We start from the raw sequence: 72089 nt of genomic DNA, 5'->3' as shown, positions 1-72089 counted from the left end.
ACGTACCACACTTCAACTCAGAATATATCAGACCGCAGAGAGCCAGAAGACCGAAGATTGTTCAATAGTAACGTCACTTGCCCTCTCTGACGTGCACATGGATCATATACAAAAACCAAAACGACGTGACCATCTTACACATTGACAGTCCCTCAGAGAAGAAGGAGGGTCCTTAGCCTGTCTTGTTGGATACAGAACAGATCACTTTAAACTTCTCGGAATCTCGGACGTGTTCGACACTGGCATGTGGTTTCTGTCTCCACTATATGCGTGTGTTGTGTCGGTTGGGCGCGACTCCCCCCGTAGGAGGTTCGAGTCCTCCCTCAGACATGGATGTGTGTGTTATCCTCAGCGTTAAGTTAAGGCCCCCACACTAGAGATGGGGGATCCGCTCCTGAACTAATTCATAGAGTTGAATCTTTTAAAGGAGTGAACAATCAGTGATTCAGAAAAAAATAACGGTAGCTCCAAACGTTTCCCACAGCAGAGAGAGAGAGAGAGAGAGAGAGAGAGAGTCGGAGCGGACCAGTGGGGCCTCTGCTGGTCAGAGCACACTGCACGCCACACAACACAGCCAGCGCCGGCCTCTACCCTGCTTCTGCCTTGGCTGCCTGCATTGTGCAGTGCCCCATTGGATTTTGTGTTTCACATATGCCGTGCCCTCTCTGTGCTTCCTCTGCCGCGTGCAGTGTCTGGCGCACCTTAACTTAGCATAGCACTCCGTCGGCAATCGTTTCAGACGCACGTCCTGCCCTCTGGGCAGTTGATTCGAGCAACAGGACAGAGAGCCTCCTAGCGGAGAACATAAGAACTACTTGCAACAACCTGCTCGCACGATTTGCCTCCGAGCGGGTAAGTGGTGGCCGTTCACCGCTCCCCCCACCCTTGGAACTCGCCCGCTCAACGCTCACCCCACCGTTCTCGACTCTAGCCAGAGCGTTGAGCAAAGCAACTCAGGTGTCACTCTGGTCTCTGTGGTCTTAGCTCACGCAGCAATACAGCTCGCGGCTCGACCAGCTTGACTCAGGGCCTCTGCATCAGGCTTGCACAAGCAGCTCGACGCCTGACCGAATTTCGATTATGCGTGCTTGTGCAAGCCTTCATGCATGTCCATTCTTGCTCGTGTGTGCCTAGAGTAGGGAGGCTTGAACAAGCACACATCTGTCATTCGGACACAGACCGTGGAGAGCGCAGGTTTATTTAGATTTTGTGTCGTTTCCTTCTTCGTTCTGATGTCGAACTGGGAAGTGCTGGAGGAATTTATTAGGTGCTACGAAAGACAGCCAATGTTAATGGAATATTGGCTCAAATGGCTCTAAGCACTTTGGGACTTAACATCTGAGGTCATCAGTTCCTTATAACTTAGAACTACTTTAACCTAACTAACCTAAGGACATCACACACATCCACGCCCGAGGCAGGATTCGAACCTGCGACCGTAGCAGTCTCGCGGTTCCGGACTGAAGCGCCTAGAACCGCTCGGCCACAACGGCCAGCTATGGAATATTAAAAGTAAAGAAAATCACGATAAAATGCAAAGAGACGCGGCATATGAGGTGCTTCTCACAAAGTACAAAGAAATAAAGCCATCAGCAACTACAGATACTGTTATTAAGAGCCGGCCGGAGTGGCCAAGCGGTTCTAGGCGCTACAGTTTGGAACCGCGCGACCGCTACGGTCGCAGGTTCGAATCCTGCCTCGGGCATGGGTGTGTGTGCTGTCCTTAGGTTAGTTAGGTTTAAGTAGTTCTAAGTTCTAGAGGACTGATGACCTCAGAAGTTAAGTCCCATAGTGCTCAGAGCCATTTGTTATTAAGAAAATTAATACATTATGAACGAATTACGGACGAGAAAAAAGGAAACGAGACAGCACTTACAAATCTGGCGCTGCAGCAGATGAAGTTTACAGACCTGTCCTGTGGTAAACAAACTGATGCTCGTACGTGCGTGCTTGAGTCGTGTGGAAGCGCGAGGAAATTGTGCACACTTGAGAAAGCACGCTTGCGCAATTGTGATTGTCAAGGATGCCAGTAGAATGAGTGGGGGCCTTTAAGTTAGATTAAGTAGTGTCTAGGCCTAGGGACCGATGGCCTCAGCAGTTTGGTCCCTTGGGAACTTACCACAAATTTCAATGTGTGTCGGTTGACCTTTCCTGGAAGGGTGTATAAGGGTCGTCAACAGCGTCAGATGTTGATTTATCACTGTGAAGGACGTGGGTCTGTCGCGTTCACGTGTACGACAACGTTATCGACACCTGACAGAGTTTGGAAAGGACGTCATTGCAGGTCTCCATTTGACTGGCTGATCGAATCGTGTAATATTGAGATTGGTGAGGCATTCGAATGTAACAGAGCGGTTTCGGATATGTCCGAAAGAAAGTACACCACATGTATCATTAAGGCGATGACGACCAGCGATCCCTTAAGGGCAGATACACACAAAGCGAGATTCCGCGGGTAATGAAACTAATGAACAGGGGCAGTGGCACTGCATCAGTAGTATGCGGTAGAGGCTGAGAAGCTGAGTACGATGGGAGGCGTGCTAGAGTAACCCGTGCGATTGTGACGACAACTGCCGGCCGCGGTGGTCTCGCGGTTCTAGGCGCGCAGTCCGGAGCCGCGCGACTACTACGGTCGCAGGTTCGAATCCTGCCTCGGGCATGGATGTGTGTGATGTCCTTAGGTTAGTTAGGTTTAACTAGTTCTAAGTTCTAGGGGACTGATGACCTAAGATGTTAAGTCCCATAGTGCTCAGAGCCATTTGAACCATTTTTCTGTGACGACAACTGTGTCCGGTTGGTGTAGTGGTCAGCACATCTGCCTAGTAAGCATGAGACATGTAGTCGAATACTCGTCCAGCACAAACTTTCAAGTTGCCCCACTGCCCACTGACAGCTAACGTCTTTTAATTCCTTTGTATTTTAATGTTTGTATTTCTTCCCCTGAACTTTAATACTGTTTACTCAATGAATAAAATGGTTCAAATGGCTCTGAGCGCTATGGGACTTAAATGTTGTGGTCATCAGACCAATAGAACTTAGAACTGCTTAAACCTAACGAACCTAAGGACATCGCACACATCCATGCCCGAGGCACGATTCGAACCTGCGACCGTAGCGGTCCCGCGGTTCCAGACTGTAGCGCCTAGAACCGCTCGGCCACTCCGGCCGGCTTACTCAATGAACAGATTGACTGACATGGGTAATAGGCTACAACTGTGTCTCCCGTCTCAATCACTGCCTTCCTTTCAATCGTTCAGTTCTTCTGCTTTGATAATCTTCGGTTATCACAATAAAGAACAAGACAGAGGGAAAGAAGCAAGTAACCCGTTTGTTATTTCAAACGTAATCCCCATAGCTTTCAATACATTCAACGCAAGACGGTCAATGCCTTCAGGGGAAAATGGCTTTGCGGTTGCCTATGTAACCGTGATGACACCCAGGTGTGCACCTCTTCGCACGAAGAAAATCGACGGCCGCGAATGTCTTCCTTCAGGACTCTAAAAGTATGGAAATCACATGAGAAGTGATTGGGACTGTATGGACGATGCATAAATCCTTCCTAGTGCGACTTCTGCAGGTATTGAAATAACCTTAGCAATATCTGGGACTGCCTCGTGTTGCCAAGTTTGTTTCGACTACGATGCAGACGTTTCGCTGGGAAGCCCTTACACATCAACTATACAGTTCTGATCTCTCCCCATGCGATTTCTGTACTTTTGGTGACGTCGGACGAAGAGTTGCACGTCTGGGGCACAGTCTGGTTCCGTAGAAAACTGCAAACATTTTTCCATAAAGGCATTGACCATATTGTCTCACAGTGGAATAAATATGTAAACAGTTATGACGATTACTTTTGAAATAATGAACAGTTAACTTATATCTTCTTTTCCACTGTCTCGTTTTCATTTGACTGCCTCTTATACTTGCAGGTTCAGCATATCAGAACAATTTGCACTGATATTTTGTCGTGTCACTCAATCTCCGTTATTCCCAACGATCGGTCCTATAATTCCATTTCCTTGAATGAAGCCATTTCGTATATTCAAACTACTTTTTAACTGGAATGAGATTTTCGCTCTGCAAAGGAGTGTGCGCTGATATGAAACTTCCTGGCAGATTTAAACTGTGTGCCGGACCGAGACTCGAACTCGGGACCTTTGCCTTTCGCGTGCAAGTGCTCTACCAACTTTTTTTTTTTTTTTTCGTTGTTGATCGTTGTGTTGGGTCGTTGCGGACGTCACATGACATCCCTTCAAGTTCGTTTATTGGTCCTTGCACTCAGTTTTTTTTATTACAGAGGCCAACTGGCTCTCTGACCGAACACACTGATCTACCGTACCGGCTGTGTGTCGGACCGAGACTCGAACTCGGGACCTTTGTCTTTCGCGGGTAAGTGCTCTACCACTGAGCTACCCAAGCACGACTCACGCCCCGTCCTCACAGCTTTATTTCTGCCAGTACCTCGTCTCCTACCTTCCAAACCTTTCAGAAGCTCTCCTGCAAGCCTTTCAGAACTAGCACTCCTGAAAAAAAGGATATTGCGGAGACATGGCTTAGCCACAGCCAGGGGGATGTTTCCAGAGTGAGATTTTCACTCTGCAGCGGAGTGTGCGCTGATATGAAACTTCCTGGCAGATTAAAACTCTGTGCTGGACCGAGACTCGAACTCGGGACCTTTGCCTTTCGCAGGTAAGTGCTCTACCAACTGTGCTACCCAAGCACGACTCACGGCCCGCTCTCACAGCTTTGCTTCTGCCAGTACCTCGTCTCCTACCTTCGTGAGTCGTGCTTGGGTAGCTCAGTTGGTAGAGCACTTGCCCGCGAAAGGCAAAGGTCCCGAGTTCGAGTCTTGGTCCGGCACACAGTTTTAATATGCCAGGAAGTTTCAGTCTTATTTTTTAACTGGTTAAAAATTTTTGTAATCTTATTCCACCCAGGCCTACAGTGAGTGATTAGTGGCTCATGAAACACATAGCTAAGAATTCTCGAAAGTTCATTAATTCCGAGATAACGGCATCAACTTTGCTTTTTAAACGGAACTATGGTTTTTTTTATCGGCACCAAAATATCAGATACCGATGTGGCAAATTCAGTGATATAACGCTTTTCTACGTCTAACAATAAATTGCTGATTAGAAACACTGAATATTTTGATTCCCCTTTTTTTCTAAATTAATTAAACAACTGTCCGTTCCACAGATGAAACGACGCAACTTGTTGTTATTTTTGCTGCTGTGATCTCTAATTCAAAGCCTGGCTTGATGCAGCCCTCCATGCTGCCCTATATCCTGCGCAAGCCTCTTCATGTCCGAATAACTACTGCAACCTGCATCCTTCTGGATATGCTTACTGTATTCATCTCTTGGTCTCCCTCTGCGACTTTTATCCCCCACGCTTCCCTCCAGTACCAAGTTGGTGATCCCTTGATGCCTCAGAATGTGTTCTACAAGCCCATCCCTTCTTTCAGTCAGGTTGTACCACAAATTTCTCTTCTCTTTTGCCCTTGTCTAAATTGTTTATCGTCCATGTTTCACTTCTATACATGGCTACACTCCATATGAATACTTCCAGAAAGGACTTCCTGACACTTAAATCTGTACTCGATGTTAACAAATGTATCTTTTTCAGAAACGCTTCTCTTGCCATGCCCAGTCTACTATTTACATCTTCCCAACTTCGACCATCATCAATTATTTTGCTTCCCAAATAGACGAACTCATTTACTACTTTAAGTGTCTCATTCCCTAATATAACTCCCTCAGCATCACTCGATGCAACTTATTTAAAAACAATCTGGGAAACAAACGATTCTAGCTTCTTTAGCGAGGGATCTTCTCTCCCTTTTCTTCTTCTTTCTTAGCCTCCGACATAGAGCGCGCTTTTAGAGGAGATGCAGTATTTTTTTTGTGTTTGTACCTTTCATGGCAATACATACGTTAAACTTGAAAATGTTGTTATTTAAAAAAGGTTATCGTATCTACCTCGTCCCAAAACGCATCTTTCTGTTTCAGAATTTGTTAGACGAGGCAACGGGGAAGGCCTAGCAAGGTGATGCAATTTATCGGCCGTCATTGTAGCAATATGCAAATTTGCATGATTGATCAGCTTGCCTTCATTATCTTTTCATGATTTATACGTTCGATTCCAAAATTTTGTACGCATTTTTAAGCACGACAGCACTGGCGACACACACAGCCTTATTACCGATTCACAGGTTAACGTCACCCTATTAATGACTGACCACGAAAACCAGCTACGCCTATCATTTCATTTTCTTTGTCTGAACGTCTCGTCTTGATAGTGACAAAATATTAGAATTTGCTGGCCTAAACTTATTACTTCAAATGACTGTCTAATTATTTCTTCCATTTTTTCACATATGCTGTGTCCTTTAAACAGCGGTTAAAATTTTCTATAAAATAATATATGAAACAAATAAAACCGTGGAATCTCTCATTTTAATGCCAGCTGAATGACTTTCTTCAGTACGAAATATGTTTAAATGTTTGTAACGTTTAGAGACCAAGCACGATATTGCATCTTACCCGGGCGGCGCTAGTTCCCTTGGAGAGTGGCTTATACTTCCCGGTGGTACGTCTTTCAAATGCACGCCTTAGATACGACGCATAACCAGGGATCACTACGGGGGATTCCTTTCGCAACTCGCTAACGAAAAATTTTCGGATCCCAGTTCAAATGAATTTTTGTAATGTCTGATGTCAGGAACACATCTCTACATTTATGTACTTGTAAATTCGTGAATAATAATTTCCCAATGACATGAAATAGTACAAATATAAAGCGTAACTTCAGCTCTTGCGCGCCGCAGTGTCAAATAATGACAAGAATCTTCGGCAACTCCTCCCTGCGGTGTGGCACTATCGCATGGCGGTGGCGGCCCACTTCCCAAGTACTCACGCGACAGAGACTCATCATGGACTGGCCAAAGCACTTCCTGGCAACTGTAAAGATAAAGTAGCGCACATCTGGCGGCGACGGAAACGGTCGAAAGCGGCGGGGGACATACCTGAGGCAACGGAGTGGGGGAACCGTCTACTGCAGCCGGGCGTAAGCTCAAATATCCCAGCAGCTGCCGTCTTCCGCCTACACGACACCTGCTATAAGAAATCTCTCGCCCGACTGACGAGATATTCTTGTTGTTTCCATTAAGGACAACAGCACCACTTGCACAAGTGAAATCTGTTATTTGCTGTTAATGTTGCACATTAATCATCCGGCATAATGATAACACGAGAGACATTCGATAATTAATGAGAGAAATTGACGTAGAAATGAAACAGTTTATAGGAGTTTTGTATCACAGGGATCAGCTGAAAACAACAGACTGGTTTGTTTATAACCTCAATATTTACTTAATTAATTTATTATTTTTTGGCCTCTGGTATCTAAAGGCCATTCAGCAAACTAAATGTTAAGTAGCAGACATGCAGTACATTGACAGGATAACAGTGACAAATATACATAACATTAATGACTGACACCACAAGTTAATACATAAAACGAAAAAGCAGGTGCACTAGAAATGCAACTATTCAGAGCCTAAATTAAAATAACTATAGAAATAAAGTACATATTAACATAACATTTAACATAATCATAGTTCCCACTGCTGGGTTATTATTAGAGAGGTATCTTGGCAGCTTGTAAAGTAAAAATCTGAAAAGCTTTTTGTTATATGCAGCATTATTCAAAGAAAGTAGAATGCTGGTACTTGAAAACTCTGCTTATTATAAAAAAAAGATTGTCTGCACCTCTCCTATTTTGCACATGCAAACAGGATGTGATATCACCTTCTGTAGTGTTAATACCGTCACAAAGCGGGGATAGAGTAATTCCAACGCGGCGGAGATGCATCGGAAAGCTTGCATGTTTAAAACTCACATGACAGATGGCAGATATCAGCCATCTGGGTAAGCGAACATCGCGAAACCAGGGTCTACTAGGGATAACGGGCTGAACACAGACGTAATATCTTCCCCTGAATAGTTGAAACACGTTCCAATCCTCTTTCCGTTGTTGAAAGGTATTCTGTGTGGACAGACTCTACACTTCAGAAGGCGAAAGTCTGAGGTCGATGAACGTTCCGGAAATTGTGGCTTCTTTAGCAAGATTGTCGACTTCTTCGTTATGAATAGAGGAGCGCCGGAACAAAACCCGATTTACCCACTTTTGCTGTATTCGCGTGTTTGAGCTGTAAGGGGGGAGATGTGGGAGTAATAATACATGCTGCAACAAAATAGTTTTCAGCACAACACGACATCAAGTGTTTTATGGGGTGTTTCTTCTTTTTATAGCTTGTGGAGCCATTTAGAGATCATATTTGTTACTTTCTGTTGTTGTTGTGGTCTTCAGTCCTGAGACTGGTTTGATGCAGCTCTCCATGCCACCCTATCCTGTACAAGCTTCTTCATCTCCCAGTACCTACTGCAACCTACATCCTTCTGAATCTGATTGGTGTATTCATCTCTTGGTCTCCCTCTACGATTTTTACCCTCCACGCTGCCCTCCAATGCTAAATTGGTGATCCCTTGATGCCTCAGAACATGTCCTAGCAACCGGTCCCTAATAAATGGCTCTGAGCACTATGGGACTTAACATCTGAGGTCATCAGTCCCCTAGAACTTAGAACTACTTAAACCTAACTAACCTAAGGACATCACACACATCCATGCCCGAGGCAGGATTCGAACCTGCGACAATAGCATTCGCGCGGTTCCGGACTGAGCGCCTAGAACTGCTAGACCACCACGGCCGGCAACCGGTCCCTTCTTCTAGTCAAGTTGTGCCACAAACTTCTCTTCTCCCCAGTCTTATTCAGTACCTCCTCATTAGTTATGTGATCTACCCAGCTACTCTTCAGCATTCTTCTGTAGCACCACATTTCGAAAGATTCTATTCTCTTCTTGTCTAAACTATTTTTCGTCCATGATTCACTTCCATACATGGCTACACTCCATACAAATACTTTCAGAAACGACTTCCTGACATTTAAATCTATACTCGATGTTAACAAATTTCTCTTCTTCAGAAACGCTTTCCTTGCCATTGCCAGTCTACATTTTATATCCTCTCTACTTCGACCACCATCAGTTATTTTGCTCCCCAAATACCAAAACTCCTTTACTACTTTAAGTGTCTCATTTCCTAATCTAATTCCTTCAGCATCACCCGACTTAATTCGACTACATTCCAGTATCCTTGTTTTGCTTTTGTTGGTGTTCATCTTATATCCTCCCTTGAAGACACTACCCATTCCGTTAAACTGCTCTTCCAAGTCCTTTGCTGTCTCTGGCAGAATTACAATGTCATCGGCGAACCTCAAAGTTTTTATTTTTTCTCCACGCGTTTTAATTCCTACTCCGAATTTTTATTTTGTTTCCTTCGCTGCTTGCTCAATATACAGATTGAATAACATTGGGGAGAGGCTACAACTCTGTCTCACTCCCTTCCCAACCACTGCTTCCCTTTCATGTCCCTCGACTCTTATAACTGCCATCTGGTTTCTGTACAAATTGTAAATTGCCTTTCGCTCCCTGTATTTACCCCTGCCACCTTCAGAATTTGAAAGAGAGTATTCCAGTCAACATTGTCAAAAGCTTTCTCTAAGTCTACAAATGCTAGAAACGTAGGTTTGCCTTTCCTTAATCTAGCTTCTGAGATAAGTCGTAGGGTCAGTATTGCCTCACGTGTTCCAATATTTTTACGGAATCCAAACTGATCTTCCCCGAGGTCGGCTTCTACCGGTTTTTTCATTCCTCTGTAAAGAATTCGCGTTAGTATTTTGCAGCTGTGACTTATTAAACTGATAGTTCGGTAATTTTCACATCTGTCAACACCTGCTTTCTTTGGGATTGGAATTATTACATTCTTCTTGAAGTCTGAGGGTATTTCACCTGTCTCATACATCTTGCTCACCAGATGGTAGAGTTTTGTCAGGACTGGCTCTCCGAAGGCTGTCAGTAGTTCTAAGGGAATGTTGTCTACTCCCGGGGCCTTGTTTCGACTCAGGTCTTTCAGTGCTCTGTCAAATTCTTCACGCAGAATCACATCTCCCATTTCATCTTCATCTACATCCTCTTCCATTTCCATAATGTTGTCCTCAAGTACATCGCCCTTGTATAAACCCTCTATATACTCCTTCCACCTTTCTGCTTTCCCTTCTTTGCTCAGAACTGGGTTTCCATCTGAGCTCTTGATATTCATACTTTCTGTATTAACAGCAAATACGGATTTATCTGTTTTTGTGCCGGCGTTCCTCAATTACGCCGCAGAAGGATTTAAGCAACAGGAACTCTATCGTTTGCCATTGAATTTCACACTGGATGCATTGCCAAATGATTGGCAAGATTAGGTTGCTGAGTCGGAGTTTCACTTCTTATGCCTTAGACCAGGGGTTCCCAACAAAATTTTCTCGAGGATCCCCTCATCGAGCATGATTGGTACTTGTCATATCACAGTATCAAGTACCTAAAAGGCCAAATTAAGAGTTTTTTTATACGGTTTCTATTTTTGGTGCTTAGAAAAAACATTGACATATTCATTATTGAAACAATATTGAGCTTAAATCTGCTCATGCAAGAAGCGGCCAAAACAAATAATCTGTTATTGTACGAAATGTATTCAATATATTTTTTATTTTAATAGCATCTTGCGGACCCCTCTGGCACCACCTGTAGGGAACCACTGCCTTAGACAGTGTAAACCGGACATAGATCAGATAAAATGAGAACCTTGGGAACATGAAGGGAGCTGACATATTTTAATTTTAATGCTTCTAGTATGGCTACAGCTTACGTAGCAAAAATCGACGTTTCCTTCGGCAATTGACGTACAGAAAAGGCACATCCCACATTTTCTTCTTCTCTTAATTTGTAGTCATCAATACAAAATGTCTGGCCATTTTTTATGTACAAGGCACATTATATCACGATAGATTAGTAGATTTTCTGTTAGTGTCATGGCGTCTAAATGTATCCGCACTTCATGGGGAGGCCTGAATAACTGTGTATATAAACAGTGAGGGGGGAAGGGGGGGGGGGGAGACGCTGTTCCGATAAATGAAGTCGAGAGCCCCCAGTCTGGAATGCAAAGGACGATTTAAAAAAAACATCCTATTGAGCAGAAATTTTTCTGCCAGCAACTGCCTAACTGCCTTCTGATGCATAAGGGAATTTCATGGGATTCAATTAAAAGGACGTTCATAGGGGTAGAGCCCTTAGTACCTAGGCACTGTTGAATACATCTAAAGTGATATTTGTCCGACAATTGCATTTAACGATGGTGTGTCTCCTTGAAGTTTCCACGTTAGTTGAACAATTTTCAGTGATTTATTTTTTGTTTTCTGAAGATTTTACAGTATGGTGGAAGTTGTACGAACCGCGGAAATTTTTATAAGTGGGTATAGCAGTTGAGGAACGGTCACACCTCAGTGGCTGGGAAGGTGTATCCAGACTGGTCAGTTGAAGTGAGAACTCCTTCGGTTATTCGTCTTAACGTGTGATGAAACTTGAGTTCACCATTTTGGACCAGAGTCCGAAAGACAAAGCGTGGCGAGGAAGCGCACCAGCTCACCTATCCAAATAAATTCAGAACGCAGTATCAATGGGATATATGATGGTGACCGTCTTTTGGAATGTCCAAGGTGTCGTCTTTAGTGATTATCTGAAAGATTATTGTACAATCAACAGTGCCTACTGCTCACGCATGCTGATGAACAAAGTAAGGCCAGCAATGAAAGAAAAATATCGGGGATCTCAATGAAAAGGCGTGGTCTTGATACACAACAACGCTCTCCACCACACCGCCCAGCTGACCCAAGAAAAAAGGGGTTGGGAGATACTGTAAGTATGCTGTTTAGGTTTTTTTATTGGTAACGCCACCTCTGTATGAAAATCACTGGCTGTGCTGTGTGCAGTCTGTGGCTGCTTTGCATTGTTGTAATACTCGCCATTGTAGTGTTGGGCAGCTGGATGTGAACAGCACGTAGCGTTGAGCAGTTGGAGGTGAACCGCCAGCAGTGGTGGATGTGGGGAGAGAGATGGCGGAGTTTTGTAATTTGTCATGAACTGCTATATATAATATGACTTTTGATGATACTAAGGTAAATACATTGTTTGTTCTCTATTAATATCTTTCATTTGCTAACTATCCCTATCAGTAGTTAGTGCCTTCCGTAGTTTGAATCTTTTATTTAGCTGGCAGTAGTGGCGCTCGCTGTACTGCAGTAGTTCGAGTAATGAAGATTTTTGTGAGGTAAGTGATTTCTGAAAGGTATAGTTTAATGTTACTCAGGGCCATTCTTTTGCAGGGATTTTTGAAAGTCAGATTGCGTTGCGCTAAAAATATTGTATGTCAGTTTAAGCACAGTCGTGTATAATTGTTCAAAGGGGACGTTTCATAATACTACCTCATCCTCCATACTGTCCAGATTTACAATACATTTCCAGCTATAAGAATGTATTGTGATGTAAACTGGGAGGCACCCATTCGTTTGCTAAGTTGCTAGTTGTACACATAGGAATGTAGGGTGAAAAAGCTGCAGACATGCGCTACATCCTCTTACCTCCAATTATTTTATTACTGTAGAGTGTGATTTCTAAGACGTCCTTCATTTGGATTCTGAATGCTATAGTATTCTCTCCCAATACCTACGAGCTTCAAGTCGTATGTATTTGGAATTACAAAATTTTTGGATGCAATGTAAACTGGAATGATTCTGTAAATGAATAGCGATACACGTAGATCACATACTTACATCATAACAGATTAAATCACAAGAAGGTTTATCTACACAACTTAAATTAACAACTAATAGTATTGCTCGGTATTCGTCTAATTTTTAAGAAATTTATCTTTTTATCGGTTATTCTCTCTGACAGTACCAGTGGTGAGAAACTTACTGCTTTTGAGATACACTGACCAGTCTGAACATTATGACCACCTGATAGCCGGTATGTCCACCTTTTGTACGGATAACAGTGGCGACGCGTCGTGGCATGGAAGCAGTGAGGCTTTGATTGGTTGGCACCACATCTGCACACAAAGTCTCCTAATTCCCGTAAATTCCGGGTAGTGGGGCTATGAGCTCTGACCCAACGTTCAATCACACACCCCATGTATTCAATTGGTTTCAGATCTGGCGAGTTCGGAGGCCACAACATCAACTGGAACTCGCTTCTGTGTTCCTCGAATCACCCCATCACACTCCGACCCTAGTGACATCACGCATTAGCTTGTTGAAAAATGCCACTGCCATCAGGAAACATGGTGGTCATGCAGGGGTGTACGCGGTCTGCAACCAGTGTATGATATTCCTTGGGCGACTTCTTGTTTTGCACGAGCTCCACTGGATCCATGGATGCGCTTGTAGATGTTCTTCAGAGCATAATGGAGCCACTGCCAGCTTGTCTCCATACCGCAGTACAGGTGTCAAAGAGTTGTTCCCCTGGAAGACGACAGATTCGCGCCCTTCCATCGGCATGATGAAGATAGTATCAGGATTCATCATACCATGCAAAGCTCTTCCACTGCACCAAAATCAAGCGCCGATAGTCACGTGCGCATTTCAGTCGTAGTTGCCGATGCCGTGGTGTTAACATAGACACATGCATGGGTTGTCAGCTGCGGAGGCCCATCGTTCAGAGTGTTCGGTGCACTGTGTGTTCAGACAGGCCTGTTAAAGTCTGATGTTAGTTCTGTCACAGTTCGCCACCTGTCCTGTTTTACCAGTCCGCCCAGCCTACGACGTCCGACATCTGTAATGAAATGTGGCCGCCCAACCCCACGACGTCTGGACGTGGCTTCACTTTGTTTCGCCACATATTGGAGACACCACAGCACTCCTCGAACACCCGACAAGTCGTGCAGTTTCCGAAATCCTCGTGCCGAGCCTCTGGGCCATCACAATTTGCCCCCAGTCAAACTCAGATAGATCGCGCACCTTTGCCATTCTACATACAGACAAAAGGCTCACTGACACTTCGTGCATCATGCATGTGGGTGAGTAGCTGTCATTAGCTCGCCAAGTGACGCTGCCATCGCCTGGACGGGTTTATATCGGTAGAAAGTAGGCGGTCGTAATGTTCTGGCTGATCTGTGTATATACACTGAAGAGCCAAAGAAATGGTACACCTACCTAATACCGCGTAGGGCCCCCGTAAGCAAGCAGAACTGCTGCAACACGACATGGCATGGACTCGACTAATGTCTGAAGTAGTGCTGGAGGGAACTGACACCATGAATCCAGCAGGGCTGTCCATAAATCCTTAAGGTTACGAGAGGGTGAAGATCTCTTCTGAACATCACATTGCAAGGCATACCAGATAAGCTCAATGATGTTCATGTCTGGGGGGGTTGGAGGTCAGCGGAAGTATCTAAACTCAGAAGAGTATTCATGGAGCCACTCTTCAGCGATTCGGGACGTGTTGGATGTCGCATTGTCCTAGTGAAATTGCCCAAGTCCGTCGGATTGCTCAATGGACGTGAATGGATGCAGGTGATCAGACAGAATGCTTACGTACGTGGTACCAGTCAGAGTCGTATCTGGACGTATCAGGGGTCCCATATCACTCCAACTGCACACGCTCCACACCATTACAGAGCCTCCATCAGCTTGAACAGTCCTCAGCTGACGTGCAGGGTCCATGGATTCATGAGGTTGTCTCCTTACCCACAGACGTCCATCCACTACTCGATACAATTTGAAACGAGACACGTCCGACCAGGCAACATGTTTCCAGTCATCAACAGTCCAATGTCAGTGTTGACGGGCCCAGGCGAGGCGTAAAGCTTTGCGTCGTGCAGCCATCAAGGGTACACGCGTGGGCCCTCGTCTCCAAAAGCCCATATCAATGATGTTTCGTTGATTGGTTCGCACGCTGTCATTTGTTGATGGCCCAGCATTGATATCTGCAGCAATTTGGGGAAGAGTTGCACTTCTGTCTCGTTGAACGATTGTCTTCAGTCTTCATTGGTCCCATTCTTGCACGATCTTTTTCTGGCCGCAGTGATGTCGGAAATTTGATGTTTTACCGGATTCCCATATTCACGGTACACTCGTGAAATGGTTGTACGGGAAAATCGCCATTTCATCTCTGAGGCCCAGTGTCCCATCGCGTGTGCGCCGACTACAACACCTCGTTCAAACTCACTTAAATTTTGATTACCTGCCAATGTAGCAGCGGTAACCGATCTAACATCTGCGCCAGACACGTGTTGTCTTATATAGTCGTTGCCGATCGCAGCGCCGTATTCTGTCTGTTTACATATCTATGTATTTGAATACGCACGCCTACACCAGTTCCATTGCCGCTTGAGTGTATATAATTCACTGCTTTTGGAGGAGCGTTAACGCACATTGGAGAGACGAACAGTGTGAACACCGCTCATATCAATTCATCGCTCAGCGGTAGGTTATGGATGTCGCTGATTAATTGCCAAAGCCACGTGGAAACGTTATCTGACGGTCTACGAATGGTTATGTCGTCCTATGGTTTTAACACCAACTTTTGTCGTCACGCATTATTTTTTTTTTTAAATACGAAAACACACTTGCTACAAAGTGTAGCTGGTCGACGTTAAAATGAGTGTTCTTATGGAATATTGTAATAATCACGAGTAGGTGACTCATATATTATCCACAAACAACCTACTATTAAAAAAGCTATAGAAACATTTTTTTGGTTTCGTCTTCAATGCGACATGGTTCGTAAAGCTACAGGGTGAGGCAGTTAAAAGTAGCCCGCCTGCCCTTTGAATGCGAATGCAATATTTATACTTCTAAACAGCTACAACAGTGTGCAGCTTTATGCAGCAATCGATTATTATCATTCTTCTGTTAATATTTCTTCAGTGAGGTTAGGCGTTTCTCTTTGCGGTCTGCAAAATGACTTTCTCGAGAGAAGGAAGAATAGAAATTGTGAAAGTATATGTGAAAACTGGTTCAATTCAGGAAACTTTCGAAATTTTCGGGGTCATGTATCCAGATAGAGGGCTACCAGCAAAGAGAGCTGTATAGAGTCAGTATGAAAACTGGCGCACCTACAGATCTATGCAAAATGTAAAACGACAAAGAATTCCTTCAGTTCGCACATCAAAAGTTATTTCAGACATTCGCCGAAGAATTACTCAGAGCCCAAAGAAGTCTACACGTAAATTGGCCCAACAGGCGCATATAAGCAGAAAGAGTTGCCAGCGGATATTGAAAAGTCTTAATCTAAAGCATCGTGCGACGGTTGTGCAGCGATTACGGGAGGATGACAGAAACGTGTAGACTAGAGCATCAACGATGGTTTGTTGGACTCTTTCCATTACATCATGGGTGATGAAGCATGGTTTCATCTTTCCGGTCATGTGGATTCACAGAACACGAGATACTGGGGCAACGAAGAACTCTAACATTGTGTGCCAGCACCCATTCCGTGATGAAAAAATCGTCGTTTGGTGCGGTGTAACAGGAACGCGGGTATTGGAGCGACATTTTTTGACACTACCCTCAACACAGTTCCATTTAGGGAAATTTTTGATACATTTTCTGCACAACTCACTGAATGTGAAATACAATACGAACTGCTTCTTCCAACCAGATTGGGCAACATGTCACATGTTTAAAGTATCCCTGGGATGAGTCCACCATGTCTTCGCTGAGGAAAAAACTGTCAGCAAACATTATGGCCACCACTTTCGCCAGTTCTAACAACATGCGATTTTTTCCTGTGCGGACACTTGAAGAGTAAGGTCTACGAAACAAATCCACACAATACAGGAACGGCAAGCCAACATCAGCCGTGACGTTGCCGTCAACGATACTCGAACTTTACGACAAGGTATCTGAATATGCTTGGACGTGCACAGCTGTGTATGGATGTGCTGCGTGTAACAAGGTGAAAATCCCCATTAATGTACAAGTACAAAATAAATGCCCAGTCTTTGGAAGCGGTAACATCCGTCAAGTATCTGGGTGTGACTATTCGAAATGATCTCAAATGGAATGATCAGATTACACAATTAACGGTCAAGGCGAGCTCTAGATTGCGATTTATTGGTAGAATCCTGAAGCGATGCAGTCCTTCAACAAAGTAAATTGCTGACAATACGTTAGTTCGTCCAGTCTTAGAGTACTGTTCCTCTGTATGGGACCCTTACCAGTTGGGTCATATTCAAGAGATTGAAAAGGTCCAAAGAAGAGCAGCAAGATTCGTGACTGGTACATTTAGCTATCGCGAGAGCGTTACAAATCTCATAGAAAGTTTGAAGTGGGACACACTTGCAGATAGACGACGCACTAAACGGAAGCGGCTGCTAACTAAATTCCGAAATCCGATCTTCGCCGAGGATGTAGAGCATATATTATTACCACCAACTTTCAAATGGCGCAATGATCATCATTCAAAGATAAGGGAGATTAGAGCTCGTACTGAGGCGTTCAGACAGTCGTTTTTCCCTCGTGCGATCCGCGAGTGGAACAGAGAGGGGGGGGGGGGGGGGGGGGAGGGGAGGGGGAATATGACTTTGGCGCGAATTGTGCCCTCCGCCACACACCGCTTGGTGGCTAGCGGAGTATATATGTAGATGTACAGCAGGTTTCTTTCAGCATCTTATATAACTGTATTTTTCACTGTAAATAAATAGCAAGTCCATTTCAGCTCCTTGTTTCTGTATTTCCACAATAATCTCGTTATATCTACATGGGCTACTTTTATTTGCACGACCCTATATTAGTGCGCATGACTAGATTGTGTTTCATAGGTGCGTACCTAATGCAGACTATCATATGCCTGTCTACAGTTTTAAGTACTTAACTATAAATCGAGGCACTATTGTATAGAATGTGGTATATCTGCTTGCAGCATATAACTGATCTTATTACACTATTTTTTACGTCTGTATGCATCCAAGTCTAGATTGCCCATATTATTTTGTCAAAATACACTTCTTAGTTCTACTTAAAACAACTTAGGTGTCATTCACACATTATGGCGACCCTACATGCTGCGGTAACTTCCAACGTTAACATTACCTCGTTCTTCCTTACAGTTGCCAAGCTAAGATATACTGTTCATTTGGGAACATCTCACTTTTTTAAGACATTCCGGCTGATACTTTAATAAATACATATTGCAGTAAATTTCCTCCCTTAGTATGCATTTCGGTGTATAGAGTAACGCTATGCGTACAAAAAGCACATGCATGTTGCTTGTCGTTGGTGGATGCACTCTCGCACCCTACCCGTGCTCCTATGGTATCCACGATGCAGCGCACACCAAATAGGATAAATGGGCTTGGAGTTCACAACTGTATTGAAAATACAACCAGATTTACAGGGTGATTCAAAAAGAATACCACAACTTTAGGAATTTAAAACTCTGCAACGACAAAAGGCAGAGCTAAGCACTATCTGTCGGCGAATTAAGGGAGCTATAAAGTTTCATTTAGTTGTACATTTGTTCGCTTGAGGCGCTGCTGACTAGACGTCAGCGTCAGTTGGTGCTAAGATGGCGACCGCTCAACAGAAAGCTTTTTGTGTTATTGAGTACGGCAGAAGTCAATCGACGACAGTTGTTCAGCGTGCATTTCGAACGAAGTATGGTGTTAAACCTCCTGATAGGTGGTGTATTAAACGTTGGTATAAACAGTTTACAGAGAATGGGTGTTTGTGCAAAGGGAAAAGTTCTGGACAGCCGAGAACGAGTGATGAAACTGTAGCACGCATCCAGCAAGCATTTATTCGCAGCCCAGGAAAATCGACTCGCAGAGCTAGCAGAGAGCTGCAAATTCCACAATCAACTGTATGGAGAGTCCACATTGGCACTTATCTGTCCGTAACTACCTGAACGTCAACTACCCGAGGCGATGGATCGGCCGCCAGGCATCCCGTGACAGAGCACTTCATCACTGGCCTCCAAGAAGCCCTGATCTTACCCCCAGCGATTTTTTCTTATGGGGGTATGTTAAGGATATGGTGTTTCGGCCACCTCTCCCAGCCACCATTGATGATTTGAAACGAGAAATAACAGCAGCTATCCAAACTGTTACGCCTGATATGCTACAGAGAGTGTGGAACGAGTTGGAGTATCGGGTTGATATTGCTCGAGTGTCTGGAGGGGCCATATTGAACATCGCTGAACTTGTTTTTGAGTGAAAAAAAACCTTTTTAAATACTCTTTGTAATGATGTATAACAGAAGGTTATATTATGTTTCTTTCATTAAATACACATTTTTAAAGTTGTGGTATTCTTTTTGAATCACCCTGTATAATGTATGGCTGGAAGATCACATGACCAGGAGTGCTGCTATTTGGTCTTCATCCAGAGATTTTTGCTATTAGTAAAAGTAATCGTAATCAACGGAAAGTATTTGCTGTTGGTAGGCATTCTGATCGTATTTCTGTGCTAAAACGCGTTCCAACGTTTGTCATACACAGATACAAACACTGAGACAGACTGACATGGGAGCCAAAGCAACACCTGCCGATGAATTAAAGTAAATATTTACAAGTTGACAGTTGACTTGGGTAGAAGTACACACATTCCAGGTAATCGGGACTGATAATTGCGTTATAAAATTATGTTCTGTTCTCTATAGATTTAATTACTTAATGTGTAAATCAGTGACACAAATTTCCAAATAGCGATGCTGACAGTGGTATTGTAGACTATATCTCGGTAGAATTTTATGTTGCACATCTGGATGACTGTCTATTAGCCACAAGCAAATTACATTTCACTATCACTATCGGATGCATGTGCATACAAGAATGTTGGTTTACTGGAAGACTTGTCAATGGCAGCTTGGTTTGGAGGTAGCAGGGATCAAATAGAGGGAGCGAAAGGTTCTTTGCAAATTGTGCTGAAACTAGACTACGGTTATAAAGAAGACATGGAGCAGAAGCTGTCGTTGAGAAAGGTATTAGACAAGCATGAAGCCTATCACCCATGTTATTCAATCTTTACATTGAGTACGCAATGAAGAAAACCGAGAAGTTTCGAAACGCAATTAAAGTTCAGAGAGAAGGAACAGAAACATTAACTTCTGCCGATGGTATTATAATTTTGTCAGAGACATCAAGGGACTTGGAAGGGCAGTTGAACGGAATGGGTACTCTAAATAAATCTGGTGACGCTGAGAGCATTAGATTAGGAAATGAGACACTAAAAGTAGTAGATGAGTTTTAGTACATGCAAACAGACAAAGGTTGCGGCAGCTATTCACCGATGAAGAAGCTTGCACATGAAAAAGGAGAACTGCACCAAAAGCTTCAGAAACATCTAAAGTGATGCAAAAGCTAATAATAACAGGAACTACCACCTACAAACTGCCGATTCTGGCGCTCGGAATCTATTATCGTTCTGTATTTACGGTCACCACCTGCTTTTTGACCAACGTGTGGGCGTGCTAAAGCTGCTAAGTTCTTTCCTCGAGCTATACGAGACTGGAATAATAGAGAATTGTGAAGGTGGTTCGATGAATCCTCTGCCAGGCACTTAAATGTGATTTGCAGAGTATCCATATAGATGTAGATGCCAAGTGTAGATTGCCGAGGGCTCTGAGGGGTGTGTTAGTATGACTTACCTGAGCATTTTTACTCATACCGGTAGAACCGCTGGTTGTTATTTTGGGAATAACCTCAACAGAAAGTCCCTGGCAGATTAAAACTGTGCGCCGTACCGAGACTCGAACTCGGGACCTTTGTCGTTTGGAAGGTAGGAGACGAGGTATTGGCGGAAGTGAAGCTGTCAGGAGGGATTGTTCAGTCGTGCTTGGGTATATCAGTCTGTTGAACACTTGCCCGTGAAGGCAAAGGTCCCGAGCTCGAATTTCGGTCCAGCACACTGTTTAGTCTGCCAGGAAGTTTCATACCAAGCTACTGGGGTTGGGTGCTTGCTATAGAAACAAGACTGGATAAAATGAATGATGCTGGAAAACATGTTTACTATTATTTGCAGTTAAACACTCGCAACTATGGCTGACAAAACTCCACCTTTCCAGAGAAGGAAAGGAAAGAAGGATACACGGCAAATCTTGATGTCCAGCACTTTAAACCTGATGATTTTATTTTAGTAAACAAAAAGCACGTGGAATGTGAAGACGAGCGCGGTTACACATCAAGACAAGTCACCTGTCGTTACAAATTACTTCCCTGATACACATAGCTGTACACTCCACTGTGCTATTGGTAAAAAGCCACTGTAAGCTTATGTTTACACATCTGGATCGATCTAATCTATAATTATATATCGCTTGCATACCACGTTTCAGGAAGTGTTTCTCATTTTCCAGTGCGCTGGTCCAGGATGTGCACATTTACCAGTCTAAAGTGTAATTACTCTCAAGAGGGAATGTGAACGATTCCGTGATTCCTGCAGTAGGGCAGTGTCTGTATTTTACACTGTCTGTGAAGTCGATGGAATGTTCCTTCAGACGTGAGTGCCTGTCCGAAGGAACAGATTCTGCTGACTGTTGACAACCATATTAAATTATGAAATGCATTCGTAGTTCGCGAAAATTCTAAGAGTAGGATGGAGACTCTGTTGCATAGATGTGAAAAATACACACTAAGCCAGAGAGAAACTTTTTATGATAACTGCGATGTTAATAATATGGAAAAATCTAGTGAAAGTCTTTGTCTCCATGACGGTAAATATGAGAACGCAAGGAACAGCTATATACCTCATTTATCACTTGCATAACACATTTTGGAAAATGATTCGGATTTTCAAAGTGCATTTTTCGTCGTGTGTTACATAAAAATGTACATTGGTTACAAAATTTGCTCGTCAGCATGAGACCCTTACCCCAGGTTGGATTAAGAGATGTGGTATATAATTTTCACACAACCCTGAAAAATTACACCGAAGACAGCGAACTATAAGAGGAAATCACCACTTGCAAGGTCCGCCCGCGGTAGCTGAATAGTCAGCGTGACAGATTGTCAGTCCTCTGGGCCCGGGTTCGATTCCCGGCTGGGTCGGGGAATTTTCTCCGCCCAGGGACTGGGTGTTGTGTTGTCCTCGTCATCATCGACTGCAGGTCGCCGAAGTGGCGTCAAATTGAAAGACCGGATTCCGGCGAACGGCCTGCCCGACGGGGTGCCCTAGCCATACGATTAAATAAAAAGTAAAAACCACTTTCAAGCATCTCAGACAACCTCCAAATGAAGTGCCACATTTACCACCTTCCAAGTAAACGAAAAAGAAGAATTTAAGCAGAGATATACAGGTAATATCTTATCTACAGAGGTCTCCTCTCGTCAGCATCACGCACTGAACCTCACCCTTATATCAGCCAATTCGTGCTTCATATTGAATGACACTGTCGTAGACGGAAAGTTGTGGGAGCTATTACTGCTATAACGACATATGAGAGACAGGACAGGAGGATTCATGGTAAATCTATCGTAAATCTCAACGTCCAACACTTTAAATCTGCTGATTTTACTGCAGTGGAGGGATATCACAAGCAATACAATAACACAGCAGTGACGTAGATCTGGAGTGTAGGGGAAGTTTGTTTGAATGTCATGTTGTGGTACGTTTATTTTACTTACAAGCCTGGGAGGCACTGGCTGATTCCTGCGCTTGCTGGTTCAAAAAATGGTTCAAATGGCTCTGAGCACTATGGGACTTAACAGCTGTGGTCATCAGTCCCCTAGAACTTAGAACTACTTAAACCTAACTAACCTAGAGACATCACACACATCCATGCCCGAGGCAGGATTCGAACCTGCGACTGTAGCAGTCGCACGGTTCCGGACTGCGCGCCTAGAACCGCGAGACCACCGCGGCCGGCGCGCTTGCTGGTGTTTCATGATGATTCACTCCCTATGATGAACAGATCAAGAAAGATGCCACCCACACATAAGCTCTCGCCGGCCGCGGTGGTCTCGCGGTTCTAGGCGCGCAGTCCGGAACCGTGCGACTGCTACGGTCGCAGGTTCGAATCCTGCCTTGGGCATGGATGTGTGTGATGTCCCTAGGTTAGTTAGGTTTAAGTAGTTCTAAGTTCTAGGGGACTGATGACCACAGCTGTTAAGTCCCATAGCTTCCCACGCCCGGGTTCCTGGGTTCGATTCCCGGCGGGGTCAGGGATTTTCTCTGCCTCGTGATGGCTGGGTGTTGTGTGCTGTCCTTAGGTTAGTTAGGTTTAAGTAGTTCTAAGTTCTAGGGGACTGATGACCACAGCAGTTGAGTCCCATAGTGCTCAGAGCCATTTGAACATAAGCTCTAGTACTAAAAGTGGAATGATTGGGGAAGAAGGGGGGGAGGGTCTTGTTTTTCGTTGGTCTAGCGAGAAAGGTGCGGGATGTGACAAAGTGTTCCATTTCGTGGGAGTCTCTGTCAGCCACTCAAGATACCTGTAAACAGAAATGAAGAGAAGTGATTATTCGTCAGCGAGCTTTCAGAAGATTCGAGCAGCAATGTATTTATCGTTAATTTTTTCCGATATTTCTGATAAGATATGATCCACATGCAGGGGGATATGATAGTTTCGTCTCTAGAATCACATGCATCACTCCTGTCCATATTTGAAGGAAACTGCTTGCTGTTCCTGAAGGCAAACCTTACCAAAATGATGGACACACACAATTCTCCTAGAGGAGTGGATAGACTGATATCTTTCGCCATTTTTGCAGAAACATCTAATAACTCACACGAATCAAATTAAGATACAATGTCATGCTTTGTAAAGAATGTGTTTGAGTCTTCCCCCTTACTGAACAAAATTTTCCACCATTCTGCATAATATAAAGTGAGATAATTAATGTTGACAAACACTGCATTGCCATAGTGTCTTTCATCAGAAGGTATGTTAATGTTTACAAACGTTTTGCATAATATATAGTAGCATCATTAATTTAGACACACAATGCATTGTCAAAGTGTCTTATACCATAAATAATGGGAATATTCGCAGCCATTTTGCATAATATGTTGTGACATCATGTAATTTATAATGTCAAAGTGTCTTATCTCATAATATTTACCACCAGTTTACTGAGAGCATTATGACAATGTGACGTGATATGAAATGGTAGTGACCCGATGAGATGCTGTTGTTATGTGATTTTGTTGTGATGAAATGTTGACGTAAAGTCGAGAGCAGTGAGACAAAACTCATGTAATTAGAATAATTATAATTTAACACATTATTTATAACAAAAACCTACACCTTAATCCTCTCACTATAGGGTAAAGACCATAATTGACTAAATTCATGTCATTCAAATAATAACGTAATTAATTTATTATATACAACAAATTATCATTCCCTTGTCCCCTCACTACGGGGCTCAGACATAAAATGACAAAACTCACATAACTGGAATAATATTAAAATTAATGTATTATTTGTAGTAAACCAACACCCTGACCCAAAACAAACCCGATCTTCTCCTTATGATGCACAGAACAAGGGCGACTTCACCTATTCAGTTACTTCAGTTATAAAGGATGAGGAGGAGGAAGGGGGCTTGATTCTTATTGGTCCGTAGGAGTGGGGATGGGGTTCTTACGCAGGATTGTGATTCCTCGGTCTCCCAGGGGAAAAGAGAGTGGGAGGGTGACATCGCTCTGCTGCCTCTGGTGTATGGGCTGGACAGGGGGAAGGGGGTGGGGTAGGCTGGCCCAGTGGTAGTGGATTGGGGAGTGACCTCGTCCAGTTTCCTGAGGTGTAACCTGACACTGCAAGTGACCTTGAGATAAGATCGTTACCTTGGCTTGAACTGGCCCTGCATATCTACTCCTGACCAGTTGTGCTCTTTTGTCTATTCAGTTTTCTGTACATTTAGCCAACTGCCCAGAACACAAGTTGGTTCTATGATTTCATAATTAATTTGTACTGCATTCTTTTCGATATGTTGATCAGACATTATCTTGGTCTTATAATTATTGGCTTTCAGAGCTACTTTCAAACTTGTTCTATCAAGTTCCTGCTTTACTTGTTATCATTTATCTTCACCATGGCAAACAGCACGATATTTTCAGCAAAACATACTTGGTTCATGCATATAATGAGGAGAACTATAGTTTTAGCAATAACTTCAAAACATATGTTTCTTCGATTGCTACAATGGTCACATAAAATTACATCGTTTCCTTTGGGGTAACGATTTTATGCTGAATTTAAAGCAGGGAACATGTGAACATTTGTAGAACACTGGTAAAAAACAACCCCCAGTCTTTTTTCTATTGTTTTCCTGCAATGGCTATAAGTACAGACCAGTCATGTGGAGGCTATTCAGTTATGCACATCAAATCGTTGGGCTGGCCCTCAAACAATGTGGTTGTATTATACAGCAGGTGTGCTTGTTTCTACTGCAGCAATGTTCTTGTGCTAAATGATCAGTCGTCTCCAGCATTTGGTCTGTTATATAAAATATTACAGATGTCCACAGTACGTGTCGCATTATGGGCTTTGTACGAAAACTTTTAATTTTTGTAGATATTCAGAATAATCAGTTGTTTAGAACTTGCTACAATGTTCTATTAAAATTTCTATATGTTTTTCACTCGTTTCAACAGCGTAATCATCAGTTGTCTTTACCCCTTACAGAGCCATTTGTACATGCCGATGAGAGTAAGCAACAGGCCCTAGAATAGGTCTCATAGTGCGCTCTGATTTGACTATGAAAAGTGCTCCATATATTTGTTAACCATTTACCAAGTCCTGTAAGCCTGGATAATTGGGCAAGTGGGAACCAAACGGCTATTCAGGTTAGTGTGTAGAATCAATGAGTCTGAAGACATATCATCAGAGTTTCGTAAAATATCATCTACACAAATCCGAAGATAGCGATGGCAGATATACGTGCAGACTATCGCACAATTACCTAAACATCTCACACATCCAAGTTGCTGACAAAAGTGATATACAGAAGAATGGAAAAGAAAAATGAGATTCTGCTCAATGAAGATCAGTTTGCCATTCGGAAAGGTAAAGGCATCCGACAAGCAGTTGTGCGATTGATAATGGGAGCAAGACTTAAGAAAAATGAAGATACGTTCGTAGGACTTGTCGACCGGAAAAAAAGTTCGACAATGTAACATGGTGCAACAACTTCTGAAAAAAATAGGGTTAACCTATAGGGAAAGATGGGTAATATATAAATAATATGAACAACAACTAAGAAGTAACAATAATAACAGAGGACTAAGAACGAAGCACTCGGACTAAAATGGGAGTAAGACAGGGATGTAACCTTTCACCCCTACAGTTCAGTCTACAGGGTGGTCAGAAGCAGTCTAAAAAGTTTGTAAGGGTGTTGCAGGGTAGGCAATGCTGATCAGAAATAATTTTTAAGAAAAAATTCGGTACCTTGCGCCGTTTCCGAGTTAAGTAGTGTTGAAGTTAGCCAATCAGGTAGTTGTGTGCGCAAATTCAAACGGCATGCCAGATAAAATTAGTGTCAGTGTTTCTCAGAGCGTACATGGTACCGCACGAGACGGCTCAGCCTTTGGTTCGGGTTCGATCTTTACTAATGTCCCAAGTCCATTTTTTGTATCGCTCTCTTGTTAGGTTTTAGGAAACCATACGAAGAACACCTTTACGGACACCTTCTCTGGCGGGCCGCTTGAATTTGCTTGCGCAACGGCCTGATTGGGTGATTACAGTGCTAATTAACTCCGAAACGACGTAAAATATAGATTTTTTTCTTAGCATAACCTACTCTACAAAACACTTATGAGCCTTCCAGGCTGTATCCGACCATCCAGTACACATCGAAGAATCACCGACAGAAGTAAAAGAATGGTTCAAGAATACGATTAAAATTTAGGGTGAAAAGATATCAACGGTAACGTTCGCTGACGACATTGCTATCACAGGTGGAAATGAAGAATTGCGGGATTTGTTAGATGGACTGAACTGTCTAATGAGTACAGAATATGGACTGGCAAGGAGAGGTCCTCAGCAGTGGGATCCAATTTTTGAAACCATCTATATGCTTAGGTAGGTTAAGGCCCCAGGTATCACACACTGCAGCCATTCACCCTGGTGGGCTCAAATTTTCGAGTAATTGACGAAAAAAATTTCAGAATTTTGGGTGACACACAATAGTGTTAATAAAGCTCCAACAAACAGTTGGGTGGCTGGTGTAATGGGTCGGACATCAGCTTCACATTCAGGAGGTTGTGGTTTCAAATATTGCAAAGAGCAGTTTTTTATTGTTAAATCTCTATCGAAATGGCTTTCATCATAATTTTTATTAAATGAACTCATTTAAATCCAATTTTTTATTTCTGTTCCCTTGTCACATAATTTTAATCATAATATCAACTTCTTCAGTTGCTCTCATTTTTCTTCCTATCAATCTTTTTCCACTTGAAATCTTTGTTCATGTGTTTTTAATTAATTTTATGTATTAATTTCGATTAATTTCTTTTGTTTTGTCACCCTGTTTTTTCGTGCACATTGCTGTATTCATTATATCTATTTTTAATTTGTTTGAATTTCGCTATCTCATAAACACTTCTTTCATTTAATCTTCATTTGCTTTATTTTGTCCATAGTGCAATAGGTATTTAGATTATGTTTCAGATGTTTGCAAAACGATTACCACGCAAAGAAACTGCACATCTGGTAACGAAAAATAATTTTTCACACCACCACACAGTCGATAGAAATAGTTTATGTGGTCTTTTGTTTTATAACTGATGGATCGGAATTTCCAAATAGTTAAATATTACAATAGATAAATGTAATTAAATTCATATTCACAAAAATTTCGATTGGAGAAGGAATGATATAAAGACAAAAATGTACCAAATGAAAAAAGTTGATATGGTGATTACAATAATGTGGCAAAGCAATAGAAATAAAAAATATATTTAAATCAATTAATGGAATAACAATAATATCGGAGTCATTTCTATGAAGTTTCACCGCCCCTGACAAGTTCGAATCCATAACCTAATGCATGTTAAGCTATTATCTTTTCCATTACAACATGCAATCAGAACACGTAACTCAACCTTTTTAATGTTATTGCGCAGCACGCAAAATTCTGATTTATTTATTTATTTATTTTTTCATCAGTTACTCACAAACGAAGGCCCACCAGGGCGAATGGTTGCGCAATGTGACATCTGGGATCTTAACCTACATCACTACACATTTGGTTTCAGACAGTCGATCCTACCAGCCACCGATGGGGACATGAACCGCAGAAGAAAGGTGAGCGTAAAGCCGGGTTCCCACAGGGCGTGCTTGATTTCGTGCCATGACAGGAGTGAAACCATCAGTCGTGGGGCGTGGACAGCTCACAGGGAGTGAAGTGTCAACGAAAGCATGATTCAGTTGATCGTGCGAAGCCGGCCATGAACGAGCCCCTTATCGAGAGTTGTGCTGCGGTGAGTTCGGTTTTTGCTACTATTTTGGCACAGAGAATGAATCGGTTGGTGGAACCTCAAGAAAAACGAAAGAAAAGACAATGGTGGGTCAGGAACTGGATACTTCAAAGAACATCGAGGGCACATAATTTGGTTGACGTCGAACTAAGAAACCATTACTCTGAAGATTTCAAAAACTTATTACGAATGTCTCAGGCGCAGTTTGACTACCTTTTGGAACGCGTTTCACCTCTGATTTCAAAATCAGATACTAATATGAAACAAGCAGTAAAAGCAAAAATTAAACTTCAAGTAACTTTACGGTATTTAGCCACAGGGGACTCTTTTAAAAGTCTGGAATATTTATTTCGTGTTCCAAAGAACACAATTAGTAAATTTATACCTGAAACCTGTGAAGCGGTGCACAAGGCAGTTATGGAATACATACAGGTAATTACAATAACATACAGTATACAACTTTTCATTTATTATTCTATTTGAATTTTCAACATAGTAATGTACGAGTATTCTAGGTCTAAGTATTTAAGGAATAGAAAGAAACAATTATACGAAAATGGTTGATCAGCATAATAATATTGATCATTAAAATGTTACCAGAATAGAAAGAAAGTAATCGTTTGAGTAATAAAGTAAGATCGACCTATAAATTTGTAAATAAATAGTCATCTGAGAAATCAGCACTCATATTTGATTCTCTCTTACTTGGTAGTGTTGATTGGTTGGAGGGTGTTGGTGGTGGGCACATTGCATTTGAAGAGCACAAGGCAAAAATGATGATATTCAATTTTTTCCCATTTTCAGGTTATGACAGGAATTTGTAGCTAAAATACGGCCGAATTTGTAGTGGGGGTGTACACGGCGAGAATTCTGTTAGTTACTAAGTTATTTGCAATTTTATTTTTGTTGTGCACGGTAAAACCGATGAATGCCATTTGTGTTCACGGCACATATGATAAGAGTCATTTCATAAGGTTGGCAAAACCTGCTTGATCAGGAGTTCAACGTGCTGTCTTCACTCTTTTCTTTACTTTGTGTTTGTGGTTAGAAAGTTGCCAAAGTTTATAGCTTGTGTTCTTGGTAGTAGTTTCTGAGAAAATGAGTGAATTAAGTGAGTCAAGTGTGGATGAAGACTGTGAAAACGTCAGTAAACCTAGCACAAAGAAGAGAAAATCCCATGGAAGGGTAAGAGATGTGATGAAAAAACTTAAAGTGTGTACTCACGAAACTGGGCCCGATTTCAGATGTAACAGACTACAGTTTTTTGATAGAGTTTGTGAAGGTGAAAGAAAAAGATTAATTTCTCATTTTAATAGTTTAGAATCTAATGATGCTCAGTCCACGTACGTGGCTGGGCTTATCAATGTTTATGACGTCAAAAATCGCAGACCAAGAAAGCCTGAAAATGAATCACGTTTAATGATAAGAGCTACATCTACAAAGTAAGAATAAAGGATGGTGATAATATTATTGACTCCCCTGTGTGTTATAAAGCATTTTTGTCTATTTTTGGTTTAACTGGGAGAAGGGTTCAAACTATTCAAACGAGTCTGAAAGAAACAGGTGAACCCCCAAGAGACAAGAGAGGAATGTATGACCACAAACATTGTAGGACCTCAGAAGCAGTTAATCAAAGTGTCATTGATCACATTGCATCGTTTAAGGGCCGTACAAGCCATTATAGTTTTGATAAAACTAAAAAAACATACTTGCCAGACACTTTAAATTTGAAAAAATGTGCACATTGTACAAGACAAGTAGGCCTAGTGGTAAGATTGTGTCTTATGAATATTATAGACAGATATTCGTATCTAAGTTTAACACAGCTTTCAGATATCCCAGAAGCGACACCTGCAGTGCATGTGACAGGTACCAAGCAGAAATGAAAGCTCTAAACCTCCAGCTGGAACAGACTAATGATGACAAGGAAAAAGCAAATATTTTAAGCAGCATTAAGACAAAGCAATGTGAAAATGAACTACACTTGAGGAAAGCTAACATGTTTTATGACACAAAGAGAAAATGTAGGAAAATTTCAAGGAAAAGGGAGGATACTGAGGCATCTACTATTGATTTTCAAAAAAAATTTAAGGTTACCTAATTTGACCACCGTCAATTGTCATTGTATTTATTAAATGTCCGCAGCCTATCTACGGGAAATGCAACTTTTCTTGCTTACCAAGAAACAGAAGGAGGTAAAGGAGCAGACGAAGTAGTATCGATGTTGTACTATTATATCTTCAACATGTTACAGTCCAATGCCAAAAACTTGTACATATTTTGCGACTCTTGTAGCGGACAGAACAAGAACTACACCATGTTTTGCTTCTGTCATTATGTGGTACAAATCCTAAAAAAACTAGACTGCATAACAATCATATTCCCTATTCGCGGCCACTCTTGCCTAGAATGCGATAGAGATATGGCCCTTTAAACGGCAAATTTCCCGCAGAGATACCAGAACATTGGGTAAATGAAATAAAGAATGCCAGAGTAAAGCCTTCGCCTTTCACTGTGATTGAAGCTGACCAAAACCTATTTCGAAAATGGACTGTTTTTTTGGAAAATCACTATCACAAGAAAGGCCTATTTGCTACACGACCAGTTCGCGAAATAAAATTTTCAAAAAACCATTGTAGGTTAGTTGAACACAGATCATCTCACACTGGGTACTTTCTTATGTCACCGATCCTAACACAACACCAGCTTACCAAGCTTTCAAGAGAGACAGAAGACCCTGGTGATAATACGTCCTCCTCTTTACCACCAATTCTGCGTGAAGGTAAGAGAAAATGACTCAACACTTTACCTTTGCTTTCCCATATCAATAATCTATAGACCTATATTGGGTTATAGAATAATACCTCATAACAATAGTGTAACCTTGAAAGTAATGAAAACTTATCAGTACACAAGTTTTTTATGACTACCATCACTTTTACCATGGTTTTTGTGTACCTATTTAAGTTCTTAATTAATAAAGCACCTTAAAATTGAAAATGTGTTTATTTTATTACATTTATTACCTAAACAAATAGATATACAACAATAAAAATGTTGTGATAGTTATACGGTGAACGTTTATGATATACAAGAGACTAGAGCAGAAAATTCGTCGTCCTGAAAAGTTACAAAAAAGTGACTATCATCATTTTTTCCTTGTGCTCTTCATTTGTTATTTGTGACGTAATTGACTCTTGAAGCCTCATGGCAACTGGAGGCCCAATACTGCGTAGCACTGACGCAACATGCTTTCCGGAATAGTCGTAGGAGTCCTCCTGGTTCATTACTGCAGCACGATTTGAAATAGCTTGTAATTTCTCAGTCGCACATGAAAAAAAAACCGATTTGGGAGTCGAGCAGAACTTTTTCGCTGATTTTTGATGATGAAGGCTGCGATGGAGTTGCAGGTACTTTTCGTTTTAGTACTGCCCTGGGTGTCTCAGTTTCTGCTGGAATTTGTGATGTGCTTGGCGTGGTCTCGTTGAGATCGTCGACAGCAGTTAAATCTACAGATAGGGATTGTGGCTTCTCCAGTTGTGATTGTTCCTTTGTATTTGTTGGTGACACCTGCAATCAAAACATCAATTTTGTTTCAGGCGCCGGCAACTTCAGATGAATGGAAAAATATAGAGAATGGGTTTAGAGGACGATGGAACTTTCCAGGCTGTGCAGGAGCTCTGGACGGAACTAGATTTAGCTGATTCCTATTATTGTTTCCTGTATGTTTATGTAGGAGCTAAAGGAAGAAATTCTGATGGTGGTATATTTCAAAACAGCACATTGTACAACGCTTTGGAGACAAATTCCCTTGCAATGCCAACTGATTTTGTTATTGTAGGGGATGATCCGTTTCCGTTGAAGATTTATCTAATGAAACCTTACAGTCGGCGTTACATGTCTCGACAGGAAAGAATCTACGACTATCGAGTTTCAAGGGCTCGAAGAGTTGTAGAAAATACTTTCGGCATACTTGTGACTAAGTTCAGAGTATTTGAAAAACCAATATCTTTAAAAATACAGTCGGTGGACAAAGTAGTACTAGCCTGGTGCTCGTTGCACAACTGGCTGCGGAAAACGAATCCCGCCTGCATCTCACGAGGCTTAATTGACTTCGAGAATGAAAACCATCGTATTTTCCCTGGATCGTGGCGTCAGCAGGAAATTACTGGCCTACAGAACCTTCCGTAAACTGCTAACAGACATCCACATCGACAGGCACAACAAATTCGGGATAAGTACCGTGATTACTTTAATAATGAAGGTGCTGTGCCCTGGCTAAATGTACTACTCGGCGACGTTCCAAATACAGAACCGTAGAGCACATCAGTGTCAATATTGTGCTCAGTTATTTTGTACATGGTTGTCTTCAACTAGTATGTGTCACAAAGTAAATGCATTGCTAGATATATTTTATTATAAGAATGTACTGTTATAGCGCTAGATATTGTTGTATTGTAAGAAGCTGGTACAGTTCCTATGATATACCTACTATTCTGTATAATCATTATAAAAACTGTTGTAATAATGTAAATGTAAGTAACAATTTTGAAAATGTATAAAATTTCAAATATGGAAAAAAGTTTTATTTCGCTTACCAGATTTGATAGTGCGGGTCGTTGCTGAACGAATGGGCGAATGAAAGAATTCATCTTGTCAAACCAGAATATTTTTGGTTTATAAACCTCGTCAGTGCCAGCTCCAGACCGTTCGCTTTCGATTATTCTCTTCAGTTCCTGACAATTCGAACTCCTCAAGTTTTTAAATTTCGCAATTACTTCCTTCGGTCCGAATCCTGGAATTTGGAGCGCATCACTAATTCTTTTGGCAGCAGCCATTCTTGCATCTCGGTCTCTGTATTTTTCTCTGCTTACATCATACAAGACCTGCTCAGTAGCGTAAAGTTCCAGAAATTCTAAAGTTTCACTGTCTTGCAACTTGATCATACGACCTATAATGGCACTAGTTGCCATCTTGTTGTTCGTAGCACTAGATTTTGTAATCTGACACAGGCAAATATGAGGCAAACTCTCGACTGAAGATCAAACACGTCTGAAATGAAGCGTAAGCCCTCACGCCTGCCCGTGACGTCACCGTCAAACTCGTCTCTTCGTCCACAGGGGTAGTGTTCCACGACAGCATGTTTCACGCTAGCGTGTCACGCCCCGTGGGAACCCGACTTAATGAAGAGTAGCAGAAGTGACGTTAGCGATAAACTTAACAACAAAATTGGATACCACGAAGCAGACGAAATTAACTAATTATGCTATCTTGGAAGCAAGACATACGTGACGTCCGAAGTAAGGAGGACATAAAAAGCAGACTAGCATAGGCGAAGAGGGCATTCCTGGCCAAGAGAAGTCTGCTAATATCATACATCGATCTTAATCTGAGGAAGAAATTTCTGTGAATATACTTTTGGAGCACAGCATTGTGTTGTAGTGAACCACGGACTGTGGTGAAACTGGAAAAAAGAATGACATAGATACAAAAGTCTTCCTTTTTTTTTCTCCAATTCACATATCAATCCGGCTATAAAAACCAGAAATGTATTCACCCAAAAATCATCCTTTACCTCAAAAGTAGAATCAAGTTCGGCCATTTCGTCCAGATTCAGTTGTCTTGACTTTTCCCTTTTTTTGGCTGTTTTATGCATATTTTTATCTTACTCTTTTCGAAGCCAGCGTTTTCGTATATGTCTTGCGTAGAATGATTCTCTCGAACTTATTCAAGTAAACAAGCGTACAACTTTATTACACTCCAAGTACCGCTATAAACACTATACAATAGTTAGTAGCATCGAATTTCTTCAATATTGCTGACCAAAAGTTTTCATTATTGCGATTTCCAGACACTGCAGACTGCTCAATAATCCAGTCGCCTCGAATCTTACTGAAGCCTTTTGAGATCCATCGTCCTGAATAACTTCTAAAGCTGATGTTCGTCCTACCCCATTAACACTGAGAGTGTATCGTGACGCCCTGTTCAAAGTGTTTCGGAAATTCTGATTGTAAAATATTCCAACGGCGGATCGTCGAAGCTGAGAAGGAAGAGTACATTTGTTGCAACAAGCGGAAAAATGAAGCCGTTTGAGGACAACACACAAGTTTAGGGCGGGGGACAGGGGCGGGGGGGGGGGGGGGGGGTGAGCTGCACACGGAATATACACAGCTAGAGGGTTTATTTGTTTATTTCTAGCTTTGAAACCAGAATAAGTACCATGTATATTGCTTACATTGACATATGTACGGAGATATAATAAGGTGGCGCTACGGACCTACGCTGTACATTGCTTTGAAGCCGGCGCCACCATGTTAGTAGCCCCTCAACATAAGCAGACTACTGTTTACAGTCGCTTCTGGTTCTAAATTTCTGCCTTGTTCACGCAACAGTTGTCTTACATAGTAAATATTACAGTGCTTTCGTGAATAACACAGTCTCACGAAAGCAGTGTCGGACGTTATTCTGATCTTAAAGGCATATTTTATCCAGTAATACGACGCATTTGATCTCGTTAATGTAACTTTCTTCTTCTTCTTACACGCTTCGAATGACAAGGAGCGAAGTATGTGATGAGAAAAGGCTGTTTTCGTAAGTCAGCATTTTCCTTAATAGAGACTGACGGAACTGATGTTCTCTCCCCGAAAATGCTGAGGACCTATTTTGCTGTATCTGTACGGTTTGCAATATTTCCTTCTCACAGCTTTCAACCGGAGCGCTCTAGGACAGCTAAAATCAAATTGCATAAATGAAACCACTGCAGTAAAAGTAACCAGCACAACTAAATTCCTGTATATAACAGAAAATGTCCACTTGAACGAGTCCACTTACAAATGACAAACTATTTCTTCAGACTATAATCAGAACGACTAGAATACCTGTAAATGACGCAAGCTGGCATTTTTTTATCAGAACACTTTCACCAGAAGCTATATTTGGCCCTACTAACATGGCAAACGTCGGCTTCATACTTAATTAGTAAATTTATTAACGAATCAGCTAATTCTTATGATTTGTGTCCTGAATTTGGAACAGATAAATCTTGCAAAGGGAAATCCATCTTTTGATATAAACGTCACAACAAAAGACAGCTGAGCTACATGTCACCCATTTGTTGCAACAACGTCATAACTCAGAAATGACGATTTTTCAACTACCTAGTTTTAACACTTTTAAAGGCCACCGAAATCCTATGAGAAATGTGTAATTGCATGACCTTGAAAAGTAGTTGAAAGTAGGTAGTTAGAGGCAAGGCAACCCCCGTTTCTTCACACATTGGAAGAGAAACATTTGATGTACTCCCTTTTCCCTTGTTCCTGTGAAGTTCTTTATGTTTGGTTAGAAAGGATCGAATTCTCCTATTAGCGTAGTAACAACTCGTTTTAGCATGTCCCATCAATATTTTTCTTCTGTCTCGAGCGGAAATATTAGTTGCTTATCTATCCTCACCGTAATTTGTCCTCTAATTTTTAAAGTGAACACGCTGTTCCTACGTTCAGCTGAATTTTCATGGGCAGTTAATTGTGGCTGACGGTTTTTCCACTCATTTAATCCCTCATTAGGTTTTGTAAACAACAAGCATGGGACACAAAATACACTGCCCTTGCATTGAGAGTATACTAAATATAGTCTTTTTTGTTTCTCACCATTCCAAATGATTATGAAAAACAAACCTTTATTTAAGAGTCCCGGAATGTCAGTACAAAGCCTGCATGAATCACTGAAATCACAGTCCATATTCTGTTGCCACAGGACCTTGTTTAACGATCTGATCGCGAAGGAATTCATTTATTATCCAGCTCGCAGAACCGTCAAAAATTGGACCACTATCATAATTTGCTTTGTGTAATTTATGTCAACTGAAATTACTGTTTCCGCGACATTATTATTGCTTACATTAGCGGAAACCCTTACTCAGAATACCCACGGGCTGTTCACCACATTGTTACCCTCCACTTTATTACACTCTGATGTTTCTAGACGCGAACTCGAGCTGCAACTAGCTGGCTGTGTTTCATTTTTAAATGTTGTTGTTGTTGTGATCTTCAGTCCTGAGACTGGTTTGATGCAGCTCTCCATGCTACTCTATCCTGCGCAAGCTTCTTCATCTCCCAGTACCTACTGCAACCTACATCCTTCTGAATCTGCTTGGTGTATTTATCTCTTGGTCTCCCTCTACGTTTTTTTCCCTCCACGCTGCCCTCCAATACTAAATTGGTGATCCCTTGATGCCTCAGAACATGTCCTACCAACCGATCCCTTCTTCTAGTCAAGTTGTGCCACAAACTTCTCTTCTCCCCAATCCTATTCAACACCTCCTCATTAGTTATGTGATCTACCCATCTAATCTTCAGCATTCTTCTGTAGCACCACATTTCGAAAGCTTCTATTCTCTTCTTGTCTAATCTATTTATCGTCCATGTTTCACTTCCATACATGGCTACACTCCATACAAATACTTTCAGAAACGACTTCCTGACACTTAAATCTATACTCGATGTTAACAAAATGCTCTTCTTCAGAAATGCTTTCCTTCCCATTGCCAGTCTACATTTTATATCCTCTCTACATCGACCATCATTAGTTATTTTGCTCCCCAAATAGCAAAACTCCTTTACTACTTTAAGTGTCTTATTTCCTAATCTAATACCCTCAACATCACCCGACTTAATACAACTACATTCCATTATCCTCGTTTTGCTTTTGTTGATGTTCATCTTATATCCTCCCTTCAAGACACTATCCATTCCGTTCAACTGCTCTTCCAAGTCCTTTGCTGTCTCTGACAGAATTACATTGTCATCGGCGAACCTCAAAGTTTTTATTTCTTCTCCATGGATTTTAATACCTACTTCGAATTTTTCTTTTGTTTCCTTCACTGCTTGTTCTATATACGGATTGAATAACATCGGGGAGAGGCTGCAACCCTGTCTCACTCCCTTCCCAACCACTGCTTCCCTTTCATGCCCCTCACCTCTTATAACTGCCATTTGGTTTCTATACAAATTGTAAATAGCCTTTCGCTCCCTGTATTATACCCCTGTCACCTTCCGAATTTGAAAGAGAGTATTCCAGTCAACATTTTCAAAAGCTTTCTCTAAGTCTACAAATGCTAGAAACGTAGGTTTGCCTTTCCTTAATCTAGCTTCTAAGATAAGCCCTAGGGTCAGTATTGCCTCACGTGTTCCAATATTTCTACGGAATCCAAACTGATCTTCCCCAAGATCGGCTTCTGTTAGTTTTTCCATTCGTTTGTAAAGAATTCGAGTTATTATTTTGGTGCCATGACTTATTAAGCTGATAGTTTGGTAATTTTCACATCTGTCCACACCTGCTCTCTTTGGGATTGGAATTATTATATTCTTCTTGAAGTCTGAGGATATTTCGCCTGTCTCATACATTTTGCTCACCAGATGGTCGAGTTTTGTCAGGACTGGCTCTCTCAAGGCTGTCAGTAGTTCTAATGGAATGTTGTCTACTCCCGGGGCCTTGTTTCGACTCAGGTCAATCAGTGCTCTGTCAAATTCTTCACGCAGTATCATATCTTCCATTACATCTTCATGTACATCCTCTTCCATTTCCATAATATTGTCCTCAAGAACATCGCCCTTGTATAGACCCTCTATATACTCCTTCCACCATTCTGTTTTCCCTTCTTCGCTTAGAACTGGGTTTCCATCTGAGCTCTTGATATTCATACAAGTGGTTCTCTTTTCTCCAAAGGTCTCTTTAATTTTCCTGTAGGCAGTATCTATCTTACCCCTAGTGAGATAAGCCTCTGCATCCTTGCATTTATCCTCTAGCCATCCCTGCTTAGCCATTTTGCACTTCCTGTCGATCTCATTTTTGAGACGTTTGTATTCCTTTTTGCCTGCTTCATTTACTGCATTTTTATATTTTCTCCTTTCATCAACTTAATTCAAAATTTCTTCTGTTACCCAAGGATTTCTATTAGCCCACGTCCTTTTACCTACTTGATCCTCTGCTGCCTTCACTACTTCATCCCCCAAAGCTACCCATTCTTTTTCTACTGTATTTCTTTCCCCCATTCCTGCCATTTGTTCCCTTACGCTCTCCCTGAAACTCTGTACAACCTCTGGTTTAGTCAGTCCATCCAGGTCCCATCTCCTTAAATTCCCACCTTTTTGCAGTTTCTTCAGTTTTAATCTACAGTTCATAACCAATAGATTGTGGTCAGAGTCCACATCTGCCCCTGAAAATGTCATACAATTTAAAACCTGGTTCCTAAATCGCTGTCTTACCATTACATAATCTATCTAAAATCTGTCAGTATCTCCAGACTTCTTCCATGTATACAACCTTCTTTTATGATTCTTGAACCAAGTGTTAGCTATACTTAAGTTGTGCTCTGTGCAAAATTCTACCAGGCGGCTTCCTCTTTCATTTCTTAGCTTCAATCCACATTCACCTACGACGTTTCCTTCTCTCCCTTTTACTACTACCGAATTCCAGTCACCCATGACTATTGAATTTTCGTCTCCCTTCACTACCTGAATAATTTCTTTTATCTCATCATACATTTCCTCAATTTCTTCATCATTTGTAGAGCTAGTTGGCATATAAATTTGTACTACTGTAGTAGGCATGGGCTTCGTGTATATCTTGGCCACAATAATGCGCTCACTATATTGTTTGTAGTAGCTAACCCGCACTCCTATTTTTTTATTCATTATTAAACCTACTCCTACATTACCCCTATTTGTTTTTTTACTTATAACCCTGTATTCACCTGACCAGAAGTCTTGTTCCTCCTGCCACCGAACTTCACTAATTCCCACTATATCTAACTTTAACCTATCCATTACGACGTCCTCTTGAGTAGTCCCCGCCCGGAGATCCGAATGGGGGACTATTTTATCTCCGGAATATTTTACCCACGAGGACGCCATCATCATTTAACCATACAGTAAAGCTGCATGCCCTCGGGAAAAATTACGGCTGTAGTTTCCCCTTGCTTTCAACCGTTCGCAGTACCAGCACTTCAAGGCCGTTTTGGTTAGTGTTACAAGGCCAGATCAGTCAATCGTCCAGATTGTTGCCCCTGCAACTACTGAAAAGGCTGCTGCCCCTCTTCAGGAACCACGCGGTAGTCTGGCCTCTTAACAGATACCCCTCCGTTGTGGTTGCACCTACGGTACAGCTATCTGTATCGTTGAGGCACGCAAGCCTCCCCACCAACGGCATGGTCCATGGTTCATGGGGGGGGGGGGCATTTTTAAATAGCACATCGATTTTTGCATTCCTTCTCTCAATTCCCTCTTCCTTTATTGCTTTATCTTTCGCAAGTTTCCGGGACTGGGGACCACTTACACTTCGCCGACTGCCACTCATTTTCATTAATACTAAAATATAAATCACAAACTAAACAACTGCACTCTATAGAATTTCAAATTATACTGAACTGCCAGCCAAGGGGCGGGCTATTACAATCACTGGCGATATTTTCTTTGAATTTGAAGTTTTAATCGGCATTGTTGAGTGTCGATACTGGCTACTCCTATGACAGTGTTAGCGGCGTCTCCCATTACAAAGCTTAATTGCAAGCAACGAGATTTACCTTCCCGACGTATATCACGAGAGAAGGCACAACAATGAATACACTGAATAGTGGTCACATAGTTGCGACGTAACTTCGTTACTAAACCAAAACCTGTCCTTATACCGCTCCCTGACCAGATCGTTCGCGAAATTTGAGCTGATTTATGCCAATATTATTCATATACTTTTCTTTGTAAGTTAATTAGCATTCTGTTTTCAAGAGTTTAAAATACTTTTAAAAAATATTAGCAGCCTGTAAGCCACCCATGAAATCCACCGCCCCTTAAAATGCGCAGCAATAGGTAGCTGCCTAGTCTGCCTAGGCGTAAATACGTTTCTGGATATACCTGCAAAATTATATCATTGTACAGCTCATAGTTCAGGAGATAAGATGTCATAGACATTAAGCCGCGTGAAAATAAAACTGCAGTGTGAAATTCGCCACAGATACTGTCAAATATGTGTATAAACACATCTGAAATGTGTTAAACATATGTGATATATATTTGACATGTGCATACGCGGGCAAAGCCACGTGTGAAAAGGTCATCTTAAACACCCTGGAACGATTTCAACCAAATTTCCCACACATATTAGCTTATATCTGGAAAGAAATACAGATACAGTCAAATATGTGTATAAATACGTGTGAAATATGTTCAACATACGTGAAATATACACTACTGGGCATTAAAATTGCTACCCACGAAGATGACGTGCTACAGACACGAAATTTAACCGACAGGAAGAAGAGGCTGTGATATGCAAATGATTAGCTTTTCAGAGCATTCACACAAGGTTGGCGCCGGTAGTGACACCTACAACGTGTTGACATGAGGAAAGTTTCCAACCGATTTCTCATACACAAACAGCAGTTGACCGCCGTTGCCTGGTGAAACGTTGTTGTGATGCCTCGTGTAAGGAGGAGAAATGCGTACCATCACGTTTCCGACTTTTATAAAAGGTCGGATTGTAGCCTATCGCGATTGCGGTTTGTCGTATCGCGACATTGCTGCTCGCGTTGGTCGACATCCAATGACTGTTAGCAGAATATGGAATCGGTGGGTTCAGGAGGGTAATACGGAACGCCGTGCTGGATCCCAACGGCCTCGTATCACTAGCAGTCGAGATGACAAGCATCTTATCTGCATGGCTGTAACAGATCGTGCAGCCACGTCTCGATCCCTGAGTCAACAGATGAGGACGTTTGCAAGACAACAGCCATCTGCACGAACAGTTCGACGACGTTTGCAGCAGCATGGACTATCAGCTCGGAGACCATGGCTGCGGTTACCCTTGACGCTGCATCACAGACAGGAGCGCCTGCGATGGTGTACTCAACGGCGAACCTGGGTGCACGAATGGCAAAACGTCATTCTTTCGGATGAATCCAGGTTCTGTTTACAGCATCATGATGGTCGCATCCGTGTTTGGCGACATCGAGGTGAATCCACGTTGGAAGCGTGTATTCGTCATCGCTATACTGGCGTATCACCCGGCGTGATGGTGTGGGGTGACATTGGTTACACGTCTCGGTCACCTCTTGTTCGCATTGACGGCACTTTGAACAGTGGACGTTACAATTCAGATGTGTTACGACCCATGGCTGTACCCTTCATTCGATCCCTGCGAAACCCTCCATTTCATTAGGATAATGCACGACCTCATGTTGCAGGCCCTGTACGGGCCTTTCTGGATACAAAAAATGTTCGACTGCTGCCCAGGCCAGCACATTCTCCACATCTGTCATCAACTGAAAACGTCTGGTCAATGGTGGCCGAGCAACTGACTCGTCACAATACGCCAGTCACTACTCTTGATGAACTGTGGTATCGTGTTGTAGCCGCATGGGCAGCTGTACCTGTACCCGCCATCCAAGCTCTGTTTGACTCAATGCCCAGGCGTATCAAGGTCGTTATTACGGCCAGAGGTGGTTGTTCTGGGTACTGATTTATCAGGATCTATGCATCCAAATTGCGTGAAAATGCAATCACATGTCAGTTCTGGTATAATATATTTGTCCAATGAATATCCGTTTATGATCTGCATTTCTTCTTGGTGTAGCAATTTTAATTGCCAGTAGTGTACATTCAGGGGGAGTACAAAAATATGGAAACATCAAAAACACAACACATCACCATGTTTAATACAATGTATGGAAACCATTGCCATTCAAAACAGGCGCCACTCGTCTCGGAATGGATAAATACAGGTCCATTGTGGTTTTCAAGGAAATCCTGTACCATTCATTCTGCAAAAAAAGTGGCGAGCTCATTTAACTGTGATATAGGTCGATAGCGATCACGCACCATAGTCTCCAAAGTAAACTGCAAAGACTCAATAGAACTGATGACTTTGGTAACCAGGGGAGATTGAGAATTCATCCTCGTGCTGGAAAAACCAGTCCTGGACGATGCGAGCTGTGTGGACGGGGCGCTGCCTCTTGGAACACAACGCCACAACTATCACAACTGGAGAACAAACATTGCACCAAGACATGGACCTGATCAGCAAAAATGGCCACATAATTCTTGGCAGTAATGCGATCTTACAGGGTAACCATGTGGCCCCTATAGAATACCACGATATGGCTGCGGAAGTCATCGGCGAACCCACACCATGTTTCACTTTTAGGACATAAACTCTGCCAAAAGTCCAAAACAGTGTAAAACAAGACTCATCTGACCAAATGCCTTTCTTCCAATGCACCTAAGTTCAGATTTTATGTTTTCGACACCATGTTTTCCTTTTACGGGCTTCTGCATAACTGATCAATGGTTTTGGAATTCCAGTTCGCCCTCCGATTACCTGATTATGGAGCTCCCTCCGCGTTGTTTTGGTGCTGACAGGATTCGCGAGTGCGACATCCTTTGACTTTTGCAGCTGACGTTCTCTTATTTTTCGTCACAATCCTCTCCAATGACCTTCCGTCACGATCACTCAACACACACTTTCGCCTGCTTTGTGACCTAGCAGATGATCTTTCTCCGCTTTTCCTGCATGTGCTGTAAATCTTTGATACGATGCCTCTTGAAACATTAAATAGTTCGACTACTTTGGTTACGAAACCACCCACCAAACGAGCTCCAGTAATTTGCCCAAGTTCGACTCCGCTGGACCTCGACATAATGCGCTCACAACACATAACACTGTTCAGACCACCACTGACAGTTGCATCGTATTGAGGTCATTTCCACAGGTGTCGTTCACGCTCAAATAGAACAGCGCAACCTGCATGTTTGACTATCATCTGCATTTATGTTCAAGCAAGTATTTCTCGCAATGTTCCCATATTTTTGTCTAACTCTGGTACAATGTTCTCAAATATTAGTGTGTGTCATATTGATCTTTCGCAGTTAGTCTTTGGTGGCAAGAAGGAGCACTTGCCCCCCTGCCCCCTCTCCCCCACCCTCCGCCACCCCCAGTGGATTCTGGCGTACAGTGTCTTTTTTTTTTTTTTTTTTTTTTTTTTTTTTTTTTTTTTTTTTTACATGCACATTGATCAACTAGGATCACGTTCGCAACTTCAGTTCCTCTTATTCCTTTGTCGTTGTTTCCTATTTTTCCAGTATTCCCTCATTTTCTCCCCATGAAGTCTCTTCCTTTCTTCTGTCCATGTTGTTCCCGATTTTTTGTTTCTTCTCTTTTGAAAGCCTTCCACGCTTGCTATTTTGTTTTTAAAACGGTTTCTTTCTGCTATTTCTGATTCTTTGATGTTCTTTCTTTCAAGATCTTTTCTTACTTCTGTAAGCCATGCTATTGTCGATTTCTTCTTCCAGAAATATAGGAGTATTTGTTTTGTTAGTCTGTTTCCATCCATTCCGTAGAGATGTCCAAAAAAGGTTCATCTTCGTTTGGCCATTACTTCAGATATTTTCTCTATATTTTTGTAGATCTCCTCATTACTTCTTATTTTCCAACCATATGCAGTTTTCATTGCACCCATTATTTTTCTAATAATCCTTCTTTCCAGTACCTCTAGTTTGTCCATCTTATAGTTCATCGTTAGGCATTCAGATCCATATAAACATTCTGGTCGTAGCACTGTAGTGTAGTGTTTTAGTTTTGTTTTTCTGGATATACATTTCTTGTTGTAAATATTTTTCGTCAAACCATATGCTCTTTCCATTTTGTTAAATCTTACATCTATTGCAGATTTTTCTAGTCCATTCTGTTGTATAGTTTCTCCAAGATATTTAATTTTATTTACTCGCTCTATTTTACCTATTTGTGTTTCTGTGTATTTTGGTGCATTTTTTATATTTGCCACGAATTTTGTTTTTTTCAGCTGAAATTTTGAGACCAGTTCTGTTTGCTAATTTTTCCAGAATGTTTATTTGAGTAACTGCTTCTGTCAGGTTTTCTGAAAGTATTACGAAATCATCCGCAAAAGCCAAGAAGTTTACCTTAATTCCATTTGTGTTCCTTCCCAGAGTTATTGGTTCAATTTTGTGGTTTTTTAGCTCCGAATTCCAGACCCTTACAATTTTTTCTAGAACACAGTTAAACAGTAAAGGTGATAAACCATCACCTTGTCTAACACCAATTTTTATTTCTAAAGGCTGAGATACTTCTCCCATAAATTTGACTTTAGATACTGCACCTGTTAGTGTTTCACGAATTATGTTTGCTACTTTTGATCATCATCATCATCATTTAAGACTGATTATGCCTTTCAGCGTTCAGTCTGGAGCATAGCTAGTTTTGATTTAAGTTTAAATTTTTATTCATTACAGAATTGCAAACGCTTCTAGAAGCGAGTGTATTACGATCAATTCCCTGGGATATAACGAGTGTTTTTCGTCCGCCGTACTTTCTCGTCGTATACTTCTCGGCGCTTGGTGCCTGTACTGCTCAAGAGTCAAGTTGCTTAGCGCGCTGATAGCTTCGTGCTGCTCCAATGTCAGCTTCTTCTTAGCTGATCAATTATTGGATAGCGGCATCTAACTCGTCACACAAATATTTCACTTCCTATCGCTAAGAAACGATCTCCCAACTTGCTTAATAACTTAAGCTGAAAATTTACTATTGAATATTTAACCTTTCACGACAACAATTTAACTGTCAATATTTACGGAACAAAATGACATACTCTTACAGTTCTTGTACGGAGGAAGGGGGGGGGGAGGTTATTTTATGTGTTGAAAGTGACCCCCATTAGCAGCCAAACAACGTCGATGCCGCTGAGCTGTGGACCGAACTACAGTTGTCAGTGCTGCCAATATGACAACTGCAAAGAACGTCTCTATGGTTTCTCGTATCTCGTTCAGTGTAGCTGGCTTCTGCTGATAAACTTCATTTTTCAAGGTTCCCAATAGGCAGAAGTCAAGAGGTGTAAGGTGTAATAAGCACCGCGTTGGGTACTCAACAGCTCCTCTTCGACCTATCCATTGTCCAGGTAGATTTTCATCAAATGGTTCAAATGGCTCTAAGCACTATGGGACTTAACATCTGAGGTCATCAGTCCCCTAGACTTAGAACTACTTAAACCTAACTAACCTCAGGACGTCACACACATCCATGCCTGAGGCACGATTCGAACCTGCGACCGCAGCGGTCGCGCGGTTCCAGACTGTAGCGCCTAGGACCGCTCGGCCACCTCGGCCGGCGTAGATGTTCATCCAAGTAGGCTCTAACACCTCCATGGTAATAAGGCAGAGCATCATCTTGTAGACGGAAACTTTCATTTCCAAACATCTCTCCGATGGCAGGTAAAAACGAAGTCTGCAGCATATTAAGATATACCTCACCAGTTACATACCTTCAAAGAAGAATGGGGCAATCAAACGGCATGATGAGAGACCACACCACACATTGACACCCAGTAGATTAACATGTTTATCCACATGAACTGGGGAATTTTCAGGAGCCCAGTACAGGCCGATGTGGCGGTTTACAGTACCGTTCAGTTAGAACTGCGCTTCGTCAGACCAGAAAACCATCCATGCAAAACGTTCATCTTCGCCAAGCATGCCTTCAAACCATTCGCAGTACTCCATCCTTCGATCCGAAATGTCCTCTTTCATAGCGTGCAGAATTTTGGAATGTACGCTTTCCACTTTGCAGCCTTCAGAATCGTACGCTTGATCGGCATACCCCGCTTTTCACGTGCACCCTGCTTCACACATTTCTGAGGTGACCTAGCAAAATGTTGCAACACAGCAGCGCTTCTGGACTTGTTGGCGTTTTTGGTCAGCCAGACCTTTCCCTATGCACATCCTGAACAGTTCCGTCGGCTTCAAATTTATCCCTAATACGATAAATTGTTGTATGTGTTGGTGGCTGAATTCCGTACACGTTACACCATTGCCGTTGTACTTCCACCGTGTTTTCGCACTTACCCTACCACTTCAATACGGACCTGCGTTGCCCAAACGACAATCTTACATCATTCACTGCTGCACTGTCATCTGCTATAAAATGCATGCCAAGATCTGTTGAGAAAACAATCGACATGTTACATCGACATCTACATCTACATCCATACAGCTTTAGCCACCTGACGGTGTGTGCCGAAGGGTACCTTGAGTATCTCTATTGGTTCTCCCTTCTATTCCAGTCTCGTATTGTTCGTGGAAAGAAAGATTGTCGATATGCCTCTGTGACTCCAATCTCTCTGATTTTACCCTCATGATCTCTTCGCGAAATATACGTAGGAGGGGGCAATATACTGTTTGACTCCTCGGTGAAGGTATGTTCTCGAAACTTCAAAAAAAGCCCATACCGATCTACTGAGCGTCTCTCTTGCAGAGTCTTCCACTGGAGTTTATCTATCATCTCCGTAACGTTTTCGCGATTACTATATGATCCTGTAACGAAGCGCGCTGCTCTCCGTTGGATCTTCTCTATCTCTTCTAGCAACCCTATTTGGTACAGATCCCACAGTGGTGAGCAGTATTCCAGCAGTAGGCGAACAAGTGTACTGTAATCTACTTCCTTTGTTTTCGGGCTGCATTTCCTTAGGATTCTTCCAATGAATCTCAGTCTGGCATCTGCTTTACCGACTATTAATTTTATATGGTCATTCCATTTTAAATCACTCCTAATCCCTAATCCCAGATAATTTATGGAATTAACTGCTTCCAGTTGCTGACCTGCTGTATTGTAGCTAAATGATAAATGATCTTTCTTTCTATGTATTCGCAGCATATTACACATGTCTACATTGAGATTCAATTGTCATTCCCTGCACCATGCGTCAATTCGTTGCAGATCCTCCTGCATTTCAGTACAATTTTCCATTGTTACAACCTCTCGATATACTACAGCATCATCCGCAAAAAGCCTCAGTGAACTTCCAATGTTACCCACAAGGTCATTTATATATAATGTGAATAGCAACGATCCTACGACACTCCCCTGCGGCACACCTGAAATCACTCTTACTTCGGAAGACTTTTCTTCATTGAGAATGACATGATGCGTTCTGTTATCTAGGAACTCTTCAATCCAATCACACAATTGGTCTGATAATCCATATGCTCTTACTTTGTTCATTAAACGGCTGTGGGGAACTGTATCAAACTGAAACGTCCCCTTAGAAAAATTATAAATGACCGTGCTTAAACTGAAACACAATATTTTTAGCGCAACGCAATCTGACTTTCATAATTCTTACAAAATAATGGCCCTGACTAACAATAACCTATACCTTTCATGAATCACTTACCTCACAAAAACCTTCGTTACTCAAACTACTGTAATACAGCGTGCGCCAGTACTGCCAGCTGAATAAAAGATTCTAACTACTGAAGGCACTAACTACTGTTCGGCATAGTTAGCAAATGAAAGATTTTGATAGAGAACAAAATGGTTCAAATGGCTCTGAGCACTATGCGACTTAACTTCTGAGGTCATCAGTCGCCTAGAACTTAGAACTAATTAAACCAAACTAAACTAAGATCATCACACACATCCATGCCCGAGGCAGGATTCGAACCTGCGACCGTAGCAGTCACGCGGTTCCGGACTGAAGCGCCTAGAACCGCACGGCCATCGCGGCCGGCGATAGAGAACAAACAATGTCTTTACCTTAATAGTGAACATATCAGTTCATGATATCCAGTATTACAAATTTACTCTTTCTGGCGGACACACGTCCAGATCGTCCGCTCTTAAAATTCTGCCATCTCTCTCCCCATATCCACCACTGCTGGCGGCCACCTCCAACTGCGCAACGCTATGCGCTGTTCACATCCAACTGCCCACCACTACAATAGCGAATATTTCAACAATGCCAACCAGCCACAGACTGCACGCAGCACAGTCAGTGATTTTCATACAGAGCGCTACGTGGCGTTACCAACATAAAAACCTAAACAGCCTACTTACAAAACGCCTTGCGGAAGGCAAGAAAAACAGCATCTACCTGAGAACCTGTGTCTATGGCCCTCTGAGTCTTGTGGACGAATAGCGCGAGCTGAGTTTCACACGATCGTCTTTTTCGAAACCCAAGCTGATCCCTACAGAGTAGATTTCTAGTCTCCAGGAAAGTGATTATACTCGAACATAATACGTGTTCCAAAATTCTACAACTGATCGATGTTAGAGATATAGGTCTATAGTTCTGCACATTTGTTCGACGTTCCTTCTTGAAAATGGGGATAACCTGTGCCCTTTTCCAAACTTTTGGAACGCTACGCTCTTCTAGAGACCTACACTACACCGGTGCACGAAGGGGGTCAAGTTCCTTCGCATACTCTGAGTAAAATCGTACTGGTATCCCATCAGGTCCAGAGGCCTTTCCTCTTTTGAGCGATTTTAATTGTTTTTCTATCCCTCTGTCATCTATTTCGATATCTACCATTTTGTCATCTGTGCGACAATCTACAGAAGGAACTACAGTGCAGTCTTCCTCTGTGAAACAGCTTTGAAAAAGACATTTAGTATTTCGGCCTTTAGTCTGTCATCCTCTATTTCAGTACCATTTTGGTCACAGAGTGCCTGGACATTTTGTTTTGATCCACCTACCGCTTTGACATAAGACCAAAATTTCTTAGGATTTTCTGCCAAGTCAGTACACAGAACTTCACTTTAGAATTCGTTGAACGCCTCTCGCATAGCCCTCCTCACACTACATTTCGCTTCCTGTAATTTTTGTTTGTCTGCAAGGCTTTGGCTAAGTTTTTGTTTGCTGTGAAGTTCCCTTTGCTTCCGTAGCAGTTTTCTAACTCAGTTGTTGTATCACGGTGGCTCTTTTCCATCTCTTACGATCTTGCTTGGCACATACTGATCTAATGCATGTTGTACAATGGTTTTGAACTTTGTCCACTGATCCTCAACACTGTACTTGAGATAAAACTTTTGTATTGAGCCGTCAAGGACTCTGAAATCTGCTTTCTGTCTCTTTTGCTAAACAGAAAAATCTTCCTACCTTTTTTAATATTTCTATTTACGGCTGAAATCACCGATGCTTAACCGCTTTATGATCGCTGATTCCCTGTTGTGCGTTGTTTTAAATAGTTCGGGTCTGTTTGTCACCGGAAGGTGTAATATGTTATCGCCACGAGTCGGTTCTCTGCTTAACTGCTCAAGGTAGTTTTCAGATAACGCACTTAAAAAAGTTTCACTGGATTCTTTGTCCCTGCCACCCGTTTTAAACGTTTGAGTCTCCCAGTCGATATATGGTAAATCAAAATCTCCACCCAAAACTATAACATGGCCAGGAAATCTACTCAAAATATTTTCCAGATTTTCTTTCAGGTGTTCTGCCACAACAGCTGCTGAGCCAGGGGGCCTATAGAGACATCCAACTACCATGTTTGAGCCTGCTTAACTGTGACCTTCGTCCAAATTATTTCACATTTCGGATCTCCGTCAATTTCCTTTGATACTATTGCTCTTCTTATCGCTATAGACACGCCTCCCCCTTCACTGTCTGGTTTCAGCCAACTTTCCGTCCCAAGCACTATGTGGGCATTGTGGCCGTTTATTAATGAGAGCAGTTCTGGGACCTTTCTATAGACGCCCCTGCAGTTTACTATTACCACATTAATATTGTCATTCCCTGTTTCGTCTCAGGAGGCGTCTTGTCGGGCCTAGGGAGGGAATTCTCTAACCTAAAAAACCCGCATGTGCACTCCACACGTTCTCCGCTATCCTTGTAGCCGCTTCCTGCGTGTAGTGCACGCTTGACCTATTCAGGCGGACCCTACATTTATCCGCCCAATAGCGGAGGTCGAGAAATTTGAACCCAGATCTCCGCAGACTCGTCTGAGCCTCTGGTTTAAACCTTCCACTCGGCTCCAAACCAGAGGAGCGCGATCGGTTCTGGGAACGACTCTACAGATAATTTGCTCAGATTCCACTCCGCAAGCGAGGCTTTCCGTCTTCACCAACTCCACCAACCGCCTGTATGAACTGAGGATAACCTCTGAACCCAGACGGCAGGAGTTATTGGTGGCGACATGAGCAACAATTTGCAGTCGGGTGCAACCAGTGCTCTCTATCGCCGCCGGCAGGACTTCCTCCACATCTCGGATGAGACCCCCGGCAAGCAGACAGAGTGAACACTGGCCTTCTTCCCCGACCTTTCCGCTATTTCCCTGAGAAGCTCCATCACCCGTTAACATTGGAGCTCCCAATCACTAATAAACCCCTCCCTCGTGTGCCTGCTCGGACCTTGCTGAAGGAGCGGCCACATGTCCACTCAGGCAGAGCGGGCGATGCCACACGGCCAGCCTCCACATTTACCCTCCGCCTCGTGCGACGCGAACGCCTTTGAACCCGCCACTCCCCTTGGGGAGAGGGTGGCCCAACCGCGCCCGGAACCTGCGAAGATGTCTCGGCAGCAGGGACCGTGGGTGAAGCATGTAACACCTGGGGTGTACCATGCGACGCACCAGACTCCCCACTGCCGCTACACTCCGAAGCAGCAGCCTGAAAACGGCTAACCGCGGCCATCAGCACATTAAGCTGTTCGCGAACAGTGGCCAGCTTCTCCTGCGTCCGTACACAGCAGTCACACATCCTATCCATCCTAAGAAATCAACAGTTTACTGTAGAGTTAAGTAATCAACTTTTAACTAGACTGCTAATTCACTAAAGCTGATAGCTGACTAAACTGTGGTTACTAGTCACTTCTTGTTGGAAACAATGAAAATAAGCACTAACTGTCTCTGCACTGTATTCAAAACAAAGACGAAATCTATGGAACACTATTACTAGTACTCGAAAATTAAAGCTTTCTAAAAACAAAAACACACGGAAAAGAAGTGACAAGTAAGAAAAACGCAGTTAATACTTAAATTTACGTAACTTGCTTCACAAGAGATGTGGAGCAGACGGCGGTTACGACGACACTGAAAATTGCAACGGTACGCCACTTTGTTCCAAAGATATTAATTATCAAGGAGTGTCTACATATTTCCGGAACCCTCTGTGTAACTGACATTTTTAGGGAGACAGTCTCAGTAATGTTGTATAGTATTATTGCGCAGTGTTATCGACCGATCGACCGCGTAGTGACCGCTTAAGGCAAGCTCGGAGAGTTAGCTGCCCGCTGTAATAAAAAAAACTGAGGAAATAGATTAACTCTGAATTTGATGAGATGTCATGGGACGTCCGCCCCCCAAAAATACAATGAAGAAAACGGCACAAGATACCCATTGGGGCGCCAAGGAGAGACGGCGCCACAGGTGCATGATTTCTTTACAAGATGTATCATATTACTAACGGCCTCTTGGGTCGTGTAGCTTGATAGTGCTTCCATCAGCATTGTACTCAATAGGCTTCCAGAAGAATTGGAAAAAAAGTGTGATAAACCCCAGGTAATCAAATTTAATGCGGAGATTTACTTGTGGCACGTTCCGTCTTTTCTGCACAGGAGTTCCTCACAATAGTTTACAGCTTTTCTCTATAGTATGTTATTTATTGGAATATTCTCTTCAATTTTTGTCGTCTTTATTAATTCGTTTTTTCACAGATTTTGTTATATGTAGATTACATACTGACTACTTCCATGACGAAGTACACTATGTGATCAAAAGTACACGGACACCTGACTGAAAATGACTTACAAGTTCGTGGCGTCTCCCATCGGTAATGCTGGAATTCAATATGGTGTTGGCCCACCCTTAGCCTTGATGACAGCTTCCACTCTCGCAGGCATACGTTCAGTCAGGTGCTGGAAGGTTTCTTGGGGAATGGCAGCCCATTCTTCACGGAGTGCTGCACTGAGGAGAGATATCCATGTCAGTCTGGGAGGCCTGGCAAGAAGTCGGCGTTCCAAAACATCCCAAAGGTGTTCTGTAGGATTCAGGTCAGGACTCTGTACAGGCCAGTCCATTACAGGGATGTTATTGTCGTGTGACCACTAGGCCACAGGCCGTGTATTATGAATACGTGCTCGATCGTGTTGAAAGATGCAATCGCCATCCCCGAATTCCTCTTCAACAGTGGGAAGCAAGAAAGTGCTTAAAACATTAATGTAGGCCTGTGCTGTGATAGTGCTACGCAAAACAACAAGGGGTCCAAGTCCCCTCCATGAAAAACACAACCACACCATAACACCACCGCCTCCGAATTTTACTGTTGGTACTACATACGCTGGCAGATGACGTTCACTGGGCATTCGCCATACCCTCACCCTGCCATTGGACCATCACAAAGTGTACCGTGACTCGTCACTCCACACAACGTTTTTCAACTGTTCAATCGTCCAATTTTTATGCTCCTTACACCAAGCGAGGCGTCGTTTGGCATTAAGCGGCGTGATGTGTAGATTATGAGCAGCCGCTCGACCATGAAAACCAAGTTTTCTCACCTCCCGCCTAACTGTCATAGTACTTGCAATTGATCCTGATGCAGTTTGGAATTCCTGTGTGATGGTCTGCATAGATGTCTGCCTATTACAAAATGGTTCAAATGGCTCTAAGCACTACGGGACTTAACATCTGAGGTCATCAGTCCCTTAGACTTAGAACTACTTAAACCTAACTAACCTAAGGACATCACACACATCCATGCCCGAGGCAGCATTCGAATCTGCAACCGTAGCAGCAGCGCGGTTCCAGACTGAAGCGCCTAGAACCGCTCGGCCACAGCGGCTGGCCTGCCTGCCTATTACACATTACGACCCTCTTCAACTGTCGGCGGTTTCTGTCAGTCAACAGACGAGGTCGGCCTGTACGCTCTTGTGCTGTACGTGTTCCTTCACGTTTCCACTTCACTATCACATCGGAAACAGTGGTCCTTAGGGGTGTTTACGAGTGTGGAAATCTCGCATACAGACGTATGACACAAGTGACACCCAATCACTTGACCACGTTCGAAGTCCGTGGGTTCCGTGGAGCGCCCCATTCTGCGGCAGCCTCTTGGGGCACCAAGTTGAGAGGGGCACCAGAGGCACACAAGTCCAAACTTTATATACGAGGACTAAGGAAATCTGTCAAAGGTGAAAGTATCTGACGTTAACCGCAAAAATATTCACCAATTTCACTACTCTAATCGTCCTGGACAGTATAAGTGTATTTGTTCGATGCGTCCCTCCTCACCCGCCATGAACCATGGACCTTGCCGTTGGTGGCGAGACTTGCATGCCTCAGCGACACAGATAGCCGTGCCGTAGGTGCAACCACAACGGAGGGGTCTCTGTTGAGAGGCAGGACAAACGTGTGGTTCCTGAAGAGGGGCAGCACCCTTGTGAGTAGTTGCAGGGCAATGACTGACTGATCTGGCGTTGTAACATCAACGAAAACAGCCTTGCTGGCTGATACTTTGAATGGCTGAAAGCAAGGGGGAATTGCAGCCGTAATTTTTCCCGAGGGCATGCAGCATGCAGCTTCACTGTATGGTTAAATGATGATGGCGTCCTCTTGGATAACATATGCCTGAGGAAAAATAGTCCTCCATTCGGCTCTCTGGGGGGAAGGGGGGGACTACTCAGGAGGACGTTGTTATCAGAAGAAAAAAAGACTGGCGTTCTACGGATTGGAGCGTGGAATGTCAGATCCCCTAATCGGGTAGGTAGGTTAGAAAATTTAAAAAGGGAAATGGATAGGCTAAAGTTAGATACAGCCGGAATTAGTGAAATTCGGTGGCAAAAGGAACAAGACTTCTGGTCAGGTGAATACATGCTTAAAAATCAAAAATAGCTAATGCAGGTGTAGATTTAATAATGAATAAAAATAGAAACGAAAATAAGTTACTACGAACAGCAAAGTGAACACATTATTGTAGCCGAGATAGACATGAAGCCCACGCCTACCACAGTAGTACAAGTTTATGTGCCAACTAGCTCCGCAGATGGTGAAGAGAAAGAAGAAATGTATGATACGTTAAAAGAAATTATTCAGACAGTTAAGGGAGACGAAAATTTAATAGTCATAGGGGACTGCAAGGGAAGAAAAGGAGAAATAGTAGGTGAATATGGACTGGGAGAAAGGACTGAAAGAGAAGGCCGCCGGGTAGCATTTTGCACAGAGCATAACATAGTCAAAGCTAATACTTGGTTTAAGAATCACGAAAGACGGTTGTATACGTGGAGACACTGGAAGGTTTCAGATAGATTATGTAATGGTAACACAGCAATTTAGGAAATAGGTTTTAAACTGTAAGACATTTCCACAGGGCAGATGTGGTATCTGACCACAATCTATTGATTATGAACTGCAGATTAAAACTGAAGAAACTGCAAAAAGGTAAGTATTTAAGGAGACGGGACCTGGATGGACTGAAAGAACCAGACGTCATAGAGAGTTTCAGAGAGAGCATTAGGAACGGTTGACAAGAATAGGGGAAAGAAATACAGTAGAACAAGAATTGGTAGTTTGGAGAGATGAAATAGCGAAGGGAGCAGAGGATCGAGTAGGTAAAAAGTAGAAATCCTTGGGTAAGAAAAGAGTTAGTGAATTTAATTAATGAAAGGAGAAAATATAAAAATGAGGTAAATGAAGCAGGCGAAAATGTATACAAACGTCTCAAATGTGTGTGTGTGAATTCCTAATGGACCAAACTGCTGAGGTCATCGATCCCTAGACTTACACAAACTTAAACTAACTTATGCTAACAACAACACACACACACACACACACACACACACACACACACACACACACACACACACACACACACACACCTGTGCCCGAGGGAGGACTCGAAACTCCGGAGGGACTGTCCGCGCAGTCCGTAACATGGCTTCTCAAATCGCGCGGCCACTCAGCTCGGCACAAACTTCTCAAAAATGAGATCGACAGGAAGTGCACAAAATGGCTAAGTAGGAATGGCTAGAGGACATATATAAGGATGCAGCAGCATATATCACTAGGGGTAAGATAGATACTGCCCACGGGAAAATTAAACAGACCTTTGGAGAAAAGAGAACCAGCGGTATGAATATCGAGAGCTCAGCTAGAAAACCAGTCCTAAGCAAGGAAGGGATGCAGAAAGTTGGAAGGAGTATACAGGGGCGATGTACTTGAGAGCAATATTGAGGAAATACAAGAGGACGCAGATGGAGATAAAATGGGAGATATGATACGGCGCGAAGAATTTGACAGAGCACTGAAAGACCTATGACGAAACAAGGTCCCGGAGTACACAACATTCCGTTAGAACTACTGATAGCTTTGGGAGAGCCAGCCATGACAAAACTCTTCCCTCTGGTGAGCAAGATGTATGACACAGGCGAAATACCCCCAGACTTCAAAAAGAATATAATGATACCAATCCCAAAGAAAGCAAGTGTTGACGGGAGTGAAAACTATCAGTTTAATATGTCACGGTTGCAAAATACTAACCCGAATTCTGTACAGATGAATGGAATAATTGGTAAAAGCCGATCTCAGGGAAGATCAGTTTGGATTCCATAGAAATGTTGGAACACGCGAGACAGTACTGATCCTACGACGTATCTTAGAAGATAGGTTAAGGAAAGACAAACCTACGTTTCTAGCATTTTTAGACTTAGAGAAAGCTTATGACAATGTTGAGTGGAATACTCTCTTTCAAATTCTGATGGTGGCAGGGGTAAAATACAGGGAAAGAAAGGCTATTTACAATTTGTACATAAACCAGATGGCAGTTATAAGAGTCGAGGGGCATGAAAGGGAAGCAGTGGTTGAGCAGGGAGTGAGACAGGATTGAAGCCTATCCCCGATGTTATTCAATCTGAATAATGAACAAGCAGTAAAGGAAACAAAAGAAAAATTTGGAGTAGAAATTAAAATCCATGGAGAGGAAATAAAAACTTTGAGATCCGCCGACGACATTTTAATTCCGTCAGAGACAAGAAAGGACCTGGAAGAGTAGTTAAACGGAATGGACAGTGTCTTGAAAGGAGGATATAAAATGAACATCAACAAAAGCAAAATAAAGATAATGGAATGTAGTCGAATTAAGTCAGGTGTTGCTGAGGGAACTAGATTAGGAAACGAGACACTTAAAGTAGTCAAGTTCTGCTATTTGGGAAGCAAAATAACTGATGATGGTCGAAGCAGAGAGGATATAAAATGTAGACCAGCAAATAGTAAGGAAAGCGTTTCTGAAAAAGAGAAATTTGATAACATCGAATATAGATTTAAGTGTCAGGAAGTCGTTTCTGAACGTATTTGTATGGAGTGTAGCCATGAATAGAAGTGAAACATGGACGATAAATGGTTTACACAACAATAGAATAGAAGCTTTCGAAATGTGGTTCTACAGAAGAATGCTGTAGATTAGATGAGTAGGTAACGTAACTAATGAGGAGGTACTGATTAGAATTGAGGACAAGAGAAATTTGTGGCACTACTTGACTAAAAGATATGATGCATAAAGGGATCACCAATTTAGTATTGGAGGGAAGCGTGGAGGGTAAAAATCGTAGAGGGAGACCAAGAGATGAATACACAAAGCAGATTCAGAAGGATGTAGGCTGCAGAAGAGACTTGCATAGGATATATTAGCATGGAGAGCTGCATCAAACCAGTCTCTGGACTGAAGATCACAACAACAATAAACTGTTCGATTAAGTCACCATCTGGAGAGGGTGGACAAAAATATGGAAACACTGCGAAATGTCCATTCTTCAACATAAATGCAGATGCTAGCCAAGCCTGTAAGCTGCACTGTTGTATTTGGCCGTCAACGGCGCCTTTGCAATGTCCTCGATACGTTACAAAAGTAAGTCATGGTCACAACAGTGTTCTGTGTATGCAGTATGTCGGAGCTAAGTCAATTCGAACGGGATAAATTGTTGGTGCTCGTATGTCGCATGCTTCTGTAACCAAGGCAGCGGAAGTGTTGGTTTTTCAGGAGGCACCACATCCAAGCTTTGTACTGCGTACAGGGAAAGCGGAAAAAACATCATCAGCCAAGTCACAAAGCGGACGAAAGTGTGTGCTGAGTGATCGTGATGGACGATCGTTGAAGAGAACAGCGACGAAAAATAAACGGACGACAGCTGCAAAACTCACTGCAGAACAGAATGTCGCACTCGTAAACCCCGTGAGCATCAAAGCAACACGAAGAGAGCTCCATAAGAAGGCTGGAATTCCAAAACGACTTATCAGTGATGCAAAAGTCCATAACAGGAAAATGAGGTGCCGAAACCATAAAATCTGGACTATGGAGCACAGGAAGAAGGTCATGGGATAGCGATATGCACATATACATATGAAGGTCGTATCGCTTACACAAGGCATAAAAGGGCATTGCGTTGTACTCACGTGATTCATGTGAAAAGGTTTCCGACGTGCTTACGGGCGTATTAACAGACTTTGAATGCGAAATTCAATATTCTGCGATCCACAGTGTCAAGAGTGTGCCGAGAATATCGAATTTCAGTCATTACCTCTCGCCACAGACAATGTAGTGGCCGAATGGCTTCACTTAACGACCGAGAGCAGCGGCTTTTGCGTCGAGTTATCAGTGTAAACTGCCAAGCTTTTTTATAGGGTGGAGCCCCTCCACGCCCACACCGGCATGATGACCAACACAAAAGGTCCACGGCCACCTCTGCATAGCGATTAGTGTTCACTAAGTGAGGCCTCCGCAGGATATGGGTACTGCAATGTTTGCGTACAGCTGCTTATGATTAACCATTAACACGCGAACATCTGGAGATTGACTGGATCGAAAATTGAACGAAGGGCAGCGGTTTGAAGAGCAGAGGAAAGAAAAGTGCCAAGGCAAGGGCCGAGGGAAAAAACCTCTGCGATAGTTGTGTCGGGTAGCAAGAGCAGTAGCAAATTGCCGCCCGCTGTGGCCCAGCGGTTCTGGGCGCATCAGTCTGGAACCGCACGACCGCTACGTTCGCAGGTTCGAATCCTGCCTCGGGCATGGATGTGTGTGATGTCCTTAGGTTAGTTAGGTTTAAGTAGTTCTAAGCTCTAGGGGGCTGATGACCTCAGAGTTAAGTCTCATAGTGCTCAGAGCCATTTGAACCAAGTAGCAGATTACTTGCTATCTTCGACAGACGATGCAAGGGTTAGGTAAGTTAGTAGTGGGTATCATGCAGGCGAATACCTTTGACGTTGCGAGGCGTTTTCACCCGGCGGCTGCAGCGGTAGGGCGTTGTCGTCTTGGCCAGCATCAGCATACCTGTAACAGTTGAGTTCATCATCGGTTTGTGTCCGATATACCGGATGTACAATGTAGGGTAGTGTAGGCGGTTTGTTTGTGCGTTAGTGAGCGAGTTTATCGGATTCCCCGCTGTTGCCCGCTGATCGGCTGTGATAGCAGCTGGCATGTCCAGTCAGTATATCTGATGTGCAGAGGCTCGCCAATGTTGTCGCTTGTTCGTCTGTGTTAGCTCGCTATAGGTCCTTGGGCCTTTGGTTGCTTGTGCTTCCATCTATGGTGGTCATCATAATTCCTTAGAGTAAGGATGAAATGATTGTTCGAGTGTCTCGAGTTCCTGTATAGTCATGTGACGAGTTTTTTGACTACTTCATTGAGGGTATCGAGGCAGTATTCATTGCGAATATCCGCGATGCGAGTGTAGCGTGGAGTGTTGCTAGTTGCTAATGATATGTAGCACTTTGTTCTGTATGACCTGCAGGCGGCGCAGACGCGTGGGAGCTGCATGTCCCCAGACGGGAGCTGCGTACATCAGAGGTCTGATTGGTGTCGTGCACCTCAGTACCCCCCTACTTAGCGTACTTTCGCTGTTGAGCAATGGATAGAGTTGTCTGCGCCTCACGTGCACTCTGTTGGCAACGTATTCTGTGTGGTTCCCCCCCCCCGATGTAAGTTTCCGGTCCAGCCAGCCAGATATCTAACTTTCTCTGGGAAACGTATTGGGCCTGCATGTAGTGTTAACTGTCTACAGTGTTGAAGTTTGCGCCATGGTTTCGGTCTGTGTGAACAGAACTGCTTCGCACAAGCAAAACTGCGAGAAATAACAGCAGAAATCAATATGAGACGTACGACGAACGTATCCGCTACGTCAGTGCGCCAAAATTTGATATTAACAGGCTACGGCAGCAGACAACCGATACAAGTGCCTTCGCTAACACCACGACATCGCCTGCATCGCCTCTCAGGGCTCAAGGTGCTGGACGACTGGAAAACCATGGCCTGGTCAGATGAGTTTCGATTTCAGTTGGTAAGAGCTGATGGTAGGGTTGGCGCAGAAACCACGGAACCGTGTAACCAAGTTGTCAACAAGGCACTGTGCAAGCTGGTGGTGCCTCCATAAAGGTGTGGGCTGTGTTTACACAGATGGACTGGTTCCTCTGGACCAACTAAACCGGTCATTGACTGTAAATGGTTATGTTTGGCTACTTGGAGACCATTTGCAGCTACTTCGTGTTCCCAGTCAAGGATGGAATTTTTATTGATGTCAATGTGCCATGTCACTGGTCCACAGTTGTCTGCGATGGTTTGAAGAACATTCTCGTGAATTTTGAAAGAAAAAAAAAAAGAAAAAAACATTTCACTGTCACTAGATTTAGATTTACGAGGGAGTCCTGAAAAGTAATGCCTCCGAAATTTTTATTCCGTTCTCAATATCGGTTGAGGTATTACTTGTCGTGCATATTGTTCTGTTGACCTTCCCGCCTCGCTGATGCAGGCTGCAACCATCTGTCGCTAGAACGCTTCGAACTGTAGTGTGTACCACCTAAAGCCGTGCAACAAGGCATGTGTGACGTAACTATGTCGGTGCTTGAGTAACAGCATACTGCAATCGAGTTTCTAACCGCAGAGTCCGCAGCTCGTGGTCGTGCGGTAGCGTTCTCGCTTCCCGCGCCCGGGTTCCGGGGTTCGATTCCCGGCGAGGTCAGGGATTTTCTCTGCCTCGTGATGACTGGGTGTTGTGCGATGTCCTTAGGTTAGTTAGGTTTAAGTAGTTCTGAGTTCTAGGGGACTGATGACCATAGATGTTAAGTCCCATAGTGCTCAGAGCTATTTTTTTTTTCTAACCGCAGGAAACGTGCTTCCAATAGAAATCCATTGAGGAATGAAAGCTGTGTACGGCGATGATTGTATGGAAATCAGTTATGTGCGACGTTGGGTTGCTCGTACTCGTAATGAAGGAAACGAGGGTACTAAACTCAACGTGTATCTCAGAGCTCGGAGCGGTCTCAAAACTTAAAGAACGCCTTCGAGGACTTCACTTCTATAGTGATGCTGCGGTGCAAGCGGACGTGAGGTTGTGGCTCCGTCAGCAATGTCAAACATTCTACAGTGATGGTAACAACAAACTGGCCGCTGAGGGAAATGTGTTCGTCGCCAGGGTGACTATGCCGAGAAAAAAGTATCTAGACATGAATGGTAAAGATGTAGATCGTTGATAAAGTTTGTATTATCTAAAAAGCTTTTAAGAGTTGTCACATAAAACATTCGGGAGCATTACTTTTCAGGACGTCCTCGTACCGAATTTTTATAATTAAAGTACAGCTAGTCGGAGGCGTCTAGAGCGGGCTGTAATCATGGTATTGTAGCAAAACTTGGTAGATATGCTAATGTGTTAATATAGAACACTGGCAAAAAATTAGTCCTAATTTTGGCCATCAGATGCAAATCTGACGCTGTACAACATGTCGTCAACGTCTCCAGTACTCATACTGTACAAATTTTGCAAGCGCGATTAACAATAAAATCAGCATTGTGCGTTTTGTTCTGACGGACGACGAATGTTGGGTACAAAATTCCGAGCTTCTCAGCTGTAATGTTTTAGTAATATGTTCACCTGAAGATGTGGCTTTTAATGCCACAAAACCGGTAGTGATCCAGTAGTAAAAGACTAAATACAGCTGAAGCGGTTTACTAATACCCTAGATGAATAACCATATCTGTGGTTGCCCTACCGACAAGGTTGTCTGCCTTACTCACTTGTTTGACCTTTTCTGCCCACGTCCCGTTCCTAATCCATTACATATGAAAACATTTCTATACGTCTTTCTTGCATTCACAGCGCCAGATTTGAATCTGGTGGCCAAAATTGGAACAATTTTTTTTTCCGGAGTAAATCTGTTATGCATTAACGCATTAGAATATCTACGAAGTTTCGCTGCAGTATGATAATTACAGCCAAAATGGGATCTCTGTGAGTAGCTGCACCTTAATTATAATCACCCGGTATTTTAAAGGTCTTACCTAGAGCCTAGGGAAAGGAAGCTAATGTCTGAGGGGTGGGGGAGGGGCGCCAAATGACATGTCGCTTGTGTGGGGAAAGCGTTCTCGAACCTCCCCCCGGTATAATCTCTGTTCCACTTTACTGTCGGGCAGTCTACTGACTAGTTTGATGCGGTCTGTCACGAATTCCTCTATGGCTCCAACCTCCCCATCTCAGAGTAGCGTTTCCTACATACGTCCTCAGTTATTTGTTGGATATATTTCAATCTATGGCTTCCCCTATGGTTTTTATCCTTTGTAGCTCCCCATACTACCATGGAAGTCAGTCATTGACGTCTTAACACATGTCCATCATCCCTCCCTTCTTCTTATCAGTGTTGTCCATGTCTTCCTCTCTTCACTGATTCCGGGGAGAACTATTCATTCCTTAATTTATCACTCCACCTAATTTTCAACATCCTTCTACAGCATCACATCTCAGACAATTCGATTCCCCTTCTATCCCGTTTTCCCACAGCTCATGATTCCCTGCCATACGATAGTGTGCTCCAAAATTAGAAATTTCTTCCTCAAATCAAGGCCTATATTTGATGTTAGTAGATTCCTTTGGGCACCTGTTTTTTATACTCTTCTTGCTTCGTCCCTCGTATGTTATTTTACTTCCAAGGTAGCAGACTTCCTTCACTTCGTCTGCTTCATGGTCCCCACTTTAGATGGCAAGTTTATCGCTATTCTCATTTCAGCTACTCCCCAACACTTTCGTCTGTTTTCGGTTTACTCTTTTTACCAGGGGCGATCCAAGAACATTTTTCCGCACAAACGACATACCATTTGGCGTTTCGGCCACACCCCCTTTTTTTCTTCATCCCTCGGGTAATAGCAGTCTTTCCTTGTGCTCTCGGAAAGATAACAGAAGCAAAATCGTTCCAGTAAACAGGCGTCCGGAAACGGACCGTTTCTGAGATAATTGCGATTGTGTTCTTACAAGCCGGCACTTACCTGTACTTTCGCACGACGTACTGTGCTACAGGCGCTGACATGTGTGAAAATTACAGAACTATCAGTTTAATAAGTCACGGCGCCCCTCCCCCACCCCTCAGACGAATGGAAAAACTGGTAGAAGCCGACCTCGGGCAAGATCAGTTTGAATTCCGTAGAAATGTTGGAACACGTGAGGCAATACTGACTCTAAGAATCATCTTAGGAGATAGATTAAGGAAAGGCAAACCTATGTTTCTAGCATTTATAGACTTAGAGAAAGCTTTTGACATTATTGACTGGAATACTCTCTTTCAAATTCTGAAGGTGGCAGGGGTAAAATACAGGGAACGAAAGGCTATTTACAATTTGTACAGAAACCAGATGGCAGCTATAAGAGTCAAGGGGCATGAAAAGCAAGCAGTGGTTGAGCAGGGAGTGAGACAGGGTATAATGAGCAAGCAGTAAAGGAAACAAAAAAAATTTGGAGTAGGAATTAAAATCCATGGAGAGAAAGTAAAAACTTTGAGGTTCGCCGACGGCATTTTAATTCCGTCAGAGACAACAAAGGACCTGGAAGAGCAGCTGAACGGAATGGACAGTATCTTGAAAGGAGGATATAAAATGAACATCACCAAAAGCAAAATGAGGACAATGGAACGTAGTCAAATTAAATCTGGTGATGCTGAGGGAACTAGATTAGGAAACGAGACACTTAAAGTAGTAAACGAGTTCTGCTATTTGGAAATCAAAATAACTGATGATGGTCGAAGTAGAGAGGATATAAAATGTAGACTGGCAATAGCAAGGAAAGAGTTTCTGAAGGAGATCGATTTGATAACATCGATTAAAAATTTAAGTGTAAGGAACTCTTTTCTGAAAGAATTTGTTTGGAGTGTAGCCATGTATGGAAGTGAAACATGGACGATAAATAGTTCATACAAGAAGAGAATAGAATCTTTTGGAATGTGGTGCTACAGAAGAATGCCGAAAGTTAGATGGGTAGATCACCTAACTAATGAGGTGGTACTGAACAGAATTTGGGAGAAGAGGAATTTGTGGCACAATTTGACTAGAAGAAGGGATCAGTTGGTAGGACATGTTCTGAGGCATCAAGGGATCACCAGTTTAGTATTGGAGGGCAGCGTGGAGGGTAAAAATCGTAGAGGGAGACCAGGAGATGAATACACTAAGCAGATTCAGAAGGATGTAGGTTGCAGCAGTTACGTGGAAATGAAGAAGCTTGCACAGGATAGAGTAGCATGGAGAGCTGCATCCAACCAGTCTCTGGACTGAAGATCACAACAACAACAACTGTGCTAATCAAATGTATCTGAAGTGTAAACTTTTCGATAATGTCCCGATCTAGCTGTCTAGCTGGGCTCAAATGTCGCCGATAGCCTACCTTGCCCGTAAGTTGAACCGTGGCCTCAGCGCAGTGGAGGGTGCACTGACTTAGCAAATGTCATGGGATAGTGGGACACAGGTGGCGCAGGTGTGTTGTATGCGCTCCAAACTGCCCCTCTGCCAGCCATAGTTGTATAAGAGACTTTCTGAGAAGTGGTTGTGCATGTGATTTATGTAACATTAAACACTGTCGCGAGTAGACGCCGTTCGAACGTTATATGGTGGTCGGTGCCAGACGTGCAGGAATCTCGAAGTCGTCAGTGGTGCAGGAATTCGGCTTCACATTTTCGGCCGTGCCCAGAGTATATCGTGAATAGTTGAATGAGTGTGTCACAGTCCACAACAGAAGACCTACCGGCCATCCAGCCACTCGCGATCACCGTGACCGGCGGCATCCGAGACGGGTCATCTGTAGTGACACAAGGGCAATACTACAACCGATCACGACTCAGTTCAACACATGACGTGCTAGACACGTCTCCCATGGACAATTCATAGGAACATGGGTTCCTTGGGGTATGGCAGCCGGCGCCGCAAACGGGTGCAACAGTTACTCCAAAGTCATAGGGCACGTGGATGGACACTGGAACAATGGTGTAACGTGATACTGTCGGACGAATCACGTTTTCAACTGCACCATACCGGTGGGAGACACTGTGTGAGGCGCAGACCACATGAATAGATAGATCCCGCCTGCCAAGAAGGTGTGGTCCATGACAGTGGTCTCTTTGTTATGGTCTGGGGTGCATTTCTCTGGTATAGAATGGGCCAACCTAGTTACTCTGAAAGGGACTTTGAATGATCCGCAGAATGTTTAGTTTCTCGTGTATAATCTCCATCCATTGTTAACCTTCCAACACTCTGGCGGTTCTGCCGTGTTTAAAAATAATGCGCCGCCACATCGTTCCCACGATGCACAGGAATGGTTCCAGGAACATGCACGGGAGGTCCAGACACTGAGATGGCCTCCCTGGAGCCCAGATTTGAATACTATCTAGCATATCTGGGATGTCATGGAACGCAGGCTCCGTGCATTGGATGCTGCACCCACGAATAGACCAGAACTGGCTGCCGCTTGCAAACGATTTCGTGTCAGCTGTTTCAGAGGAGTACCAGGGACTCACATCTACGGCGTCTCCCAGTAGTCCGCATGAATGCCGGACATTTGCCACGCCGGACATTTGCCGAGCTTGCCCCTTCGCCAGGTAGCTTGAGTAGCGATCCCTCAGGTAAGGGACACCCTTCTTCGTATTTCTTCTGTCAACTTTCTAACCGCCGTCTAAACATCTTACTCGATACAACCAGTACGTAAGGGAACTTCTTCTTCGACATCATGGCTAAATACACAGCTTCTTTTCCGAAGTCGAAATATTTATAACTTTTGGGAAACGAAAGCAATACCGACGATTATGTCAGTATGTAATTAGTCCTGCCAGGTATAAATAAATATCCCTCTGTCTGTACGGTAGCTTCCTTTCACGCCTACTGATTGCGATAGAAACAGTCCATCGCTATGGGAGCAACAAGAAAGGAACGATGTAAAGAGAATGCGAATGTACGCTAATCATTTCTTTTTGATCATTGCATTTGTGCCTACTTTAATTACTACAACTGCATGCCCAAAAGGCAATAAGGAAAGAAGAAATGGGTAAGTGAATGTTTGAAAAGAAGAACGACACACTCCATGTTAATTTAGTCTCTAAAATCCGATATCCATTGCGGCGAAACATTAGTTAATAAAGTGTAGCGGTACAATGTTCAAAATATGGCTGAAAATACGTTCACTAAATAGAGATAAGAACATCTACGACTGACATGTCATCTAAAGTCGACGTACAGTTTTAAAATGTTAGAAATAAGGAAATGAAGTAATACAGAACGCAATGCTTGTAACGTACGTTGTTGTTCTACATTGTTTAGCTCTGGTATTTACAGGGTCACAGAGAAAGCATCCTAGATTTTGGAGGGAAAAGCCGTAATTGTAATGGCTTGCACTATAACAGAAACAAGGAGCACAACTTAAGGAAAAATAATGTAATGTGTGTTCCAGCTCACAAGCGACATTGAAGCAGATAGTTCAAATGCTCAAATGTGTGTGAAATCTTATGGGACTTAACTGCTAAGGTCATCAGTCCCTAAGCTTACACACTACTTAACCTAAATTATCCTAAGGACAAACACACACACCCATGCCCGAGGGAGGACTCGAACCTCCGCCGGGACCAGCCGCACAGTCCATGACTGCAGCGCCGAAGCAGATAGTTCCTGTGACTTAATATGGATAGAAGTTACATTCGACAACTGTCTCCTTTTACCGACACCCGGTCTCAGATGAAACAGTTGTTGAACAGTACAAAGAAATTTTGAGTCTCATTACAAATAGGTACCCTACTCATACAATTATGGTTGGCAGTGACTTCAATCTACCTTCCGTGTGTTGACAAAAATACATTTTCAGACCCTGTAGTAGATAGAAAACAACTTCCGTAAGTGTTCTAAATGCTTTTTTTAATTTTTTGAACAATTAGTTCACGAGGCCATTCAAATTGTAAATGGTTACGAAAACACACTTGACCTCTTAGCCACAAATAATCCGAGCATCACGACGGATACAGGGATTAGTGAACACACAGCCGTAACGAGGCTCAATTCCGTAACAAAGAAATTCACCAAAACTAAACGCGAAATATATCTATTTATAAAAGCAGCTAAAAATTCGGTTGACGTCTTTCTAAGAGACAGTCTCCAATCCTTCCAAACTATGTAAGTGAACGCCATATGTGACTTATGTTCAAAGAAATAGTATCAACAGCACTTGAGAGATTCATACCAAATAAATTAATAAGAGACGGAACTGCCCCCCGTGGTGCACAAAACACGACAGAAAGCTGCTGCAGGAGCACCGAAAAAGGCTCGTATAATTTAGACGAACGCAATATCTCCAAGATTGGCGAAGTTTTACTGAGGCTCGAAATTTGGTGCGGATTTCAATGCGAGATGCATTTAATAGTTTCCACAATGAAACTCTCTCTAGAAATGTGACGGAAAATCCAAAGAGATTCTGGTCCTATGTTAAGTAAACCAGTGGAAAGGCTCAGTAAGTACCTTTACTGCGCAACAGCGATTGTAATGTTACTGATGACAGTGCCACTAAAGTGGTGTTACTAAATGCGGGCGAGGAGGAGGAGGAGGAGGAGGGGGGTGGGGGTGGAGACAAGGGACCCAACCCTTCGGAGCAGGTAAAATCGTGGCAAATATCCGGCGTGGCAAATGTCCCCACACCGTCCGCATGGCCAGAGGAGGCCCCACACGAATTAAACGTCTATCCCACGACATTTGCAAAATCAGTGTACAATAAATTGTAGCATGTAACTTGCTTAAGTAGTATTGTATATCGTGTTAAGGTAGGCCATGGGCGAAAATTGAACCCAGTTGTATGGAAACATTACCGCATAGTTTACATTCAAATAAATTTATACTAACCAGGGAATGTCTTTTAGTAATCGCACTCACACTTCATAACCACACATTCGGAATTACCTCGCAAATGGCGGCCTCATATTTACTGGAACATGTTTTCTTCTGCTGTCGTATACTTCACCAGTGTTAGTTTTCGCTACTAGTAACTACACACACGGTATACACATTTTGCACTTAAGCGCCTCTGGCGCGCCTCTCTGGCCGCTTGTCTCTTAAACCGGCCCTGCTTTTCGCTGAGGATCGCAATGTCATCAGTAAAGGCCTAAGGTCTTGTACAAACTAGCATACAAAGTTGAGCGATTTTTGTATCTAGACAGTGTCTATAGAGAATCGAGCGACTTAAACAGCTGAGAGACATTTCATGTCTATAAACAAGCGTTTTCTACAAAATCGCAGAACCTTTGATTCCCATTCGAAATGGGAGACATGAGACAATTCTTAGATAATATTGAGCGATATTTCGTAGCGTGGGCGAGTTGGTAGACATGGCCTCCATTTTTCTTTGCAACGTGTCATAACTTAGTCGGCTTTTTATCATTTTTGTTTTTCTTATTGTTAGAAATTACTTATGAAAACGTGGAAAACGGAAAAGTGTTGCAGCTGACTGAAGATCTCTACACAGTATCATGTATCGTGTTTGTGGGAAGTTAGCAATTCCGAATATAACAATCGCAATAAGAAAAAATTGTTTATCGGAAAGCTAGCCAGAAAAATATTGCATTATCAGTCAGTGACGTTGAAAAAAAAACATGTTGTCTTCTACTTTCAAAGTCGAAAGTAAATTACAGCCGAAACGAGGCCCCTCCACAAAACGTTCACGTTTCCACCAGCATCTCCTCTTTCGATTTCTTTCGCTGTCCATTATTATCACTGCAAAAGCCACGATCCCAACAAGATTAGTCATCTTCACCAAAAATCGAGGAAGGAGGCATCCACCTATTTACACGAGACAAAGTATGTAGACCGTCTGCATATTGTATTTTCTAGCCGTGTGTCTATAGACAGTCTCTCTACAATGACTGTATACAATCGCTCAATTTTGTGTACAAGCGTGTACTTACATTATGAGGAAGAAGATTATCAACTTCAAACATTGGAGGTGTGATCAAAAAGCAAGGGAAGTTTTAAATTTCGGGGCCTTCATACACCGATTTTCAAAATTTTTTATCTTGTTGGTACACATGTTCCTGGTGTATGTTTGCATTGTTAGCCATTTTGAATATTAAGTTTGTTGTTGACTGTCGAAAAGGCTATACGTGTTTTCGAGTGCTCGGCGAATTTTTACTTTCGAAGAAGACAGATCAAAGAATTTGCATCAAATTTTTCTTGAAAAATGGAATAATGCGCAGCACAGCATTCGAAACGTTGACTGTGGCTTTTGGTGAGTCTTCTATAAGTAAGACAAGAATTAACGAGTGGTATAAACGTTCCGAAGATGGTTGAGAAGACGTTGAAAAACGACGACCGCGCTGGATGCCATAGCAGATAAATTGCTGACGACGGTGTGGAAGAAGTAAAGAAAATGGTTCTGTAAAATCGCCGGATCACCATCAGATAGGCTGCTGATGATGTCGGAATATCCTTTGACTCATGCCAAGCAATGTTTTCGGATGCTAAGGGCATGAAACGTGTAGCAGCAAAGTTTGTTCCGAAATAGTTGAATTTCGACCAAAAACAACGTCACGTAGACATCGCTCAGGGATTGCTGAATGAAGTCGACAACGATCCAGAACTTCTAAATAAGGTTATAACAGGTGACCAAACACAGGTATGTGGGTATGACGTCGAAACCAAGGTCTGAAGATCCAAGACAAAAAAAAAAATTCGACAAGTTCGATCACATGTGAAGGTTCTTCTCACCGTTTTCTTCGATTACAGTGGGGTAGACATCATGGGTTCTTGCCTTATGGTCGTACGGTCAATAAGGATACTACCGGCAAGTTATGCGTCGTTTTATGCCGAAAGAAATAACCAGTATTGTGGCCAAATCACTCGTGGAAATTGCATCACGATAGTGCTGTCGCCCACACTCCAATTCTTGCTCGTGATTTTTTTGGCTAAAAACCTAAACTGTTATGTTGTCTCAGCCACCGCAGTCGCCAGACGTTGCCACCTGCGACTTCTTTCTATTCCAGAAGCTGAAGAGGACCATGAGTGGACTTCGTTTTGCCACCATTGATGAGGTAAAAACAGAATCGCTGAAGGAGCTGAATACCGTAATGAAATGTCAGTTCCAGAAGTGCTTCCAAGATTGGAAATATTGCCGGCACGAGTGTATTACGATGAGGTGACAAACGTATGGGGTATTTCCTAATATCGTGTCGGACCTCTTTTTGCCGGCGTAGTGCAACAACTCCACGTGGAATGGACTCAAACGGCCAAATCATTCGCTCGAATGGACCAGAACGTTCTTCAAACCAATCGCGAACAACTGTGACCCTATGACATGGCACATTGACAGCCATAAAAATTCCATCGTTGTTTGGAAGCATGAAATCCATGAATAGCTGCAAATGGTCTCCAAGTAGCCAAACATAACCATTTCCAGTCCTTGACCGATTTAGATGGTCCAGAGGCTCCAGTGCATTCCTTGTAAAGGCAGCTCCAAGCCCCTACCACGCCGTAGAGGAGAAGCGAGGCGACTGTCCCCCAATTGAAGCAGCTGATCGCCGCCATTTGCAGAGATGAATTCTAGTACTGGAGTTGTGATTTGAAGTATATGAGACGCAACAAGAGCAAATTGAAGCAAAAATTGAACACATGTTTGTTTAAAAAAAATACTGAGTATTCGAGTCTATTTTAAAAGTATACTTAAATGAATCAAGTTTCCTAATTTCCGAAATACGTCTGCATAGAGACGCGAAATTTAAGAATGTAAGGCTCTTTCCTGACAAGGTGGAGCGAGTTTACATCGAGTTATTTGCATTAGATAATTACATGAAACTTTTAAAGTAACAGACAGTTGATTATATTTGCCCCAACTCCTTCGCCACTGCAATATTAGTGGAAAGTCCATCACAAGTAACAGCTAACACACTGACATTTACATCATACAACATTGTAATGGCCATCTCCAATAACATGTCATTGTGAGTAGCGTTAATAAGCGAGATTACTTTGTCGTTTACTAAGTTTTTAGCTTTTAGTTCTTCTAAAACATTTGCTAATTTGCAAATCTTGTGAGTCTGTATTTTACACTTTTTGTTCACTGTATTTAACTTAGTCTTACATTGCCCAATTTTTGCTTCCTCCCTTTCTTCAATTTTTTCGAACTTTTCCTTCAGCTTACTTGGACTTGATGGAAATGAATAATTGTGGTCTCCAGTGTAACCAGAAACGTGCACATCCACAAACACGTTTTCTGCTGTCTCAACATTTCTTGGCTTTGGCTTTCGAGGTTTCCTTGCCTTGGTAACCTGAAAAAGGAACGTTCAAACTTATACACACTGACAGTATTTCCACACTATTTAACCTAAGCCTACATTGCACGATTTCCAGGACACTGTACCTTTTTCAAATGAGTTGCAAATCCAAATACTGTCGGTATAGCATCGTCCTTAAGTTGACGTCTATTTACATAATTTTCCATGTAACAATTCTCTTCAAAATGAAGAGAGCACAGCAAATGATCTGCTGTCGGTTGGAAGTTCTCTCTCCGAGTAGCAGCTATCCATTTCCGATTTATAAAATCATCTGTAAGGGGAAACCTAAACAAAAACAAACGCTCATGATGCATTATTTCTCCATGAAAATACTATATACAAGTAATAGAAAGTAACAAACCACCAGAAATGACTGACCTGTGACATGTAATATTGTTTCTGTCTTCGTCTTTGCTTCCATTCTTACTGTTACAATTAAAAGCAGCACACGAACGAACCATGTTTACGCACTGTTTCCCTGCAAATGGCGGCTTTTATCACGTTCAATGTGGGGACGCGACACTAGCGCCAATGCGCTGTCTAGTTTTTATTTAGTAAGTCTGGCAACTCACACCTTTATGGAGCCACCAGCATCTTGCAGAGTGCTTTGTTGACAACTTGGGTAGATGGTTCCGTGGCGTCTGCGCCATACCTCAGCCCTATCATCAGTTCTTACCAACGTAAATAGGGACTCATTTGAACAGGCCATGGTTTTACAGTCGTCGAGCGTCCGACCGACATGGTTACGAGCCCAGGAGAGACGCTGCAGGCGATGTTGTGCTATTAGCGGAGGCACTGGCATCGGTCGTCTACCGCCATAGCCTATTAAGGCCAAATTTCGCCGCACTGACCAAACAAATACGTTCGTCGTAAGCCCCACGCTGATTTCAGCGGTTACATCTCGTAGTATCGCTTGTGCGAAACAGTTATGTTCACACGCAGAACGAAACTACAGCGCAAACATCAACACTGTAGACAGGTAACAATATATGCACGTCCAACACGTCTCCCAAAGAAAGTTAAGATACCTCGGTGTCTGGCTGGCCGGAAACTTACATGATGAGACCACATAGAATACGTTGCCAACAGAGCGCACATGAGGCGCAAACAAGTCTACCCGATGCTCAACAGTGAAAGTACATTAAATAGGAGGATATCGAGGTGCAAATACATGACACTAATTAGACCTCTGATGTACACAGCTCCCGTCTGGAGATGTGCAGTTTTTACGCGCCTACGCCGCCTGCAGGTCGTACGGGACAAAGTGCTGCTACCACTAGCAACGCCCCAAGCTACATTCGCACCACGGATCTTCGCAATGAATACCGCCTTGAAACCCTCCATAAAGTATTCAAAACATTCGCCACACGACTAGACAGGAAC

At 42.8% G+C, this 72089-nt stretch overlaps 1 protein-coding gene across 1 annotated transcript; it reads right to left on the bottom strand.

Moving 5' to 3' along the window:
• Positions 1-31429: 31429 nt before the first annotated feature.
• Positions 31430-71167, bottom strand: LOC124594565 (THAP domain-containing protein 1 B-like). Its single transcript, XM_047132936.1, has 5 exons — positions 71085-71167; positions 70793-70991; positions 70514-70700; positions 58366-58440; positions 31430-31932 (listed from the first exon to the last, which is right to left on the bottom strand). The coding sequence occupies exons 1-5, from the start codon at positions 71165-71167 to the stop codon at positions 31805-31807; spliced, it is 672 nt and encodes a 223-aa protein (XP_046988892.1). The 3' UTR covers positions 31430-31804.
• Between the last annotated feature and the right edge of the window lie 922 nt (positions 71168-72089).

This window comes from Schistocerca americana, chromosome 2 (genome assembly GCF_021461395.2).
Source record: "Schistocerca americana isolate TAMUIC-IGC-003095 chromosome 2, iqSchAmer2.1, whole genome shotgun sequence".
Classification (NCBI taxonomy): Eukaryota; Metazoa; Arthropoda; class Insecta; order Orthoptera; family Acrididae; genus Schistocerca; species Schistocerca americana.
Note: the sequence above shows the minus strand (reverse complement) of the source record. Positions and strands in the feature narration are given on the sequence as shown.

Bases quoted from the DNA above. Each gene is read 5' to 3' on its own strand.
- LOC124594565 (XM_047132936.1), bottom strand. From the start codon at position 71,167: ATGGTTCGTTCGTGTGCTGCTTTTAATTGTAACAGTAAGAATGGAAGC. The intron at 70,992-71,084 runs GTCAGTCATTTC...GTTTTTGTTTAG, and splicing joins AACAATATTACATGTCACAG to GTTTCCCCTTACAGATGATT. The intron at 58,441-70,513 runs GTAAGACTAAGT...CAACTGTTACAG, and splicing joins GGAAGCAAAAATTGGGCAAT to GTATGCTGATGCTGGCCAAG.